The sequence below is a fragment of the Choristoneura fumiferana genome, chromosome 9, assembly GCF_025370935.1.
Source record: "Choristoneura fumiferana chromosome 9, NRCan_CFum_1, whole genome shotgun sequence".
Lineage (NCBI taxonomy): Eukaryota > Metazoa > Arthropoda > Insecta > Lepidoptera > Tortricidae > Choristoneura > Choristoneura fumiferana.
This window is the reverse complement of record NC_133480.1, coordinates 7,839,120-7,911,208: the sequence shown is the minus strand read 5'-3', so window position 1 is coordinate 7,911,208 and position 72,089 is coordinate 7,839,120. Positions and strand designations below refer to the sequence as shown.

Sequence of the window (72,089 nt, the reverse complement as noted above, 5' to 3'; positions counted from 1 at the left end):
CCATTGCCACTTCAACGAGCTAACTCACTTGGCTATGTGGTGACCCTCGTTCTTCTACGTAGCTCCTCAGCTACAGTTCTACTCTGTATTTATGTCCTCTCACCCACCGTTGGACATCAAACGAACAACTCACCGAAGCCCACCCAAATGTACTAGATTTGGATCACAATAAAAAGGATAAAGACGTCAATAAGCCCTTTTAAAGGTTGCAGCGGAAAACCCTATTAGCAAGTGTCTGCTCCCTTCCATTCCGGTCCTAATTTTATTTATTACTTACGCACGGGGATCCTTCGGCGATCACGACTTTTTCTTTTCAAGTAAAAGTGTTGTAAGATGTCACGTATAGATGTCATTGTGACAACCGACGTTATAATGTCACCCGAAGGGGTGATGTCATTTAGAACCGTTTTATGAAAAAAACCGACAAGGAAGGTTATGTTTTCGAGTGTACTTATTCGTATGTCTATCTAAGGTATATCTCTTTAGTCCTCTCTGCATGTAGCCTAAATAGCTGGACGGTTTCCAACATATGAAATATCATTAGAAACGTCAAAAAAGTAGGGGAGAAAACATTACAATTATTAATTTGGAACTCTGGAACTTGGGACAAATTACTGGGATTTTTTGAGCTGGTCATGATTTTTAATGGGTGCCTATTGTCAAAGTTAAGAATTTTGACTACTTTGTTTCTTCCTTTTTGGTTTAAATAAAAAAAGCAGTCTTGCATTCTTTTTTTTCTTAACATTACGAACTGATGACATTTACTACCTACTCATTTTTCATTTATTTTATAGCCATGTAATTTTACCGCAGTGAATTACTACAAAGTTCCTTTTAGTTATACGTTGTACCTGGAGTTACCAAGCACGTCACGCTGAACTAATAAGATAAAGCACACAGGTCCGAAAGCGTGTCACGCTAAAAGACACTCCCAAAAATACCTAGACTAAGTAAAATTCCTAGGCATTCCTAGGGCTTCCCAGTGTCTGTTACGTGCAGGGACTACACAAAAACTGCCGACTTCTTTATTGCGTATAAAATTGTTTTGTCATCATCCAGCCTACATACGTCACACTGCTGGGCACAGGCCTCCTCTCAAAATGAGAAGACTTGGGCTGTAGTTCCCACGCGGGCCCAGTGCGGATCGGGTACTTCAATCATACTTTTGAATTGCTTCGCAGGTTATGAAGGTTTCCTCACGGTGTTTTCCTTCACCTTAAAACTCGTGGTTGTAACGCATGAATTTCGAAAACTCACAGGTGCGAGCCCAGATTTGAACGCATGATCCTCTGCTTGAGAGGCCATTTGCTTGTAAATCAAATTAGGTAAACTATTTTGTGATCTAAGTATTAATATTCTTCCACAAGATAGTGATAAACTATTTTTTGCAGACAAAATCGCAACCAACACCTAGTTTTGTGTTGTTCTATTCTATTGAACCATTTGATTCCTGACAATTTTCAACATGTTTTCAACAATGAATTCCCTTGTCAGGCACAGTGATGTCACTATGATTTTTTGTGTGAGAAGGTTCTATAGTGGATAACGATTTGAAATTATCTTTGTTAACGGCGTAGAAGCGTGTTCAGGTATTTTTGGTCAAATTTTTGCTCACACTTTTATGAACTCGACTGTACGTGGGTAAAGAGTGGTAGATAAAAATTAAATATAGAGTTTAAACAGGGGACAGAAGAGCTCGCAGCTTCCTCGCACAACGTATCAGCATTGGTATAGGTACAGCGAGAAAATGCTGCCAGCATCTTTAGGTCCATGCCGCGATGGGGAATTTAAAAAAAAAACTAGTTATAGTTTAGTTATTAGTTACTTTTATTTTACGTTTAGTAATAATTTTAACTTAGTTTAAGATATTATGTAATGTAAATAATCAACTTTGTATGTATTTATATAACATTTGTATTAATCCCTACTTATTTTTTTTACATTAGGTATAAATGTGAAAGTAACTCTTTCTGTCTATCTGTCTGTCTATTACACTTTCACGTCGAAATCACTGAACCAATTGCGATGAAATTTGGTATATAGGTAGTTTGAACTCCGAGGATCATCATAGGATACCTTTTATTCCGATAGAGAACGCCACCGCGCGATAACCTAGATCCGCGCAGACGAAATCGCGGGCATAAGCTAGTTAAATAATAAATCCTTCCTGGCCATCTATTGGCTATGTGGCCGGTTCAAAAAAAAAATTTAGTAAAGACATTATCTATTAGAAAAGGGAAAAATCTTTTGCCGTGCCATAATAAATTATAGGCCGACGTATTTTATTAAAACGATCCCATGAAATTGATGTCCCAATTAATTTCTCGAAAAGATTTATTGTATGAGACGTTTCGGCAAATTAATTCTCTATTTATGTATTTATAATCATGTAAAATATGGAAAACTTGAATTAAGTATTTGTTTTTTTGATAGTTTTCCAATTCAAATTAATACTTATTTAGATAAGAGGTCCATTATAATTTTTTTTTTAGAATTTTTCCTTACTAATTTTAATAATATTTAGATGAAAAATAAAATTAATAAATGGATCACACGGCTAAGATTTGTTTTTAAATTAAGACGCAGGAAGACCACTTGTTAAAAATCTACCAAAAGAGTTCAAAAGAGCTTTGTTTAAAGAATAGCATTTTATTTAGGATTGTGCACTGAAAAGAATCAATGGATTCCTGTTATAGGGTCTGCCGATCATCCGTCCACCACATAGAGCTGTAGTTTTTGAATAACGCACATAGGTACCTAAGTAGGCATTTTTGATATAGATATATCAAAAAAACCTACGAGTATAGAGTTTTGATATAAACATATCAAAAATTACTAATGAGTAGGTACCCTCTGTGAGTTACGAGTAAGACTTGTATTTGGCCATGATAGCCCATCTGTCCATACCCACTCTAGGGCACAAATCTCCGTACAAAATGTCACACCTTTGATTGTGGTTTCTACGCGGACTCAACCTTATCCTGGTGTGAAAAAGCTTTTTATGTTTTCCTTCGTCGAAAGGCTCGTGGTGTTTGTTTGTTTACAAATTAAAACTCAGCGGTAATAACCCAGGTGATAGGTAAAACCACTATGCTAGGGTCAATTTGTGTTTATAAACCTAGAAATCCAAAATTTTCAGTAAAAAAATTTTTCAATAAACAGAGAGTTCCATAAAGACACCCAAAGCCTGTAAGTAGCCGAGTAAAATTGTTGATAACACACGCAATACTGAAAACGGACCCTAATAATACACAGCGGAATGTGTCAGCATAACCCTTAGATAACAGAACTCCCCTTCACAGGAAACTTAGCCTTCAGTTTTAGGATATAAGACCTTATGTCGGGTGCACAAGAAGAAGAATATTGAGGCAAAGTAAGCTTATTGAGCTCACTGACAATACAAGAATTTCGATCACACACTGAAACAACGACTAGATTTTTTTTCATTTGAAAGAATACGGAGTGTAGTGTAGTGATAAAATGAAATGGGATAGGAGATAGTTTTATTACATTACGTAACGTTTAGATGGACTGTTCAACAACTTGCAAAGTTTTTTTTTACTTGAGTTGAGTTACCTACATTCATTGATTTTTAGGATTTTGTACCTACCTCATAAGGAAAAAATTGAACGTTTATAGGATTACTTTCTTGTCTGTCTGCTCGTCTGTCTATCTGTCTATCCCTCTGTCTGTCTGACTATTTGTCTGTCTGTCTGCCTGTCTTTAAAGAAACTTTTTTTAGGAACACAATAATATGCTTTTTTATGTCACGTTGAAATTAACATCAAATACTCAGCTCGGCCATCCCTAATATTTTGCATAAATATGTGTTTCGCATAAGTCGTATGATATTAATACTTAGGTATGTTTATATTTACATATTGTAGATAGTAGTAGAAGTATGGTAACGTCAGCTCCTGTCAAGTACTTCGTAGTAGGTATCAAAGTCACAAAAACATGGTGAAACTCTAACATTATTTTGTCACAGAAACAAAACACGGAAAACTAAAGAAAGTTCTTAGTTATCTTGTCCGAAACTATAATTAATGGGAACTTTAAGGAGCACGCTAAGAAACTTAAATTGATTCAAAGCCTTTGGGGAAAGCAGTGAACTGCCCAAGTTTTTATGCCCAATTTAACAACATTTTGTTATGTGTTTTTGTCACCAAAATACGATGTAACGGCGTAATTTATGTTGAGTAGGTTTGCTTTATATGTATGGTAAGTAAATGTATAATTATTGCATTAGAATAAGTTACACCGCGTTTCATATCTATCTATTAGAATTCCCACTATTATTATAAATGCGAAAGTTTGTAAGTCTGTTTGTTTGTTGTTACCTTTTCACGTCTAGGTAAATCCCTGAACTGATTTAGATGAAATCGGTATACACATAGTTTGAGTCCCGGGGAAAAGCGTAGCATAGTTCGTATCCCGCAAAAGTGCATAGTTCCCGCGGGGTATAGCGATAAACGAATTCTACGTAGACGGAATGGCGGGCAACAGTTAGTGTTGTTATAATATTATAATGTCTTTATTAACCAAGCGAGCGCGAAGTGTCTCCATTTTAGCTTGTATACATCTGGCTATTCTCCTCGAAAGATCTCATTTCTGAGACAATTATCGCAAATTTTCGGAGCAAGTTCGATAGTTTTTGTAATTTTTAGGGTTCCGTAGTCAACTAGGAACCCTTATAGTTTCGCCATGTCTGTCCGTCTGTCTGTCCGCGGGTAAGCACAGAGACCGTTAGTACTAGAAAGCTGTAATTTGACATGAATATACATATCAGTCACGCCGACAAAGTCGTACAATAAAAAAAATACAAAAAATATTTTTTAGGGTACCTCCCATAGACGTAAAGTGGGAGTGTGTTTTTTTCTTTACTAACCCTATATTGTGGGGTATCGTTGGGCAGGTCTTTTAAAACCATTGGGGGGTTGCTAAGACAATTTTTCTATTCAGTGATCTGTTTGCGAAATATTCAACTTTAAAGTGCAAATTTTTATTGAAATCGAGGGTCCCCCACCTCTAAAATCTAAACTTCAGAATGGTAGTAAATATATCAAATTTACAAGGAAAATTATAGCGGCTAAGATTGCTTTAGAATTATTAGTAGTTTAAGAGTAAATAGCAGCCTAAGGTACAAATAAACCTAAACTTGGAAGATTCAGTACACAATACGAAATCCTTAGAAAAATATTATTTGTTTTTTTCGTAATGGCTACGGAGCCCTATTCTGGGCGTGTACGACACGCTCTTGGCCGGTTTTCTGTAATGGCGGAGGTATGAGGGTTTGAAAACATATTTCAGCTCAAAGAGCCAGTAGGTAAATAGCGGATATTGCGTAGGGAGGTGCTGCATAGCGGATACGGATACTGCATGAATAAATAGCGGTCAAACTTATAACACCCCTCTTTTTGGTCCGGGGGTTAAAAAATTTACTTTTCATTGAACTAGCTATCCAGCTCTCTGTATCCCTTAAAAGAAGTTCAGTTCAGCGGTTTTAACCTTTTGGACGCCAACGGCTCATATATACGCACTGCCGATTACTCAAATCCATTACTTAAATAGCAACCTTCGTTTAATTGTGTTAAGGTTCAATTTTAGGCATTGCAATATAGAAACCTGGCGTATGGGTAATGTCTTTTGCATTTGACGTGGCGGCGAAAAGGTTTAACAATTACTTATTAATTAATGGATACAGGGGCAGACAGTGAAGGTTTATTAATAGAGTTCTGTAGGTATATTTTCGTTAAGGAACCCTATAAAGATTTTCGAACCATTGCATGTGAGATACTCCTTTGGCCTCATCTGCACTTAACATCAGGTGAAAAAATAGGGGGAGGGAAATATGGCCGTGACTCAAGCATACTCCAATAAATATTTTCGAAAGATTCTTAGTTTCTATTTGCACCGCTCTGGCTACTGTCAGTGAATCCGTTAACTATATTTTGAATTTTATTTTAGAGCTGCAAAAATTTTAATTGAATTGAATTGAAATTGTGATTTTAAACTTGTGAAAACATACTGTAATATTAGTTAGCTGAAATTCGAAAATCCTTTTCAAAATAATCAGAGAACGACGAGTTGACGTTTTCACTTGGCTTAATTCCAAAATGCTGCACCCAAAACAAATTTCCCAAGTTTATTCCATCCATTTGTTAGCTTGCTTCTTAGCATAATAAAGGTGAAGACACACCCAAAACGTGATGTCTCTTTTGACCCCAATTTCAACTAAGACCAAGATGACGAAGCACCTCAAATTCTGCTATAGGATGGGTTCACTGTCCAGCTTAAGAAGATCCCCGCTTGCCCGAGAGCTTCCTATAATCTAAAGGTTGGGTCGTATTATTGTTGTGTCTACGGGGTCTTGCTTAATTGGTAGTCTGTCACAAAGTTAGGCTCGTTGCTCGCAAACTCTGGGTGCATTTAACGAGATAACTTCCTCAGTTGCTAAGTTGCTGCAAAAAGTCAACGTTTGTCCGTGTGTAGGAAACTTGCTGCAAATAACGCAAATGTTGGGTGCGGGGTGTTGTATAACTTTGCTTTTTGCGGCACTTCGGAGCGTATTAAATTTCAAGGAACACGACATGTATATGTCGGCGGCAGATCGTAAAATCCGCCAGATTACAAAATTCCTAAGCATATCATGAAATGTCGCCATTTCATGATAATGCCTAGAAGTTGGCCAGGCATTTCACGATGTGCCTGAGAAACGATACGGCAGATAGATTAGAGCAACGTATTCGTCGATATTCATAGCTTCATACCGGGCACATCGTGATATGCCGAAAAAAACAAAGTTTTTCGGCCAGCGGCCGGCGAAGTACCAGAACCGATATGGCGGCGGTTCATGATATGCCTATAGGAATTTCGTGATCGCCTAAATTGGCCAAATCATGTTATGACGAGGTTTCATGATATGATAGATAGATAAAACATTTATTTGTTACTGCAAACACACACAATCAAAAGTACAAAAGTTAGAAAAAAAAGAACAGTCCTAACTTAAAAGTAAACAATTTTCAATTGTTTGTGTGCGCTGCAGTAGTGCAAAATGGGCCATGGCTCAGTGGTCAACATTGCTCATAGGAGCAAAACACTGATATTCTGCCACAACCCTATATGATATGCCTAAGGATTTCATGATCTGCCTAAACGTCACTAGGCAAATCGTTAAACGGTGAGTTTTTAACGATATGGCGGATTCCCTTGAGCCAATTCATGAAATAGTGCTATTTCACAATATGCCTAGGAATTTTGTGATTCGACATATATATTACAGATCTCTAAAGAGATTTCAAACAAACTCTAAAATTACCAAATCACGCAGGATGTTAAAATGGCGAATCCATTTGAATCTGTATAGGACACTAACCGCCAGATATTTCGACAGAAGATAATTTACAGTCAAGGGCATAAAAATATACACATTGTCAAGACGTCAAAAATATATTATATTTAACGCTATAGCTGTGTAGATATTTATGCCTTTGACTGTACCTAGCTCACGCCTCTTTTAGAGTCCAGGCGGTACCTAGCAAAAATCACTTCACTCTGCTGTTACGCTGCCGTGTGTGCTGTGTTGTGCTGCTGTGTTGTGTGTGTGTTGGTAATATATGAATTGACCATCTATAGGTAAGCTTCAATAAGTACATATTTAACAAGTTGCCAAATCATCTTTCCTGAACTTTACTATATTCAACCTCATACGACAATATTTCATAATATACGCCCCGTCTCGTCCCATTACCTACCATTGCAATATATAATAATCAGAGTGCAATGTACACAAATTCTCACGCAAAGAACCATCATTATTATTTTTCCAATAAAGCAAACTTGTCTCCCAGAGCAATAACTTCCAGTGGTCACAAGGGTCTACCATCGGGTATAGCCGATTCGTTTCTGACCAAAAGGGCTATTTTCTGCCTCTTTTGAAGGGTTAATCCCGGGGGTAGAGATAGGAACAATATTTTTCGTAGGGAAAATTGAACATCGGAAGGGTCAATATGAAATTGTGAAAGTAAATTCTAGATTCGAACAAGCTTTAATATTTGGATAATTGGTGTTCCAGTTTCGTAGGGCTCATGTTGTAAGAAAATAGTACAAATAATTGAAGAAAAACAATAATTACTTTTCTGTCTTTTTACCCTACTGCCCGAAGCAGGGTTATGTTTTTTAAAGCGCATGTATGTATGTACCGATTAATGTTTATTCATGTGGTCTTATCTGTATCCTAAACGGCTAGATAAGCTTATGTTATTATTAGATTGTATTATGGTATTATTAGGTGTGTATGTTTATTATTAGATTCATCAAAACTGTCGAAGTTTCTTGCGGCGCATTCTTCTTGGCAATGATGGTCTTTCCGAAAGCGCTGGTTGGTAGTTTAAAAAATGACATCTAAAAGTGCCCATTGCGGCCTATTTACTGTACAAATGATTTGAATTTGAATTATGAATTTGATATTTAAACATGGCGTCCGTGAAAAAATAGGAAGGATTTTTTATATTTTTATTGTAACAGTTTGGGCATTAAAGGAAAGCTAATAACTAACTCATTCCAAATACTTCCACAATTATCATGCCTCATATTCAACGGAATTCTACACTACGCGTGACCCGATACGCACTTGATCTGTTTTGTTTATAGGCATTGCTTTTTTTTTATAAAATTGACAAGTATCTCATCTAATGGTAAGAAAATAAGGTCAGAGATGCAGGTTATACACCCTACAGAGAAACAAAATGTCTTTTAGTCTATATATATCCCATAGGCAACGTACGCACTATGCGGTTAACCACGCGGTTATGGCGCGCCGTTGCTCTTCAAAGTATCGTTTGAGAAAAAGACGCCGCGCTAAAACCACGTGGTTATCCGCACAGTGCGTACGTAGCCTTACGGTTCATCTCGCCGACAGCTTGACAATGACAGGGATATTCTGGGACCCTAGTGAAAAGGGGGTTAAGTCTGCAGTATTTACACAGCATTTTCTATTTTATGTACTTATAAAGGGGTTTCAATCGAAATCATCTGGTCAACATCTGCAGAATTAACCCGTTTTTCACTAGGGCCCCAGTTTTTCAGTTTAAGTATCGAATCGAAAACTAATAAATATTAAAGTTGTGATGGTTCGACATATGAAAGTTATAATTTACATTATTAGAAGTAATCTAAACCTTTGTAGGTTTTTTTTTCAATAGTTTTATAACTTAAAACTCCCCTTCAATTCGCTCATCAAAATCGTATGACAGCATAGAGCCCAAAAGTATAAAATGAATCATAAAATTAATCTAAGCTAGCTAATAAAATCGATGATACATATGCAAGATTGGACGTTAAATTAAGGAAAAAGTATTATAGAAACATACTTTAATCACACATTGAATTTTACCAAACATTTTATATTAAGAATGTAAAACTACACGTTTGACACTGTTCGTTTACAATTTAATACATAGTTGTGTTCGCGTACGGTTGTAAAACAAGTAACGACATTGTGACACCGCTTACAGCGAGATTAAGGGTTACTGATAAAGTTAGTGGTGTTGGATCAACGTGTTAATGTGGTGTGCCCAATAGGATATTTCCATCACTACTTGTAGAACTCATTTCATTTTCGTAAAAATAACACGGCAGAAAAGCTTTGACAAAATGACAGACGCGCGAGGCGCCCCGCATTCGCCTCCACCGCGTCGTCTGCTTCACCCCCTCAAATACCGAAAATTCTTCTATAAGCGCGCCTTAAAGATTTGGGTCCGAATCATATATTTGGTTCCACATAAAATATAGTAATCAAAATAAATTAAAAGAAAACTTATAGGATTAGTAAATATAAATATTATACATTTTTACTTTTAGTTAAAGCGGCCATTCCTACACGCACAACATTAAAAAAACATACCTTTGTTACAAAATATTTAGCAGTCCGAGACGATAATTAAGTCTCACTCAATACAGCTTAATATGATTTGGACACAATCAGTATTGGCATTAGCTAAACGCAGAAAACAATTTTTTTTTAAATCTTGGTTTTTGTACCTGATTGATAGAATTGGACAATTGGCTAGCTCTTTGGTGAATTTTCGGTCTTGGATGAAATTAAAAGTAAAAAACCTGAAAAAAAGTAATGTCACTTTTTTTTAATTTAGGTATTATCGCATCAACGCATACTCGTATAACGATGGACTTCCCGGTCGATTTTCCAAACATTAATGAGAACATTTCCGAGCAAGTTGGAGAAAATATATTTTTATTGTTGCATTACCTACATACACAAGAAATATGTAGATTCATCATCATCATCATCAGCCGGAATACGTCCACTGCTGAACAAAAGGCCTACCCCTTAGACCGCCACAATGAACGACAACTCGCCATTTGCATCCACCGGTTTCCCGCAACTCTCACGATGTCGTCAGTCCACCTGGTAGGAGGCCTGCCAACGCCTCGTCTTCCGGTTCGTGGTCGCCACTCGAGAACTTTTCTCCCCCAGCGGTTATCTGTTCTGCGAGCGATATGGCCCGCCCATGCCACTTCAACTTGCATATTTTTCCAGCTTTGTCAGATATGTAGATTACCTATGCCAAATTTCCAAAGAATACTCAGTTCTGTCATGCATAAGAAGACTAGTATTTTGTATATTTAAAGTCCCGCGTGGCTTGCTTAAAGCAGCACTTTCATAATGAAAGACTCAACAAATTGTCCATATCCGTACCTACTAGTATATAGGTGCAGTCTGTGCCTGCGGCCAACTCAATATGCTGACATAGTTAGTTGTTTAGTTCCTGCAGTCTTATTAATTTCACACTCTATAAGTTAGCGTGTCTCAAGGCACGCTGTTACAGGAAGTTTACGTTGCAATTTAGTGAGTTCAAATATTGATGGGTAATGGATATTGCAGCAAATTTTGCAGAAACATTTGGAATTTGGTGTTTTCCAAATGAGTTTCGTTTAATTAACGGGTCGTTTATTTTTAGAAAAGTGAGGCGTTATCTTTCTAATACCTTAAAACGAGCAATTCTTGTGTGTATATCAATTTACCTACAATCTAAACAAAATTAACACTTTAATAGTAATAAAAACAAACCTTACTGATGAAAGATGCTGCGCTACGAGTTAGGAGTTTGTGGTGTGCCCATTAGGATATTTTTGTCACTAGGTACTTGTAGAACTCATTTTATTTTCGTAAAAATAACACGGCAGAAAATCTTTGACAAAATCAATTTCGATATTAAAGATTTGGGTCCGAATCGTATATTTGGTTCAACATAAAATATAGTAATAATAATAATATTAAAATAAAACTTATAAGATTAGTAAATACATATAAATATTATACATTTTTACCTTTGGTTAAAGCGGCAATTCCAAAACGCACAACAAAAAAAACATACCTTTGTTACAAAATATTTAGCAGTGCGAGAAGTCTAAATACACCTTATTATGATTTGGACACAATCATTATTATAATTTGTAGACTATGAAATGTATGAATTATCTTAATGACTAAACAGTACATTGTGTCTTAAGGACGGTAAATAAGGAATTACGAACAAGAGTCTAGTAGAAGCCCGAAGTCTAAGACTGAGGGCTTTAATGAGTCGATGATCGTAATTCAAGTAGGTACCGCCCGTGCGACATACAATGTAAAATATTTGTAAAAGAAAAACTAATACTTTTCAAAAATTGCCAATACCGCTGACTACGCTCTTGGCAGTGCCAGCTCCCCCCCCCCTGACATGGGGGCTACTACGAAACTCGAAGTCCTTATCGTGCCGTCCCTCTTACTCTCGTATTGAATAATATAAACGTCAGCGGGACGGCAAGATACGAAGCTCGAATTTAGCACTTCGTAGTATAGGGCCAGCACATTACGGGCCTTGAAGAATCCAAGTATGATAATCCCGCAATTTATTGAAAATCGAAAACATTTAACTTGTATTTTGTTTTAAACTTTCGCTAGTTTCGCTCCTGAATCATCAAGATATTTTTTAGCAATAAATTATGACGCTTGATCCCGAGCGCGATAGATAATAATTTTAACTTGTATTCTAAAAACCTGGCTCTTAGACGAGGTAAAGCGGTTCAGCTATAACAGAAGCAGAGAGCAACAAACGAATAATTGTAAGTCAGGTCGCCCCGAATAGTTGTCTGAAACCTGAAGCACGCTCGCCAGAACCCCATTTGTGGATGGAAATCTAACTAAAACTGCATGACTAGATGTAGGTAAAATGTATTTTGAGGATAAAATTCGAAAACTTGTTTAGGTTTATTTATTCATTCAATGAAATCATAAAAATTACGTAAATGTCAAGGTAAACTATGAATTTACTTATTTATTATACGTATTAACGTCGTTAAAGGAATACATAAGATTAATAATAATGTAACCGGCTATTAAGAGCGTGTCGGACACGCCCAAGATAGGGTTCCGTAGCCATTACGGAAAAAAATAAGTAATATTATGTGCGTTATAACACAATTTAAACACTTACTACAGTCTTAAAATCTATTACCAGGAAAAGAGCGTATCTTCACGGCACTTACGTTCTTTTGTTGAGAAGCGTAGTTTTTCGGCAATAACTCAAAAACGGTATATCCGATCATGTTGAAACCAATTTTCGTTGAAAGTATTTACTAAGCGTTACTTTCCATATTTTTTTGCATATTTTTTGGACAAACGGTTTACAAGATAGGGGGGGGGGACACAATTTTTGCTACTTTGGGCGCGATTATTTCCGGAAATCTTCACTTAATCAAAAGAACTGTCGAACTATGTGCCACACGTTGATGCGAGTTAAAAATATTTTTTTTCAATTTCTGTTACGTGTATGGAGTGCCCCTCCCTATAAGTAAATATTTATTTTTGTAATTTAACTACAAAACTAAATAGCGGCTTTGACAAGACATCTGTACTCCAAATTTCATTGTAGTTTTGGACAGACAGACAGACGGACCGGTGCGTGTGTGTTTGGTACAGTCTGCACTAATATCTGCCACATCGAAGTGTGCAAAAATATCTGACACTTTGTTGTGTCAGATATTTCATGGTTGTGATTGTAGTACATTTAAAACGAAGTTATTGGCAATCACGGCCATCTAGCGGGGAGATAAGCGAATAACTTTGCACAAGGTAATATTTGCAAAAATGCTTATTTTATGACTCCCAATCATTATAGTTATAGTACTTGCAACAAGAGTTGCCCTTAGCTTATTGCAAAAAACTACTATTTTCGCACGAATATTTACTTTTGTATCATATGAAATCATTAATCCTATGAAAGCAAAAACGGCTTCCATCAATATAAGATCAGTACAATTCGGTACAAAATAATATTAAAGTATAACTTGATAAAAAAATCTTAAATTTTGGACTATGTATGTATGTATGTCAGTTTGGTATAAACAAGCCCTCCCGCGACCTTACGATAGCCACGTCTATGCAACAAAATTAAATGTGTGTTCTTGCAGTTACTCCTTCTCCACATCCTAAACATACACACCATCACACAAAATCTATGGAGTTCTTAACCCGCTCTGTGCCTGCGTGGGAACTACGACCCAAGCCTTCTCGTACTAAGGAGTTTGTTCTCAACAGTGGGGCTATACAGCATGTATATTTAAAAAAAACGCAAATAATAACCAGACGAGAGATGTTTATGTAGTGTTACGTTGTATGTTATAATTATAAGAAGAAAAAAATATTTTTTTAAATAAAACATAATGATAGTTTGTTTATTAGGGCTTTTACTAACTGTCTTTAAACTTTGTGGTTATGATAAAAATACATCCAGTATAGGCCGAAGATGATGTTATATGGACTGCGCTTGTCGTATTTTATTGACGCGCGCTTTCACCTCCTGTCGTAAGTGTTCTCTCCTAATTATCAAGACAGACTGTCGAACTTAGTCATGTCACGAAAACATCGTTAGGTCACGCCCTGAGCTCGTCAGACTATAATTAATGCGAATGTTTATTAGGAAATATAATTTGTTCCATCCTCCCGGGACATTCTAGGCACGTAATACAATTATGCTACAATAGACTTTAAATTACTTTGAGCTTCGTACGGCGAAGATGTGTTTCGCAGTATGAATATTAAAAAAGTCGATGTCGCGAGCCACTTTGAATCTTGGGGTGAAGTTGTAGGGTGTGTTTTTGAAGTTGAGCGAAAGGTTTTTTCATACGAGCAAGATTTGTTAGGTGTGTTTGGTTGAGAGCAATTGTCAGTAGGCGTTTTAACCGACTTTAAAAAAGTTTTCAATTTAAAAAAGTTGTTTTCGTTCACAGAACCTATTAGTAAAAGTAATAGATATATTCATCATCATCTTCATCATTGCTGGGCACAGGCCTCCTTTCAGAATAAGAGGGCTAGTTCCTACATAGGCCCAGTCAGGATTGGGAACTTCACACACACCATGGAACTGCTTCGTAGGTTTGTGCAGGTTTCCTCACGATTATTGGCCTCCACCGTAAAGCTCATGGTAAATTTAAAATATAGAGTCCGGGCTCGAACCCACGACCTTCTACTTGAAAGGTCATAGGTAGAACCATTGTAACCACGACCAAAGTAACTTGAGTAAAGTGTAGTAAGCATAATTTGGTAACGGAAGAGCAAATTAAAACTTTGTAGTTCTACTTTACTGTAAATAAACTTTTCTCGCCCCTTAAAAATTTGCATATCTTAGGTCCATTAAGTACTATTGTTACACCGGAAAATTACGAAAAAACCCTCAAAACTGCCCTCCATGAATGCGTAATACCTAATGACCGAAACTAAGAAAAAAGGGGGAGATAAACAAAAAACGGTACTTTTGGGCCCGGTCGGGTCGAACAATAAATTCCCTTTTTATCCCTTCATAACGTTCAGAACAGCAATTAGCATAAAAAGCGTTTATTCTTTATTACGCAAACGCCTCGAAAACACCTGACTTCTTTGTATTGGCTGGATAATTTTATGCTTAAAAATGTAAAAGTTTCATTTGGCAAATAATAACAAGAGGGGTGGGCTTATTATCAGTCCGAAAGTTACTGCTTAATATTTTCCTTTTTTTCAGTAAATTTCGGATGCTTTTGTTTTAACTTATTTTAAGGTTGAGCCACAGCGCAGTCTGAGAGAGAACTCGGTAGTCTAGATAGAATAAATAATTTATTTTAAGAACACATACAGTCATACATGAATGAGTATATTAGATTAGATTCGATTTATTTATTACCTTTTGAAAAAATACATTATTAACACATGTCGGTTAATTACAAGAAATTCACAAAAGGATCTTCAAATGTATACAAAAAAAAAACATATTGAAATAAATTGTCAGCCAAAAATAAAAAATAGAATTTACAATATCAAATTAGAGTTCAATTCAATAATAATAATTAAAAACAAAGCAAGAATATAATCTAAGTCAAATTTTTAGGAACAATCAATCAAACGAACAATAAAATAATTAAAATGTCAAAGCAATATAGTTAAACATAAAAATAAATTTTACTTCACAAAACGGTGAAAAATGTCAACAGAACAAAAACAACCAAAGACAATTAAAAGACCTCGAGGTTCATAAATATTCATAGGTAACTAAAAGTTATTTAAAACTAATGCGTTTTTATTATTCGACTGGATGGCAAACGAGCAAGTGGGTCTTCTGATGGTAAGAGATCACCACCGCCCATAGACACCTGCAACACCAGGGGGATTGCAGATGCGTTGCCAACCTAGAGGCCTAAGATGGGATACCTCAATTGCCAGTAATTTCACCGGCTGTCTTGCTCTCCACGCCGGAACACAACAGTGCAAGGACTGCTGCTTCACGGCAGGATTAGCGAGCAAGATGGTGGTAGCAATCCGGGCGGACCTTGCACAAGGTCCTACCACCTGCAAAACTAGTACAAATGAGTATTTAAATAAATTAAAATTCAACAAAATCTAGGTTTGGTGAAAGATAAAATGTTGATAATAACATTATACAAAATGTTGCCTGACCAATTTCTTGACAGTAACAAGCGAACTCGCAAATGGATCAATATCATACAATTGAACATTAATTAACCGAGGAACTTGTCTGAAAAAAGTGTGTTTAGTATAATTGGGGATGTCTATTTTGTACAATGTATAGTAAATCGAAAACCATTTCGAGATAAATGCTTTTTAACTCGTTTGCTGTAGTTATTTAATTTTAATATAATGTAATTCATTTATTATTTTACAAATAAGCAATGACCTTCATTTGACATTGGTGTAAATTGCGTGACCGGTCCAAGTCGTACTTTATTCTGTGTGGTTAGAACTCTTCACAATTTACGCGTGGATTATACTACGGAGTTTGATTTGGATCGGCAATCTGACATCTGGCGCTGACAGTGCCGGCAAAGTGTCATTACAGTAAATTGTCATTCTTGTTTGTTTTGTGACGAATATTGTATTGAGCTGAATCAAGTAAAATACCCTGGCTGTTTTATACCGGATTCCGATGACCTTCTCTGAATGAATTATACCTTTGGTTAAACCGGATACCGATCTTTCTGCACTTACGACGACTTGCACTTTTATCTTTGAGAATAACTTTATTTGGCCCCGGACACCGATATTTCTGCACTTACGACAACCTACGGTTCCCTTTGAAAACAACTTGGCTTGGTCCCGGATGCCGATCGTTCTGCACGTAAATATCACGGGTCAATTCACACCAATTGACCTAGTCCTAAACTAAGAAAAGCTTGTGTTATGGGTACTAGGCAACAGAAAAACATACTTATATACATAGATACATACTTAAATAAATATTAAACACTCAAGACCCGAGAGCAAATATTCGTATTTTTCATACAAATATCTGCCCCGACACGGGAATCGAACCCGGGACCCCAAGCTTCGTAATCAGGTTCTCTAACCACTAGGCCATCTGGTTGTCAAAATGCTATGCCTGAAAAAAGTTAATTAGACAAGGTGATACTGATAAAAATATAATGTGAGTAGTTTTAAGATTGAAAGTAAAATAAAACTATTTTGGCTGTTTATTCCCATTTTATTACGAGCAAAACTGACATGGAACAACCTACGAGGATAGAAGGAGGGACATGGGATACTAAAACTTATACTTTTTAAGAGATCCGGGCACCTAATTTTATTATTTAAGAATGAACCACTTTTTAATAATAATAAAATATAAGGTTAATTTTTATATTAAAATAAAATGATTAATCTTGTTCTCAGAAGCTTAAAAAGTGTTTACCTATGAATTAAGAAGAATGTTGGAAAACGTTTAGCACTTATTAGTTTAAAATTTTGAAGTATATTTTGTATCTGTTTAATAATCACAAGTAAAACCAGTTTTAGACATGCCAAATTTAGAAATCCGAATTATAATGATGACTTTAAAATGTCAACTTATGATAAAAAATAAACATTTATACCCGCGGTTAAATTCCGTCTGCAAAATTAGCACTGTCCGCTTACAATATACATTTAAAAAAAAGAAAATGCTCTAACATTCCAAATCTAGAAATCAGAATAATAATGATGACGTTTAACACATTTATACCTACGGTAAAATTCCGTCTGCTAAATTAGCATTGTCCATTTAAACCTAGAGATAATAAAAAAATAAATTTCCTATTCTTTAATTTACTAACTTAGGTGCATTCAAAAACCGTGTCTGAGACTTACCGACCATGGTTCTTTAATACGTTAGGTATCACAATATAATTTAACAATTAAATTGGTACAAAAAAAACTTACCTAATTAAAACCTGGGTTAGTATTCGAGCGTTTATTTTATTTGATTTACGTGGGATTGCCAAAGTTCGCATACTCTTCGCTAGTCATACCGTAATTTTTGTCCGAATCATCGTTTGTCATAATTTTTTTCCCACTGAGACCTTAAATTTTCAGGAATTTTTAAATGGTCATCCTATAGAAAACTATGTGTTGGGTTAGGTTTGTTTTATAACCATTCTGAACAATTATTCGATTCAGAGAAAAAAGAGTTATGACAAACGATCATTTGACAAACATTACATTCGGACTTTGAATAAGAATGCGAGCCGATATGGACTCGATTTACGTGGGCACATTTTTGTTGACATGATCGAAGATTCTGTTACAGTTTTTAGGTTATCTAGTAAGAGTATGTCTAAAAAATAATAAAAAAGTCATCAAATTCTACAACCCGTTCGTAAAAAAATGTTACCATGACAATACGGCGGTTGAAACGCTAGAACAACTATATCCACCTAAAAACTATAGCTTAACTTAAAATTAATTTAAAAGGACTAAACTAAACTGGTATATTAAAATTCGAATATAAAATTGAATCATTTTCTTGTCAATGCATAAATGAACATAACATTCCTGTGATCGCCAGTAAAGGTCTTCACACGTGCCAATGTATAAAGTACACGTTCAACGGGTGTCCAGCTTTATACGGGACACTGAAAATATATATTTTTGAATAAAAATACACAGTTGTTGGCCAATATGGCAAAATTTAAATAACATTTTTGTCACGTTTCGACTTTTAAATAATACAAACGCCGCTAATAAAGTTGACGCCATAAATCTTGGACAAAAACAAGACTTGTTTGACATTTAACATTTAGTAAGTAATATTTTATTTTACGTTGGCAATATTTAATGGTTTACTTTGTCATAAAGGTTGTAAGTAATTACAAATGTGAGGCTCTATAAGAAGCCGTAAGTCGAAAGAAATAGGTTCGAAGAAATCAATAGTGTGTGAAGTTCCCTATTCGCGCTGATCCTGCGTGGGGACTACGGCACAAGCCCTCTCATTCTGAGAGGAGGTTTGAGCACTACAGCGGAACGTATATAGGCCAAGATGTAGTGATGTAGAGATGTAGTGTGATTGATGTAGTGTGTTTTTCTTGTCTATAAATGTTGTGAGTTTGAGTTTGAGTTTGAAGATAATGATTGATTACTTATATGGACTTTTTTGATGGAGTAATATTTAGGAGTTGGTTCAGGTTAGGATTAATTTTAAAAAAACAATCTAAATTTCTCTAATCATTTTCATATACAATTAGCCTATTATTCTTTTGAAACTGCATGTAATTTTATACGAAAGCCTTGCTTCGGTGTTTAAAATAAGTTTTCTTAATCTACACTTAGGGTCCTAAAGGACCCTGGCATGCCAATGTAGTTTTCGTTAAATTTATCTTTAGTTCTTTTCGATTCGTCTGTCGAAGCACTTTGAGAGAACTTCATATATTCGATGTGTTCTTCTGTACTCAGTTCTTCTAGAAAAGAATCTGAAAATTAAATGTTATACAATTTGAGTTATCGTTGATTAGCGATCGTGACCGTACCTGTTAATACTTGTATGTATGTATGTATGTAAATACTTTATTGTACATAAAACACAAAAAGAAAACAACAAAAAACAAAATGAGTACAAAGGCGTTGCGTTCTTCTAAATTCTCTTTTAATTTGCCCAGTTTAAAAGTTTACCAATGCAATACACGAGTACGCCTACATAGGTATGTACACAAACAAACAATTTTACAAATAACAACAACACACGAACAATTTTATTTTGTAATATTAAATTATGCTAAGTAGGTACCTAGCATAATTTAATATTACAAAATAAAATTGTTTATTTTCATTTATCTTCTTCATCTTTTTATTTATGTAAATTTAAGGTTTTTACCTTAAAAAACTGGCAGTGGAAAACTTTTAACAAAAAAAAATTAAACTGCCGAAAAAATTTGAAAAGCAAAAAATAATAAACCTTTTTTATTTAAACTAAATCTAGGTACCAGTTTGAAGTCTGTGCCTCAGCACGAGCCAGAAGGAGTGATATGCCGCGTATCCACTAGAGGCAGCCTCGGGCCGAGCGGCTGCCTCGCTCCGAGGCCGCGCAAGTGGAGACGCTGCCATAGGCACGGCTCAGACTGAGGCTCCTTTGAGCACGGCCAAAAAACCGACAAAATATGGCTCAGCTCGCGGTGCTCGGCCTGAGGCTGCTCTAATGGATACGCGGCTTTACAGGCCCATCAAGTAGATGACTAGAGGTTCACTCTTGTCTCCTGCTGCTTAGGCACCAACTTCAAACTGGTACCTACCTAGATTTTGAGGTTAAATAAGAACTTTCCAATAAAAAAGAACTATTAAACCAAATCAAAATCTGTTAAAAGTTAGGTGTGGTCATACATAAATTTTCGAGTTTCGTAGTAGCCCAACTGGATCCGAGTTTAGACTTGCAAGAAAAGTCGTGCGAGTTGCATTACATTGCGAGGCCATAAAGCCAACGAGTTTGTAGTGGTCAATCGAGCGCCGTTATGTAATGCAACTTGCACAATTTTTCTCGCAAGTCTAAACTCGGCTTACACCACCGTGTTCAAAACTAGTCTTAAACTTACCACGTAATTCCTCTATAGAAACGGCACTGCCACCATATTCAGAAGGTAAGATTTTCTTGGGCACAAACTCATGAAGAGACTCTATATCCATATGAACATGTATGCGACCGCCGACCTTCTTGCTTAACACTTGCTTGAGCACAGCTACGAAAGCATCTGACATTTTAGACGTAGTCATAATATGGATACCTTTTATACGCATACCGTAACCCTCCTGTAAAAAATAAATCATCATCATCAGCCTAAAGCAGTCCAACAGAGCCGAGGACTGGGCGGAATGACGTTAATTGGGGGATGCCTTTGGGTTGTATCGTTTGGCATGAATATAATTAGTCCTTAAGTTCTTGTTGTTTTGATAATACTTCGATTTATTTTAAAAAAATGAAACCTAACCTGAAAAGTAAAATATTTGTTGGTAGTTTTCAAAGGATATGATTTGTCGAATAATCGCATTTTTGGTCACCTGATAAATAATATTTGTTCCTAAAATAGTAGATCAGTCACCTAAATTGAATCTCCAAATAATATTAAAACGGTTACCTTACCTAAATATGAATTAAAAATTACTTGGAAATAATATCCATCATCAAATAATTATATTGGATTTCAAAATAATAAAAGTGTCATGAAAACTGAATCACCAAACAACACAAAAATGTTTACCAAAAAAAAAATTTTATCGCTAAAAAATTATATTAATTATTAAATTACGTGGCAGTCGTGTGCCTTTCTCTGGCCTTACGTTTCGTATAAGTAAAATGGCGATGATGTTGGATTGTTGAATACAATTATTATTTTGAAACCCAATATAATTATTTGATGATCAATATTATTATTTAATTTTATTGTACCTACCTAAAATATTATTTATTAGGTGAACAATAAAATCATACCCGTTTTGATTAATGTGATAACTAATATATGTATTTCTTAGGGACAAATATTATAATTAGGGTATTGCCGATCACACACACACAAACACACACACATCTAAAATTAGGTGACAGAAAATATAGTTCCCTTTTTCAAATGCTTGATTTAGGCGTAAGACGGATTTTCTCTATGTCCACGTTTGACACATTTTTTACGGTCTTGTTTCATCACCCAGACATCAGATACGCTGTTGTCTACGAAAACAGATGACCACAGATGACGTTTTAAGTGTGCCCCCTCTGAGCATTATACAGAATCAAGTTTCTTATCGTAGGTCAATGACAAAGTTATCTTACGACCAGCACGACACCTGACTCGACCGTATATGGTTATCTGCCAAGCGCATTGTACAGATCGGTGTATTGACCACAAAAAATGTCAACGTCAACTCATGACCAACGTCAAGACATGGTCAAGACAAATTTTCAAATTTCATATCATTTATTCAGTAAGTAGGTTTGCATTGGGGGTTCAAAAAGGTACGGTAGGATAAAGAGTTTTAGAAAAAGATGTCCCGTTTTGCCTTAATTATTCTTAATTTTCAAGACAAAATTTATTCAGTTTTGTGACGGTCCATTACAACACGTATGGTGAACTGCGCCACAAAAATCCCGCCGCTAATCCTGCCGTGAAGCAGCAGTGCTTGCACTGTTGTGTTTCGGCGTGGAGAGTAAGACAGCCGGTGAAATTACTGGCACTTGAGGTATCCCATCTTAGGCCTCTAGGTTGGCAACGCATCTGCAATACCCCTGGTGTTGCAGATGTTTATGGGCGGTGGTGATCTCTTACCATCAGGAGACCCACTTGCTCGTTTGCCATCCAGTCGAATAAAAAAAAAAAAAAAAAACTGACAATTAAAGGGACACTTTTTTTATTGCTTAAATCGATAGTGATCGTGATTCTGAGTAGAAATAACCCAAAATTTGTTAGGTTTAAAAAAAATACAGGGTACGCTTTTGTCTGAAAATTACCGGATACAAAAAAAAATGAAAAATTGTATACAGTCGACTCTCGTTGATTCGAAACTCGAGGGACCTTAAAATATTACGAATTATCGAGTATTTGAAATATCAAATGGTTCGAAATTTGTGAGAGAAAATAAATAAAACTTCGAATAATTAAGTGTTGATCAAATTATTAACTTCTATTCTATAACAATGACAAAAGTTTAGAGGTACATACATTCGTGTACATACATGTATTCATAATGTGAATTAATTAATCTTTCGAAAGAACTCTGTTATAAGTACTGGTTTGCTTCAAAGCACATTGCTGCTGCTCAAACTGCTCAATAACTTTTTTTAAGAGAAATAGTGCCTGAAATGCTTTTACATCACTTTCGTTTTGTAGACAGAAGCTTTTTAAGGTATCGAATGAGGATCTTGCTTCCTTAACTAATACCTCTGCCAAAGGTTCTGATGTATCGTCCTCATCCTCATCGTTACTTTTTCATCCGTATCTGTTGCAGATAAAATTTCGCCATCGGTTAGTGAACCTGAGACAGCAACATCTCTTCGCCTCTTTCTCTCTGCAACTTTGAATTGTCGAGTGTTGGATACCGATCTTTTCGAATAAGCACGTCGTTTTGTTATATAGCAATGATTTTTTCGCTCGAATTACCAAGTGCACAAAAATGTATTGTTTTAGTTTGAAATATAAAGAGTTTTTGTAGGGAACTCATGATAACTTTGAATTATAGAGAGGTTCGAATTATAGCAGGTTTCAATTAACGAGAGTCGACTGTATATACAAAGGTAGTTATAATATCGTACAGGTTATCGGGTAAGAGGAGTGATAATGTGCTAATCACGTTTTTGCGTTTTTGAATGAATTGATTGGTATAATTGATTTATAGGCAAAAGTAAATGACGTCAGTGAATGGTTATATTTTAAATGTTGGCTATATAATTGATAAATTATAAGTATCATGTTGCTAATTATGTGGCATTTTGAAGGCATGTGTATACAAATTAATTATAAATTTAAAGTTAACCATCTTCAAGTGGTTGCAATTAAAGCTAAAGCCGAGTTTAGACTTGTAAGAAAAAATCGTGCAAGTTGCATTACATTGCGGCGCTCGATTGACCGCTACAACCTCGTTGGCTTTACAGCCTCGTAATGTAATGCAACTTGCACGAGTTTTCCTGGAAGTAAAAACTCGACTTAGTGTCTAGTTTAGACTTGCCAGATTAATCTTGCTAGTTCCATCACATTGACCGCATCGAACTCGTTCGTTTTACAGTCTCGGAATATATTAGGACTTTGTACAATTTTTCTTGTAAATCTTAACTAGGCTTGCCAGTTTCTTTGTATTTGGTTATACAGGATGTATCTGACCGTGGGGATTTTGTTTAATCAAAGTTGCCGAACATTTGCTTAGATATTTTGGATTAATTTGAAAACACCTCATACACAAAAACAAAACAAACCATGTCTATGTAAATTAAATACTGAAATACCACTGAACACTTCACACCAATTGACCTAATCTCAACGGATAAACATATATTATATAGATACATACTTAAATAAATTATTAAACGCCCAAGACTCGAGAGCAAACATTCGTATTTTTCATGCAAATCGCAGAGCTCCGACCGGAGATCGAACCTGGGACCTCAAGCTTCATAGTCAGGTTCTCTAACCATTAGGCTATGAAACTAAACTTACCGTATACAGATTCATCATTTGGCTTATCTGAGTGGGACTAGCCATTTTAAGTAAATCCATGAAGTTGACATCCCTGTAGTCCAGTATAATTAAAAATCCACTCGGATAATCTTGTTTTCTAAGGTACTCGCACATCTTAAACAAAATAAAACATAAGTCATCGACGAATTATGAATTGAAAAATTTACGAATTCGTCGCGCTGGCTGTGGAGACTTTGGGCCCATGGCCGTCTTATACGAAGACGCTATGTAAGTTATCCACATGTTTGGTCCATGCCTCTGGTGATCTCAGAGCAGGCTCCTATTTTGCTCTAAGCCTAAGTCTTGCGATCCAGCGTGGTATTAAAAATTTTCTTTCTTAATTTATTTCAATGGTGCTAGCGTCCTGGGATCCTTGCCGCCGGTCAACTGTGACAGCTTTTATTTTTAATTTTGTTGCAAATAAAAAAAAAACAAAAACAATACAAAATCAAATTAAATAAAACTGTACAGTACTCAAATAATTCTAAAACGAAACTACTCAAATACTCGTAAAACAAAAATTAAATTAAAATATAAAATCTCAAAATGAAAAAATACAATTAAACCACAAACAAATATAAACTTGACATTTTAAATTATTTTAATTTTACAACTTTCTTTTATTTTTCCACTTTTTTGATGTAATTTAATAAACAAGTTAAAATTTAAATTGTTACCTATTATATCTTTTAAATGTGTGTGGTTTAGTTATTAGTCGTCGACGGAAGGCAGAGGTAGAGGCAGAGGTTAAATATTGACGTCAAACCAAGGATTATTCAAATTGATGATTAAAGCAAACCATAATGAAATGAATTTGCTGCATATATAATTATTATTTAGGCGACCAGATGGCCTAGTGGTTAGAGAACCTGACTACGAAGCTTGAGGTTCGTATTTTTCATACAAACATCTGCCCCGACACGGGAATCGAACCCGGGACCTCAAGCTTCGTAGTCAGGTTCTCTAACCACTTCGTAGTCATATTCAGTCATATTAGTCATATTTATACGTTGCTTAGTACCCATAACACAAGCTTTGCTAAGCTTACTTTGGGACTAGGTCAATTGGTGTGAATTGTCCCGTGATATTTATTTATTTAACTGTTTAAACAAAACCAAATAAATAAGCAAGTATTGCATTACAAAGGACTGCTATGTGCATAAATAGTAACAAATTAGACGTCATTCTGATTGTAGAGAATTGGGTGGAATTCAACTAATAAGACTAGCCCTTAAATATTTAAGAAAAAAAAACGCATATAAAATAAAAACTTGTTCATAAAACTAATAAGGTAAACGTACGAGTGCTCGTCATTGCCCCAATAATAATAAATAATAATAATAATAATATGCCATTTATTTCGGACAGAATCCATAGAGGTTAGTTACATACAATGAAAATACAAACAAGTGGTGTTAGTAAGTAGGTAATAATATATCAGACTGCCCAGCGCCGTCAACCGTGATTATGAGGTTGCGGCAGCGTGCAGCCCCATCCAGCGCCTCATCATCGGGGAGTCCCACCGGCCGCCCAGCGTACGCAGGACACTGTTGGAACTATCACGCAACCGACTGAGCAACGAGGCGCATCGCTTTCTTATGATTGCATAAAAACTATCTACATTGGCTTTAGCAAACATAGCTGATGCGCTGCAGTAGCGTGGTAGTCCAAACAGTATCCTGAACGCGTCATTGTATTGGACGCGCAGCGCACCGTACGCCTGCCGCGTAAAGCCAACCCACAGATTGCACGTGTAGAACGATTGGCAATAAGCTTTAAAAAGTGTGATTTTAACCAATAGTTGGCATCTTTAATTTTATGTCATTAGCAATAGAGATGACAGCATGGTGTCGGCTATTGGGCATTAGCGTGTCGAGCACTCGGACGTTTACCTTAGCTATGATATTAAAAGAGCGGTTTGCTAAAAATCTAATGAAAGAAATTTGTTTCTAAGATAATAAGTAGGTACTTACAATGATTGAGTATCTGATGTATTCAAGTATAAGATTGGAGTTAAGAGGTACTTTAGGACTTAGTTTAAATAAATTCACCCTGTAGAGGTCATCTGTCAATTCCGGTAAAAACACGCTATTACTGAAACAAGAAAAAAGTTATTATTCTTTTCAAGGTTCCGTAGCCAACAAAGAATCGTAACAGTTTAACGATATCTATCGGTCGTTTTTCAGGATTTCTGGATATTTTATCTAAAAAAATGTAGTGGGTTAGATTGGGTTTGTGTTAAGAACACTTTAAAGTTTATTAAATTAATATGCGTGTGTAAAAAACAAAATAAAGGTAACTAAAACTACATACAAACTAAGAATCGTTCAAAAATTTGTTAATTTTTTATCCTAAATTCTTATTTATTTTTTTCATTATTAAAATATTATATACAATAAAATCATTCATATAAAAGCTACTTAAATGTAGTCAGTCAAATATATAAATGTTTTAATCAATTACAACCAATATAAAACTAATTTTCTTCAATTGCGTTAAATGGAGTGTTTGTGTTGATATTTTTCTGTATAGCAACACTACATGTTTTGTATGAAATTTATTTATCATACTGTTATTATCATGTCTTATATATACTGATATATATTCTTGTTACCTTCTGAATTCTCAAATTCATAACGGCTGTAAGATTCTAACAATTTACTTCCTAATTATACCAGCAAAAATCTAGTCCTCTTTTATTCAAGACCGCATCCCGAAGAAACTAGAAGACACAAGTTTAGGGATTTTACAGTTTGTTTAAAAAAAAAAACAGAAATGAAACATTTCAGATGAACTAGTGAATCGTCCCGTTTAGATACGAGTGTAATTTTGAAAAAAAAGAAAAGGAAAACATTTTGTAATTTTATAATCCAAGGCAGTTAGCAACTTCAAATTTGTCTCCTATTTTTTTTTCTTCAAGCTACATCCGTGTCCATACATATTATCGTATGTACATTATAACCTTTCATAAAAAATGCAACTGGAATGGCGAGAACCTTATCAAAATCCATTGCGCTGCTTTATAGAGACAGACGCGAAAGCGACTCTGTTTTTTATAGTAGGTAATATTGTGACAAACCAACCAACAGTATCTGAATATACAAGGTGTTAATTAAATAACTGAAAACCAGAAAGTGCTCAAAATCGAGAGTAGAATTGATTACACTTTGTTTTAAATTAGGTTGTGTTTGTGTTTTTTAATCCCTTTTTTATTGTGCTCAGTCTAAAAGTTAAGTCTGCAACAGGCGCCCATTAAATACTTTAGCGAGGTTGCATACTATTTCGATAATTTAATACTGACCGGTTTGCTGCCACTGTGTGATTTTTTTCTAAAAACGTCAAACCGCAACTGACACATACAAAATCATAAGTGTAGAGTTAAAAATGAAGTAGAATTACTGACTTAGCAAAACACACGAATAAGTATCTCTTAAAATAATGAAGATTTTCAGAAATAAATGCAATCAACTAACTTAAAAAGAATAAATATTTTTGGGGTGTCTGAGGTTTTCAGTTATTTAATTAACACCTTGTAGTTTAGTTTTGATTACTTGTGTTGTACTCCTACTGGCCAAGTGGCCATGACCATGACCAGAGCGGTCATGGTCATGGTCATTCAATAGTGTAGCGACTGATGGGCTACTACTAAACTCGCAAAACGAAGTTCGTATCGCACCGTCCCTTTCACTCGCGTATTAAATGACATAAGCGTCAGCGGGACGGCAACATACGAAGTTCTAGTTTTGCACTTCGTGGTATAGGGCATGAAGAGAGTGTTATACTTACAAAATACACCAATAATTTGCGAAAGTGTGGATGTCGCTCACGGTGAAAAATTCGGGCCAAAGTGTTCTAAACGTGCAAATTTTGTCGAAGCGGGCCTTTGCCCGCTCTACAGAACCCTTGGAAGCTATAATTAGTCTTTCCAGATATTCCCTTGCTGTAATAAAAATATACGTTATAAGTACCTATAGTCAACCAAGAAAGTACTTTAACAATTTTAATGGCAGTTCCTACTTCAGGAACAAAACAATAAGGCTGATGGTCTTTAACTTGTGAGTGAACATTTTGACGTTTTAAGCGCACAAATGACATTAAACCCTAGGGGGTAAAGCAATTTCTTGGTCGACTATACAGTCGAGTCGAGGTAACTGAATCACGCAACAGGATAGAACCTTTTCATAGTCAATTTCGCTATGATTTCTTTGGCAGATAATGGGATGCCAATATGACATTAGTGGTGCAAAGCTAAATTCTTTCCATCCTGGTTCATGATTCAGTTTCCTCGACTATAGATAGTCATTAAAAGGCATTAATATCTGCCACAGCGGAGCGAGAAAAAATATCTGACACATCGCGGCCCTGGAATAAATATCGTTTCAGATATTTATGCACGGTTTGTTGTATCAGATATGGTACTGGTGACAGTACGTACAGTCACCAGCATTAATATCTGCCACAGCGGAGCATGCTAAAATATCTGACACGTCCTTACAGCCCTAGAAATAGAGTCGTATCAGATATTTATGCACGCTTGTTGTGTCAGATATTGGTGCTGGTGACTGTACCTACTACTGTGAATTACCGATATTTGTTTTCGTTACGATCAATTTTGAAGTGTGAAATCAATTTTTGCCTGACAGCGTTCACCTTCTTAGCAATAGCAATGTTCCACATTTGATTTTTTTAATGTTTGTATTTCTTTCATGTACGACTTTTTATATTTTATTTTTTACTCAATCGGTTTTTTTTACTCGCGGTAAATTTCTATTGTACTTAATTTTGCACATACATTCTGCAAAAATTCAGAGGTGCAAGCCTGGATTCCAGCCGCCGACCCTCTGCTTAAAAAACCATAGGTCTAACCTTGAATTTCATTTTACGTAAATTGCTTCCATCATTTCTAATTAAAAAGAAAGGGAAACTGCCAGTTAATGCCAGACGTTATTTAACAATTAAAGCTTAGCTATGCAAAAAGTACTTACGAAACTCCTTTATCCTGAAATGATCCTGTTTTTTTATCCAGTCAACCAGTAGGTCTACAGCTTCATCGATTCTTCCTGGTTTATCTAAATCATACAACTTTCTTATCTCTTGAAGTTGGTTCGGCTTGAATTTCAAAAAGGTTCCTTTGGGTAGTTGTTCCATATTTAAAAAAGAAATAAATTTGTAGACTATTCGCTTCGAATAACTTAAGGTGACTAACAGAATAACGCTAACGTTCGTTTTTTTTAAACTGGAAATCAAAAAAATACACTGTGTTAGGCGTCGCGCCGGGCCGGGTTCCGTCTAGTCAAACAAAAGGAACAGATTTTGTTTTTGGTCTTAACTAGCGAACACGATTTAAATTGTTTTTAGGGGCTCACCAATGAAATGTAGATACTTCATCCTTTTTTAAGTATATTGGGTATTATTTAAACGCACATTAAAAAAAGTCCTTTTTTTATTACAAAACAATCCGAATAATTCACATCAAAATTACTGATTGCACAGCGAAATACTCCACACAAAATAATACGTTATAAACCGCAACTTATATTCGTGGCGTACCGCTATTTATCTTAAAGTAAAGCATGTTTATTATTATTATTTTACTCGACTGGATGGCAAACGAGCAAGCATTAATTATTGCACACCTTATAATGCCTAACGCACATCATACCTTGTAACTCCTTTTTTTTAATATAAGTAGCTTCTATTTGCATATAACGTACAGCAGTTTACCTATATGAAACAGCATTCTATTTGACATCATCTTATTATTTATTAAGTACAACATAATGAGATCTGCAATAAAATGCGTCAGATATTTTGAAGCGGCCACGGCCAAGGTGATCAAAAATATCGAAACATGAACTGTAATACCTTAATAATAGAGGGGATATTATTAATTGCACATCAAATACAATAAATTACCTATCAATTTATTTTCAGCATTTATATACTTTTTACATCAAATAAATTACATAACCAGCACTAAGTAGGGGCCTAATTATTTCCTAAATAAATTAGTTTCTGGCGCCTCGCCGGCCGCTACCGCGGCGCACTCGCTTTGCTCGCTCGGCTCGCGCGTTGTGGTCGCAATTGTACCTAACGCTCCTTCTCGCTACGCTCGTCGTCGTACCTAATTTTCCGTTGACAAATTGCCAATGAAAGTTATTTTGCTATGAGAATGAGTATCATCTACGCACGCTCTAGTTAATTTGCTGTGCAGTCAGTATTTTTGATGTAATTGTAGTCTTTTTGTACCTAAAATAATTTATTTTTCTCTAAAAAAAGTAATGTCGTGCTGATGTAGGTATATTTTAAAATTATCTGCAGTACTGGTTTTGCTAAACATTTAGTTTATTTGTATTGAAATAATTTAATCGATGTACAAAGTATATAAATGATGAGAATAAATTGATAGGCAATTATTTATTTGATGTACAATTAATAATATTCCTTTTATATTACAATTGGTATCTGAAATAAGCAAAATAAGATAAAATATAGTTAGTTTCGTTAAAAAAACAAGTATGGCTCTGTCCATTGGAGGACAATTAACTATGCCAGATATAAAAAAAAACTCCTCCTTTTTTGAACTTGGTTAAGTATAAACGCTGTGTTGCGTTACGGCGCAGGGTGTTGACAGCTGCCACAGTTTTTGTTCAATCACGATCGTTTTCGCCATTTCTTTCTGTCACACAGTTTAGGCTAAGGGTCGAAAGAGATGGTGATTGTGATCACGAGCGCCCGCGTGTTAAGGCGAGTTTAGACTTGCAAAAAAAAACATGAAAATTGCATTACGTTGCGGCGCTCGATTGATCACTACAAACTCGTTGGCTCTACGGCCTCGCAGTGTAATGCAACTTGCACAATTTTTCTTGCAAGTCTAAACTCGGCTTTACACATTGCGACCTCTGCATGGTTGTCGTGGCTGCAATTTATTTGTAAAATCAGGTCCAGTTTTTCTAAATACAAATATTTTCTTGAGCTTATAAAATGGTTTTTGTGTCATTTTGTTGATCTTCAAAATGTTGTTTTTATTAAAGTGCTACGATTTATACTCTGCGTTAGCTATCGAGACGCGAAGACGTCAACGCCACTGACCCATAATATATTTGCGTAAACACAACCCTAAAAATAAAACAAGTTCTCAAGTGCAAAACTGAAGCGCGTCATGGTTTTTTTGTAAAACGTTATAATGTTAAAATTATTGTTAGTGGCTTTAAGTGGAAATGAAAAGTTAATAAGCACTTTTACAAAATTATAGACGTCTCGATATATTTTCTTAGGAGTGTTAAGTTAGTTAGCTTATTGTATATTATGAAACCTGAGGTTTTTATATTAAAAAATAAATTTGAAAAATCAGGAAACCTAAATCCCATCAAAACATAAATGTGAAATGAGAGCCAAGTTCAATATTATGATTATATGCCTTGCTTGTTGACTTCATCGACAAAAGAAGTAAGTCTAAATGGGTGCCAAGTGCCAAGGCAGGATAATATATTGAAACCTAAGGTCGGACTTGGCTAGTTCTCATATACGAATTATTATGAAGTACCTACTAAAACAGTCATGGAAGAGCCCTATGTTCGATGGCCAGTTTCTACCAGCAAGCCAAATTTTCGAAAGCATAAAGTAAAAACTTACAGCTTTAAAACTTGCGATAGCTATAATATAAGCACATCATCGTACAAAAAAAAACTTGGCTTTTAAGCCTTGTTTTTTATTACACTTGCTATTATCTGCAATGCATAACATAGTCCTACTAACATTAGAAACCGCGGAAAGGCTAAAATAAAAAACATGAACATTGTTTTATTTTTTATTTATTATTTTTATCAGACACTTATCACCATTTGTTATCTCATGAATAATAATAAACAAAATAATACCATGGCTAGCTTAACATTCCGATTACCGCCTTTACTAGACTCTACCTACCTACAATAAATCAGACTGGTACCACAGGCACAGGGCGGCCACGCCGTACAAAATACGCGTTCTTGAATCTACATAGGCACGACGACGTCTGTACACGCGTCGATGTGTGCGTAAGCTGCACAGGGCTGACTATTGTAAAACTGTATAGTACTATAAGTGCTACCAATGACATTTAAAGGTACCTACTCATAATTATGTAGGTATGGCTTAGATATGTGCAAATAAATGTAATCGTTAATCGTACCTATTTCGAGGGTATTCTGGCGAAACAGAATAAGTGTTTTTTTTAAAGTTACATACATAGGCATACTCAATGTTTTCTGCTTTATTTATCTAGCAAAACCGTATAAAAAATATATATTGTGCACTTATCCGGTTCTGCTAGAATATCCTCGATTTATTTAAACCTACTAAAATGTGTCTGTTTGCGTATTTTAAGCATTATTATTTTAAATTACACTAGATATACGACTACAAACTTAAAAGAATTATTCGGTAGATAGTTATTTCATGTATTAATCGCGATAATTTCAGAAATCATTATTTATTTAGAAAAAGGAAGTAGGTAGGGTACCGTTACGATTTCGCAAAATGATTGCTCCCGAACTTAGTGCCGTGAGGCCGACATACATCGCGTCGTGCACCGGACTGCTTTCCTGCGGTTTTCCTGCAATCTGCGCTTGAGGGGTGGGGTAACTCGAACCGGTGCGGGGCGGAGCGTGGCCATTCTGTACGTTAGTACTATTATATATTCTGTGCTGGTGCCGTCTTAAACGGAAAACTTGACAATCGTTCATGCTTTTATTTAACACATTCATTCACTGCCGTCAACTATATATCTTATCCATTTTGTGACTTTTGCTCAGTGCTTCTATCGAAGTTTCCCAATCATTTAGATGCATTCGCACCTGAAAAAGTCTCTGACTTGCCAGCTGATTGTAACGTTTGTCAGAGTCATATTAGGCATAAGTATTTAATTTTTTTGTTGCAAGACCGCCTTAGAGATCAATCATTAACATCTTTACACTATTTCGAGAGTCGACAAGAGGGGTAAAAACCATTCTTCCGTGAAATTTTATAACTCAAAATGTGCAATTTCTAAGACAGAGAAATGGATACTCGGGAGCAAAACATTCGGGCACAATTAAGAGATCTCTTTGATTTATTAAAGAAATTCTAAATTATAAATTTAAGTGCAATTGATTCTAGTCTAAAACCGACGAAACGAAACGAAACGAAAACGAAATTGACTTCTACTTTTCATATCTATTTAGATAGACTTAAAATCTAAAAAAAATCTGTAACTTACAGCATACTAACGATAATCCAGAATAGCTTCATTTACGTGTTCAGACTCTAACATTATTTTAAATACTTTAAGAGTTAACATTATAAAAGTGCGATTTAATTTTCAGTCATCATACAACGTGACATCTTATCTAGAGTTTGAATGTTTTTGATCTATTCACCGCTTGTTCCAAAAAGTAATTGTATGGATAAATTGAGACAAAAATAAAATATATTTCAATATTGAGATACCATTTGATGTCAGCTTATAAGCAAAGGAACATAAAGTCAAAGTCAAAGTCAAAGTCAAAATATCTTTATTCAATTTAGGCTATAACAAGCACCTATGAATGTCAAAAAAAAACTACCGGTTCGGAAAAACCTCTGCTGAGAAGAATCCGGTAAGAAACTCAACGAGGTATATGATTATGAATGGACGATGTTCTATATTTAATTTTATCCATATGCCTAGTTAGGTAACGTACCTACCCAGGTAAAATAAAAGGTAAACAATTTAGTCTAAACATGGTAATATCATAAATTGTATTACGCTATCGATAGATCGGGTGGACCCCTTAACGTATTCACTGCCACCGACGCATTTAAGCGTCACCGTGACTTTCACCCTGTGCCGCTGTCATAATTATTCATACATTTTGAACGCACATGTGCGTCGGTGGCACCTGTGGTCAGTCAAATCAAGTCAGGTGGCAGTGAATACGTTAAAAGGAGCAAATATTAAAACATAGAGATCGTACTCGTCAAACTGAACGGCAATAGTTCCGTGACCTTTAAAAATAATTGAGTCTTTAGAATGTCGAATGTTCGGCATCATAAAGACTAATTGACGTCATCTGTCTCGCTACAAACATCAAAAATGTTGCTTTACATTGCTTCTTCGAATAAACTTTACAGTGAAATATAAGTAAAAAAAGTATTTTATAAGTCGCTGTTTTTTTTTTTTTTTTTATTCGATTGGATGGCAAACGAGCAAGTGGGTCTCCTGATGGTAAGAGATCACCACCGCCCATAGACACCTGCAACACCAGTGGGATTGCAGATGCGTTGCCAACCTAGAGGCCTAAGATGGGATACCTCAAGTGCCAGTAATTTCACCGGCTGTCTTACTCTCCACGCCGAAACACAACAGTGCAAGCACTGCTGCTTCACGGCAGGATTAACGAGCAAGAGCTGCGAGCGAGCTGTGGTCGCTACACTAATGTCGTTCAGTATGATAGTAGTTATTTGCTTCTGTTAAAGGGCCCACCGTATAATTCGATATGGATGAACGACAGTGTGTGCTTCTTCAACTTTTCAATCAAAATCTAGTTTTCTGAAAGAGCCAGGTATGCCGAGATATTCTTCGTTGAACTTAGAACTTGTCCTCCGAGATTCATCAGACACTATTTTGTCTAAATCTTTGATCATCCTCTGCGCTTCTTCAGAGCTAAGAAGGTCGGTCCAAGCAGCTGTAAAATAACAAGAATTGAAATATGAAATAAAAGTGTTAGCCCCACCATTTTCATTAAAAAAAAACATCCAAGAGCGTATCGGACACGCCCAAGATAAGGTTCCGTAACCATTACGAGATAGCCATATCAAACGATACCCCACACAGGTTAGTCGAGAAAAAAAACACCCCAACTTTACGTCTATGGAAGGTAGGTACCCTAAAACATTTTTTTTTTATTTTACCACTGTCAGCGTGACTAATATGTACGAGTATATTCATGCCAAATTACATCAGCTTTCTAGTACTAACGGTCTCTTAGCTTAGCCGCGGACGGACAGAGACAGACAGACGGACAGACATGGCGAAACTATAAGGGTTCTTAGTTGACTCCAAAACTGAAAGCCGATGAAAATTAGGATGTTGATGTGTGATGTCACTCGTGTGTGTGTGTGTGTGTGTGTGTGTGTGTGTGTGTGTGTGTGTGTGTGTGTCTAGTTTCTGGTTCTGTTGCCGTTGTCCGCGTTGCAGGATTTAATTTAAAAATATTTATTAGTTTGACATTTGGAGACCTTATACATCTCCATTTCTTTATTTTAATAATTATTATTAATTTTTGACCTTGGAGGCTTTTGACACCTCTGAAGATTGTATAATTTAATTAGTTTACTTTGACATTTAGAGACTATATACATTTCTGAATTATTTAGATTAGGAATTTTATTATTAACTCAGAGACTTTATACATCCCCCTTGCTGTATAGTATTTTTTTTATTAACTCAGGGATTTTACACATCCCCTTGCTATATTTAAGGCTGTATATTGTTAAGCTTATGGATTTTAAACTTTTATATTTTTAGTTTAATTTCTAGTCACAGGCTCGCGACGTCGAAGTTCCCAAGACGATCCCATAGAGCTTATGGGAACGGAAGCAATACCATACCATGCCCTCGGTATCGCTCTGCTTTCAGAGCATGACATGAGTGCGTGTGTGCTAACTTTGGGGGCGGCAGACGTGAGCTTGCTTTCGGAATCCAAAAGCTTAATGGTTACTTGACCTGAAATGTATATTTCAGAACTAAATTATTATTATTATTTTAAAATGTATGACGGTGGAAGCATTCTACACTTCCACTGAACGTAGCTATAGTTAGTGTTTAGTTTTGTAACTAAGGGACCCCCATACATACAGCCCTGTATTATTATTATTTATTTATTTTGTAATTTTTCTTTAATTTGAAATTTGACTACAGAACCCTAAAAAAGTCTACCCTGACCCAGATAACTTTTAGATAGATACTAGCCGTTATCCGCGACTCCGTTTGTGTAGAATTCATTTATCTCTATTCCGCGGGAACTATGCAATTTTCCGGGATAAAAACTATCCTGTGTCCTTCTCCGGGCCTAAAACTATTTGTAGTATACCGAATTTTATCTAAATCGATTCAGTGGTTTAGACGGGATGAATTAACAAACAAACAGACTTACAAACTCTCGCATTATAAAATATTAATGGGAAGTAGGATGAACTATAATATAGTTTGTGTTATGTTTAACATTTGGTAGCATGGTGAACGGTTGTGTTGCTCTGAGGATTAATTCTGGTTGGGTTCGAAACGCGTCAGTGTAGTGTGGTGATGGCGATAGTAGATTTATGTGTGTTTGTACGAGAGGTTGCGGGTGAGCAAAGTAATTGTTTACAGTCCATTACAATTTTTTTATGCTGATTGAAAAGCACCCCGGTCAATACATATTATAGCGGCTGTCCAAAGCTATAGGTCGACGAGTTCATAATGTGTGTCGGTAGAACCCTGTCGCAGTAAGAATTTCAGCACTTTAAAAAAAATCTTGATCATGGCAGCAGAGGCTCCCTGTGACAGGGTTCTACAGAGTGTCACATACGAACTTTTAATGTTACAATGTTGATTCTGTTTCGTATTTAGTGTTCATTGTGTAATTTGTAGTATGTCCCATTCCCGCACCAGTCAAAGAAAGAAATAATAAAAATCTCACCATCCAATTTCTCAACAGACGGTGCATCACCACCGTAGTCTTTGGGCAATATCTCTTTAGGGACCTGTTCGTGTAAGTCTTCATATGTGCTGTGAACGTGGATCCTCTCAGCTACCTTCTGTTTCATCCCTTGTTTTAATAAGAACACGAATTTATCCACGAAGGAGGGTGCGTTTAGCAAGTGTATGCCCTTTACTTTGATGCCATAGCCTTCCTAAAAAAAATGATTAATTCAGATAAGGACTCATATCTATCTTTGTCTTGTTACTCGCTTGCTTTCCCTATTGCATTTGATCATCATCATCATCATCATCATCAGCCGGAAGACATCCACTGCTGAACTAAGGCCTCTGCCTTAAAACGATACAATGAATGACACTTGCTTACACCGTTTGCCCGTAAATCTCACAATTTCGTCAGTCCACCGAGTGGGAGGTCTGCCAACGCATTGTTTTCCGGTTCGTGGTGGCCACTCGAGAACTTTTCGCCCCCAACGGTTATCTGTTCCGTTTTCACAGAAGTATCAAAAAATTATGAAATAAAACGATAAATTAAAAAAATAAAAACTCGACTACGTTAAAAAATACTAAAAAGAAGAAAATAAGGTGTGGACGTAGTGGTCTAGAACTCTGTTAAGTAGCTAACTAAAACTTCAACAGTCAGGACCCATTCAAATCGCGACCAGCTCTAAAAATTCTTAGTACCTAATGGGTCCCGACTGTGTAAGTTTAAGTTAGCTACTTAACAGAGTTCAAGACCACTACGTCCACGTCTTTTTTTCTTCTTTTAAGTATTTTTTTAACGCAGTCGGGTTTTTTTTTTAAATTATTGTTTTTACCCCCCTTGCCTTTGTTTAATTCGTCGTATTTCTAGTGCATACCATTTAGAAACTGCCGTGGTAGATTATGCTCGGGTTCACATTATTCCAGTAAGTAAAACCGTTTTAGTAGAATGACACTGCGGTGCTCGATCGATCTTGTGTAACTCGTATGGATTTTAACCCCGCGATGTATCGCCACTGACACGATATTACTGGGATAATGTGAACCGGGCAGACTGATTTTAATATTATGTGAGAAAAAGAACTCACTGTCGTCAAAATCTCCGCTTTCTTCAGCAAAACGGGGCTTATCTTCGCTAGTATTCCAAGGTTTAAGTTTTTCATGTCAACGACGTATCGCTCTGCTATGATGTAGTCATCGTACAGCCTATATTCTCCTAACTAAAAAAAAACATATTAAATAGATCAGTTGAAAGGAATATTATAAAATTATAACAAATCGGAAATGTCACATAAATGTCCAGCCCAAGCCCTTCCCAAATAAGATACCTAAACCTACCTCGCTAAATTTTTCTTTGAAAAAAAAAAAAAAAAACGCCGCAAAAATACTTCCTGTGGTTTATTTATATGGAATAGGCGGCAAACGAGCAAAATGAATGCCTGATGGTAAGCGATAAGAAGAACCAAAGAAGAATTACTGTTAGGGTGTTACCAAACGGAATGTTATTTCAGCTGAATGACAATTTCACTACAATATCGAACAATAAAAATTAAATTAAGAATTAAGGGTGTACCTATACGAGAAACATATTATTTTTAATATTATTTATTTACTTATATTGGGAAACATTTTACAAAGTTTAAACGTTTTCCGTAATGCTGTTTTGGGTAATAATATATATATATTATTGTGTCTTATTTTGGAACTAGTAAAGTGCATGGTTGTCGACAGGCATCGACCATTTTAATTAAAAAGCCATCTAGTTCAGCAAATGACTTATAGATGGCGCTGTATCGAACATTTCGTAACAAAACACAGCAGAATTAATGTATTAGAATTTCATTGGAGACCCTGAGCATCTGTGTAATATAGATGGAGCTTAAAATATGAATAACATTTTTGAACAAGTAAAGAAACTTGAATAAAACAATGTCTAAATGTGTAAACTATATTATATATTAATATTTTTGTTATAATTAATTATAACAAAAAGCAATAAAACACAATACATTAAACATTTAAAAATATGACTATGTACAAAAAATATATAACCTAGCGTAACCTATAAATAAAAAATCCCTCCTAGGTCACCGTCGCTGTTCATTGTGCCCAGAAGGCTGGCAGCATTCCCGCGTTGTATCGCAAGGCTAATCCATTGCCCAAATAGCTGCCAGCCCTCTGGTCACCTGAAACATCGATGAGGCGCACGGATATCTCTTTCGCGATATCGCGTGCGCCTGGCCACCACGGCCCTAGGGTCTCAACACCAAACGGCGCAAAAATATAGCCCTCCCCAATATAATATAATATTATCTTCTTATTCTGGACCAGGATCGTACATCAATATAAATAAGGTGTGTTTTAGACTAGTTTAGAGGATATTTAATTTTGTCTGTTCAATGGCAAACGGCCTCGAAATAGAAAGTACCAAAAATAAGCAAAATTTCTCTCATTTTAGCACCCAACTTTACAACAAGGTGTTTCTTTTGAACACAAGAAATGTTCACAGTGTGTTTTATATCGATATTATAATAAAGTTTGATTACGTGTACTTACGTAAAATGTGTATCGGAAGTATCGTAAAAGAGTGAAGTTTTCTAAATCCTCTTTAAATTTACAAACGAGGACTCTTGAATTATCTACAGGATGTACTTTGGGGAGAGCAACATAATTTCTGAAAAAAAAAGAAGAAAAATTAAGACTGATAGATAGAAAAACGGGCTAGTTGGCGTTTGTATCGTGAGAGTAGTTTGACAATATTCTATTTTTTTTTAAATTTTATAACACTGGCTAGCATTTCTCGAGTTTTACTGTCTCACTCAAACGCGACCCTATTAATGGTGGATCCACATTTGTGTCATTTTACTGGGATCCATTTTGACTGCCATAATTTTATAAGTCATAATGTAATGTTTGTCATAATTATTGTTAGTCATAAAAAAATCCCGCGTAAACCATAAATTTTTCATAATTTTTCGAATGGTTATCCTGTAGAAGTCTATATTATGTTGAGTTTGTTTTATAACAATTCTGAAAAAAAAAGCTTCCGATAAAAAAACCGGCCAAGAGAGTGTTGGACACGCCCGAAATAGTGTTCCGTAGCCATTACGAAAAAATTAAGTAATACTTTTCTAAGGATTTCGTATTTCGTACGGAATATTCCAAGTGTCTTATACCTGCGTCTAGAGAAACAAGATTCTTTGCCGCTCTATTATTATTATACTTACTAAATTTAAAAATATTATTTATAAATTCGCCGAAGTGGTGATGGCGACTGTGTACATACTAGTTACTCATGTTTCCTACACATAATACTATAACTATAATAATATTGTTTATAGGTAGGTAGGTATCTATTATTTTTTATGTGTATTTGCACGAAACTATCACACTACACTTATTATATACTAGGTACTAATTTTCAACTATACCTAATACAAAAATACGTAAGTACGAGTACGCGAACGTAAAAGGTCATCATCTCGCAAAGCGAGCGCAAGACGAGCGAGTTAAAATCGAAACGTACGGCACCGACGGTAGCGCAGCGCAGCCTTGACTAAAGAAAACTTAATCCTCCTTAAATTATCAGTGTGCGGCGAGTGCGTACGTACCGGCGCCAATAGGCCCGCACACATTTAAGCCGCACGATGTATGTTTGTTCGTAGTGAACCTACTTGTTCTATTTTAGTATGATACCGTATCATGTTTATGTGTAAGAGTGGACCCACCCTAAGCTTTATAAAGCTTTTTAAACATGTATGTACTGACACGCAGCTAAGGATTTCCTTAAATTCTTCAGGTTTCCGATTCAAAGTTAGTTCTGGTATCAGGCCTCTTGCTGTGAGGACGTGGTCGATACGTTTCTTGCATATCTCTACGGAGCCTTTTGACAGTAGCAGCATTCTCTCCACCATGTTGGTCTTAGCTGAAATAGGTATTGGAAACAATTTTAACACTTTTATGAATGGTCCGTCCAGAGACGGTAATTAAAACCCTCGTAATGGTCGTTGCTTTTTACTGTGACATAAGTCTTACTATCTTGTTTTCTGTTAATTTCATGAGTTTTTATGTACAATAAAGAGTTTTATCATACAATACAACACATAAGTGCAGTTCCGTGTACAGTCGTGAACTATTCAAAAAATTCTAAATTCAAATTAACAAATCCTAATTTGGAAGCAGGTAGCAAATCACAAAGATCCATAGTACCACAGCAAAAGCTACAAGGTAAGGTAACACAGACCTAATAAAATAACTATAATATTTCTGCCATGGTAGTGGAGAACCACTACCCAAGTTATGGTTTATGGTCGTGGAAAAGAATCCTAAAACTAGTGGTTCTTTTGGACAAAGAAACGCCTGGTTCAATCAAATAGCAAACTGATAATACTCGTAAGATAATTTAATACGTATTTTTCACGTGAGCTAAAAACGCAAGGCGCTCATGGGTAATAAGCCAAAGTTTATTTCTTCAGTTTAGAAGTCTTTTCTTATAATTTACCTGCATCCTGCAGAATTTGTTGCTTTCTGGGATAAAATAAACTTCTGCGATGAAAAATGTTTTTTTCATGACAGGTGACGAAAAGTAACAGAAGGAGGAGGAGATGATGGATAATCTGGTTAAAACCGCAGGTTCACGTTGGAAGCAGGTCGCTTCCAACTGAAGCAACCGGAGGTACATGGGGGAAGGCCTATTTCCAACAGTGGACGTCCTACGGCTGATAACAATATGATGATGATAATGATGAAAGGTGATGATATTTTTTATTATTATACCTAAATATGGCACAGCAGCTTGAAGATGTTCCTCCTTAGAGCACCAATCCAAAACAGTTTGCACGTCCTCCTTTAGTCGATCTAAGTCCAAACCGCCATAATCTCGGACTGCCTGGACTTGTTTTTCAGTTAATTGTAGTAAAGGATGATCATATTTTATGTCGCACATCTTTAAATCCTGTAAAGATAAAAGTGTCTAGTTAATAAAGAGACATGAGAACATTATGTAGGTATTTTTGGGAATTCCTTCGGGGCTTTTTGAAATTCTCGTGTTTCAATTTGATTGACAAAATTGACAGCAAATGAAGTAAATAGTGGTAATAATAATAATACAATAACAATAATAAAATAGTAGTAAAGGTACTAATAGTAGTAGTAGTAGTAGTAGTAGTGTGTTTTAATTTTTGTATTTCTTTTTTTTTTCGTTTCCTGTTTAGTGTTTTTTATTTACTTAAATTTTATTGTATGTGTGTGTCTTCATGAATGCAAATAAATGTCTTCTTTCTTTCTTTCTTATATTTAGGAAAACATTAAGTCAACTGACTGGACTAGCCAACAAGCACAAATTAATAATGAGATCTTTTTAATCTTGAAGTACGTACATAAATCAATCTACTTTTGTGTTTACGTCAGTGCAAATAAAACTGTAGTAAGTCATTTCCAATGAAAATAAAATGCCCTGTGTAGTGTTTGTGGTAGTATTATCTATGCTGTCTCGGGCCTCCACAACTGTTGTGGAGTGCCGCTCGCGTCAGTTACACGAAAGCCACGGGCGAGAGTGGTCGTGAGTCATGGCTGTGTGTGCATGGGCGAAGAAGCCAGTGTATCTACCTCTTGAGGGTCATTTAGATTAGGGATCCTACACCCTATTTAGTTATAGATAACTAGCTGTTGCCCGCGACTCCGTTCGCATAGACTTCATTTATTGCTATCCCGCGGGAGCTGTGCAATTTTCCTGAATAAAAACTCTGTTCTTCTCAAAAATCAGTCCTGAATTCCGGTTGTCGAATTTTAAAAAGTGAAATATTGCTGCGAGTGAATATGTGCAACTGAGAGTTCCCAACCAACCATCCCATGCGATAGAAGAGGATACAGCATAGCAGCTGTTTGTGGTCCGTCCATGTTATTCGACAACCGGCATTCAGGACTGATTTTTCGCAGAAAACCCTATACCACCGTGTTCGTAATGAAATAATCGTTATTTTCATTTAACTTTCACTCATTAACCAGACCGGTGCAAGTTACTAGTATCGATTTACCTGTTTATACCTGCCTACCCGAGAGTTGTGACGGGAAAAAAATAGGCAACCTAACGATGTTAACCATACCGTTAAAAAAAACAAATAGGTACTTTAGTAGGTACAAACTTTGAACATGAAACTACCGTGAGACTCACTCATGTTTAATGAAATAAATCCAAATAATTCACGTCTTAAATCGAGTTTAGCAGCAAACGTGTTGCAGCAGCCTCAGTGTTGCATTACTCCGAGAAGAAGGGCGTCGAATTATATAGCCCGAAACAGAAGCTAAACTTAAATACCTACGTTAGTAGAAAAGTAAAGAAAACTAAACTAAAAACTAATATTTGTGTGATTTGTTTGTGTTTTTATAGTGTGGAGGTGGATGAACTGCATGAACACACACTTCATGCATAGACGTAGCTAGACATAAGATCGCGAGTGAGCAAAGTATGAGCAAAGTATTAATTGTTTTAGTTAACTAGAAATTGTACCTAAATTGGACCTAAATACATAATCATCTCATGTTTGTACAATGAAAATGAAACATTAGACGAGAAGGAAAATTTTCAATGCCTTTTCAACGGTTGATATGAAAGATAATGCAAAAAATACCTTAAGTTCAGGGACGGTTATCCAAAATTAACAATGTATATTTAAACTTTAAATAAATTATTTTTAGTTTTGTTTTTCTGTGCTTTTGCGATAACGTTACCTATATTTGTTAATTTTTGTATCATATTGTGTGTAATTAAATTTTAAATATACATAATATGTTTTTTTTCTTTTCGGTCTCGTAAAAAATCGTACAGCCATATCCATTAATATCTGCCTCAGCGGAGCGTGTAGAAATATCTGACACGTCCTACCCGCCCTAGAAATAGAGTCTTATCAGATATTGTGCACGCTTTATTATGGCAGATATTGACACTGCTAGTCTGGTAGTCATCAGGACCAATCTATGACAGTTTAAGACACGATACAATAAACTTCATTCGATCAAGAAAAAAAAACGAAAACAGTTAAATTATAGCGTCTACTGGCCTTTAAGGTTCCAAGCCTGAAGTGTCCAAAAATAATGTTATTGCTGTCACTCTGTGACAATGTGTCTGTCTGTCTATCTGCCCGTCTACTTCCACACAAAGTTTTAAAAAAATTAGCTTCAGTTTTCAAATTTTCTCATTTAAAGCATTATTATTGACCCAAAGGCATACAAATTGTCAGAAAACGTTTTTAATTTTTTTTTTTTTAAATCATTTTATGTCTGTAGTTTCAAGTTGCCATAGTACACGCTTTGCTTATTTTGGGACTAGTTCAATTGGTATCAAACGACCCGTGATATTAATTTACTTATTATTTATTCAATAAATGGTTGTTATGTAAAACATATAATATATCCTAATCAACAAAAAGTTGGACAACCCTCGACTTTGCCACTTCGAAGTTCAATATCCCAAACATGTCTAAGAACCATTGCTAGAAAACTTGCTTTCAAATAAAAAAAAACCGCATTCAAATCGGTCCACCCGTTTAAGAGCTACAGTGCCACAGACAGACAGACAGACATACAGACACACAGACATATAGACACACAGACATACAGACACACATAGCGGTCAAACTTATAACACCCCTTTTTTGCGTCGGGGGTTAAAAATATATAATAAACCCTTCAGTCTACTGGTTCTTCTATGGATCAAATACACTTTCAAAATCCAATGAAACTGGTATCATTACGACATACAACGACCGCGAGAAAAAAACTAGCTTAGGTATCTATGCCAAGTTCAAACTGAACTGGATCCTTATGTAAGCAGCCTTGCCTATTACAAAGTTTTTCACCGAACCAGACGAAAATCGCGCGCCCGCGCGAACGATATAGTTTTCTATATATGAGAAGGATGAAATTCACAATGTGTTATTTATGTTCAAAATTACACAAACGGGACTTATCACGCTAAAACACACAAGTAATATTTACCTCGACGTTTCGACCACATTAAAGTTGCCGTGGCCAAGAGTAGACTGAGAAGTGTGGGATGTCAAGCCTGCTTAGCAGCGCGAGTCCTTCGAAACTACCCGCACTTGATCACAAAAAGTACCGGCACTCGTATCTCGAAACCTCACACACTTCACACACACACACACACCTTCACACTTCAGCATACCCGTGACCACGGCCACTGTAATTTGGTCGAAACGTCGAGGTAAATATTACTCGTGTTTTAGCGTAATAAGTCCCGTTTGTGGTATTTTGACTGTGATTGAAAATCACGAAAGTTTAAAACGTTATTAATTATGTAATTATGTTAGTGTATTGTGTTAGTAATTATGTTGTACTCAAGGGTTTTTTTGTGAAATCCCAGAATTTCAGTTCACTTGCTAGGCCTTATAGTTTACGCGTATCAAGCCGTGAGTAAAGGTAGTAAGTAAAGTATTCAGACAGAATAAACGAGATTATGTCCACGATGATTTTAAATCGGCGATCATTAAGTAAGACAGTGCAGACAGACTGCAACATTACATAGGCAACCCGGTAGAAAACGATATGCCGTGTCATGACAAAACTGTGTAACTTTAAAAATGCAATAGTATTTCCTTTTATATTATTTGGCCTTGAAACTGTGAATATTAAACCGATTTAGATGAAATTTGGACAAACTATTGATCATTTTGCTCTTCATAATAAGTTCACTGTGGCGTTTTAAGAGAGAGGCCTTTTTTCAGCAGTGGACGTCTTCTGGCTGATGATAATAATGATGATGATGATGATGATGAGGATAATATACATAATCATAAAATCGAGTTCCGCTCGCGCATCGATAAGCGACGGGCGTGTGAAATCGTGCGCAGTGCAGTGTCGTTAAAATGACTCATTCGAACGTACTAAAATGTAAGACGTGCAATATCGTTATTGACGAAATGCTGTCATATATACAGAATAAACTTTCAGTAGCTGATGACAATTTGCTGGTGAACGTGTGCACGTCGGCTTTTTCTAGTGAAGAAATAAAGAAATCGAAGTCGTTGTTGTTCGAGGCGCTCTCGACGGATCAACGTAACGTTTTACGAAAAGGAACTGGTAAAGTGAAGCGGGATATAGATGATATATTAAGAGTGCTGCGATGGGCTGACATGGATACCTTACCGGTGTTTGTCGCACGACAACTTGAAAAATTACCGCCCATTGATTTTGATCACCTTGACTGCACTAAACTGCTAAAGGATATGGCAAAGTTGCGCAGTGAAATAGAAGTAATTAAAACATCTTACGCAAAAGGTAGTCAAGTAGAAGACCTTCGTATTGAAATAAACAATTTGAAGTTTTCGTCTATACCACATACCCCCTTACGAAACATAAACTCTAAGCGGGGGCCTGGATGCACGATAGTGGACCCATCGGACTTTCGCCCCAGTTATCGATGTCACCCTTTCGAAACTCACCAGAAAATAAGTTGGATGAATCTTACTCAGCAGATAGGAAAGATTCACCTAAAGTTAACGCACCTAAGCAGCAGCAGCAGTGTGGCAAAAAAGTTGTTGGGGCGAAATGTAAGAACGATAATGTAAAATATACTAACTCCCCATTCGTGATGACTCATACTGAACGGTCAATGCCCGATCTAAATGAACAGCTGAATGGTGACCCAATGCGCGATCTACACGACCCGGTGTTGACGGATGACTACCCTCAAACGAAGAATAATAATGATGACGGTTGGCAAGTTCAATCTAAACGGAAGAAAAACAACTATAGATACATGGGTAAAAAAGGAACGGCTTTTGATACCACGGGAAAATTTAAAGCGGCTGAAGGAAAAACCCCCATTCTTATTACAAAGGTTCATAAAAATACACTAGAGTCAGATATTGTTACTTATATTCAAAGTAAAACGAAGGAAATTATCTCACTCGAGAAAATTGATAGCATGAGACGAAAGGATTACAATGCTTTCAAGTTTTTCGTAAGTGATCATAAAGTGTCGTTGTTTTTGGATGAGAAACTATGGCCGAAGGACATAATTTTTAGAAGATTTATTAATTTTAAGTATGCTGTTTCGAACAGAAAAACATCTGTCAACGGTCAATATAAACAATCAAATGGATAAAACATATAGGCTTGTAACTTTCAATTGTAAGAATGTGAAACGATCTCTTGAGGATATTAGGGAGCTGTGCAGATCTTTTGACTTGATTGCGCTGCAGGAAACGTGGTTGCTGCCAGGAGAAGTAACTTATTTAAACAGCATTGATGAAGACTTTAATGCCGCGGGCACCTCGGCAGTCGACACCGCAGTAGGTATGTTGCGTGGAAGACCTTATGGAGGAGTGGCAATTCTATGGAAAAAAAGCGTTTTTTGCTGTGTAACAGTAATTGATTGTGACAACCCGCGTCTATGTGCCGTCAAAATTGTACTCGATAAACGACACATTTTGGTGATAAGTGTGTATATGCCAACTGACAAACTCGATAATCTTGTGGACTTTACGGATTGTCTCGGTGAGGTGAGTGCTATTGTCGAAGGCGCTGATTGTGAGTCAGTGTTTATACTCGGTGACTTGAATGCGCACCCTAATAGTCTATTCTACACAGAGTTAGCAGACTTTTGTACCGATTGTGATTGGACTATTGCGGATACTGAGTTTTTGGGTGTCTCCTCCGAAACATACACTTTCATTAGTGATGCCCACGGATCTCGAAGGTGGTTGGATCACTGTGTAGTAACCGAAGGCGCTCTTAAGTCAATTGTAAAAGTAGATGTAAAATATGGCACATATTGGTCCGATCATTTTCCCTTGTGTTTGGAAATTGACCTTGGTATAATTAGACCAAAAGTATTTTCCAATAATATGTTTGTTAAAGGCTATATTGATGACCACCGGGTAATATGGGGCCATAGAGATGGATGTCAAACTGACATGTACGAAAAATGCTGCCATAATATCTTGAGGTTAATGGACTACCCGGAAGAATTGCGTGATTGTTGTTTTTCTGGTTTTTGCAGTGATATTGAACACAGAAATATTATTAATCGAATGTACACTGATATTGTCGATGCTCTGGGACAGGCTGCTGTGTCGACTTACCGAGGGGCTGGGATGAAAAGAGGCAAAGATAGGCGCATTGTGGGCTGGAATAAGCACGTTGGTGATGCACACAGGCAGGCAAAATTAGACTTTAATGCTTGGAATGCTTACGGAAAACCTTCTAGTGGTCATTTATATGAGGCAATGTGTTTGAGCCGTAAAATCTTTAAGTCAAAGTTGAAATGGTGCCAAAATCATCAGGATCAAATAAAAATGGACTTGCTGGCATCATATCACTCGAAATGTGACTTTAAGAGTTTTTGGAAGAGCACAAATAAGTTGAATTCTGCCCCTGGCTTGCCTGTGAGCATTAATGGTGTAACTGACCCCGGTGCAATAGCCGAATTATTTAAGGATCATTTTGAGGTGAAGTCGCCGCTGGGGCCATCTTCGTCGATGCTGGATGCTCAGACGAGTTGTGATGACAGTTTTCTTGTGATTACAGCGAAAGATGTAGCACGGGTAATTAAACATATGTCGAAGGGTAAGTCACCCGGTCACGACGGTCTGAGTATCGAGCATCTCCGGCATGCTGGGCCGCACCTTCCTAGAGTATTGGCAATGTTTTATTCCCTTTGCTTACGCCACTCATATTTGCCGGTGGAGCTAATGAAGACCGTTGTGGTGCCTATCGTCAAGAGTAAGGTGGGAGATATATCAGATAAAAATAATTATAGACCTATCTCTCTGGCCACGATAATCGCTAAAGTGCTTGACGGTTTGCTTGATACTCAATTGGATAAATACCTGACGTTACACGACAACCAGTTTGGGTTTAAACCTGGGCTGTCGACTGAGTCTGCCATATTGAGTCTTAAGCATGTCGTTAGCTACTACACTACTCGTAGAACGCCTGTTTTTGCATGTTTTCTCGACTTGTCAAAGGCGTTCGACTTGGTAGATTACGACCTCTTGTGGAAGAAGTTGAGGGAGTGTGATGTGCCTGTCGAAATTATTAATATGTTTAAGTACTGGTATAGTAATCAAGTAAACAATGTTCGATGGGCGGGTCGGTTCTCCTCGCCGTATAGGCTACAGAGTGGAGTTAGGCAGGGTGGCCTCACCTCACCGAAACTTTTTAATATTTATATAAACGCGCTCATCGTCGCGCTCAGTAGTCAGCATGTCGGCTGCCATATCGACGATATATGTGTCAATAACCTAAGTTACGCAGATGACATGGTGCTACTGAGCGCGTCGGTGGGCGGTCTAAAGACACTCCTGAACACTTGTGTGAGGTTTGCTGAGCGACATGGTCTAATTTATAATGCGAAAAAGAGCGAGATCATGGTTTTCAGGCCTAGAGCTCGGCTTCCAACAGATGTACCGCCAATAATGTTGAATGGTGTACAATTGAAACGTGTGACGCAATTTAAATATCTCGGCCACCTGCTCACGGAAGACCTAAAGGATGACGCTGATATAGAGAGGGAGCGCAGAGCGCTGGCGATAAGGGCGAACATGCTGGCACGCAGGTTTGCGCGTTGTACGAGAGAAGTCAAAATAACTCTATTTCGTGCATACTGCACTTCGTTGTACACGTGCAGTCTGTGGGCCCGCTGTACCCGTAAGTCGCTCAGCGCTCTGCGCGTACAGTACAACGACGCGTTCAGGGTTATGTTGCGGCTGGCGCGACGCTGCAGCGCGTCGGGCATGTTCGCGGAGGCGCGCACCGCCTGCTTCTACACCACTGTGCGCAGGCGCTGCGCGTCCTTGGCCAGCAGAGTGCGCGCGAGCCGCAACACTATTTTGTCCATGATTGCTGATAGATTTGACTGTCCTTACATGAACCATTGCATGTTGGTTCACGTAAAAAGAAATGGTGTTTAAAGTGCACCGATATCATATTTTCTTTTTATTAATAGCCTAAATTTAATTAATTACCTAATTTGTGACATTAATATAATTTTGCATTTTGCTTATTAACTTAGAATTTTAGAATTGTATGTATTTAAATTTGGACCTATGTTGTTCTTGAAAATAAATGAATTATTATTATTATTATTATTATAAACAAATTTTTAACATTTTTTTAATGATTTAAAAATCAAAACGTAACTCATAAGTATAAAAACTTTACTTTTAATTTTAGCTATTGGTAAATATTAACATCACTAGTTGTTCTTAGACTTATTTTTGACGACACAATAATAAAGTTTATTCCTCTACCGGATGTTGCCTGTAACACGAGCAAAAATTTTAATATAATAATAAGTTCAGCGACATTCAAACATATTTAGTTTATTTTAATTATTATTGTACTTTAAAGTTCAATATAACTAATATAACGGGACAATGAGGGCTATCGCGAATGAATTCGCCACTAGAGGCGCTAGTGTAGCGTGAGGTCTCCGAAATGTCAAATCTCATAGTTTTTGAGTGAGCTACGCGGGTTTATTAGAAAATTTTTGAGAATATTTTGTAATATCTGAATTTAATTATGGCAAATATGCGTTCCGGGGCAATGAATGTCTGTGTTTTGAGCCAATTTTGTCTTTCGGAAACCTTTGTCCTCCCCTTTTTCCGAACAAAACGGGGACTATGCAACACTGTGGCATGCTCGATATTTTTATGGTACGGTTTTAAGGTGTATTAAATATGATTTTAATCTAAACTTTGTTTTCACGCCCGTATTAACAGACTTTGAAAGCCATACTTAAAAACCTCACGCAACAGTGCGCCATCTAGTGAGACAAAAAACGATAGCCCTCATTAACACCAATTAACCTAGTCCCAAAGTAAGCTTAGCAAAGCTTGTGTTATGGGTACTAAGCAACGGATAAATATAATTATTTAGATAGATACATACTTAAATACATATTAAACACCCAAGACCCGAGAACAAACATTCGTATTTTTCATACAAATATCTGCCCCGACACGGGAATCGAACCCGGGACCTCAAGCTTCGTAGTCAGGTTCTCTAACCACTAGGCCATCTGGTCGTCAGTTTAATCGAAGAAGCAATGTAAAGCAAAATGTTTGATGTTTGTTGCGTGACGGCGACGTCAATTGGGTTGTAGGATGGCGTACATTGATAACACTTTTTAATTTGTATGAAAAAGGGAAAATCTAAAGACTCCATTATTTCTAAAAGTCGCTGAATTAATATCATCCAGTTTGAAGAGTATGATCTAGTCTAGGTTTTAATTTTTTGCTCGTGTTACAGGCCACACCCGGTATATCATTGAGCCAAATAGCTCAATTGATTGATGTTAATGTAAAACACTGTAACTTGAGTTACATTACTTTGTCATGACAATGACATGGCAGCGTATGCTACGGGGCTTCATCCCGCATTGGGCATTACTTTGCATTTATCCTACATGTACCATTATATATGTATGTAACAAGGAAATCCGCATTTTTAGTTTCCGGTATTCCAATAATCGTTACGGAAGATCCATGTTAAGACAAATAAACGTTCTAGTTGGAAGTCACTTGGGTTTCAAGCGTCAGTAATTGCTAAGTGTCTGCGTGTTGAATACAAATAGTGAATTATAGCAATTTGTTTACACACTTCAAGGATGGCAGGTTTTTATGGTACCGTATTGTAAAAGTTACTCGTATCCCATGGGATCTTATTACTAGCTTATTACTAAAGTTGTGTACGTCAGTGAAAGAATAACAATCACACACACGTTGCATACGTGTAGCGTGGCATCGTAACAACTCGATTCCCACCGGATTGCCTAAATTTTACAAGCTTTTATTTAGTCCACCTGTCCCGTTGTCTGTCTGTCTGTTTGAAGTCAAATCTTGCAAGTTAAATTTGATCAACTTCCAGTAGTCAGATTGACTTGACATTTGGAATACTTACATAAGTATAACTACTTGATTATTGTATTGTTATGCAATTTATGTAAATTAACTTTAATTTATGTAAAGTAGTGACATCCTGGTAGCCCGGCTGGGATCGTCTCCGCAGGACGGAACTCTTCAACGGTTAATGGCATCGACTTGAAATTTGGTATGCCAATGTAGTTTAGGTGATAATGCAATTAAAGTCGACAAAAAGTACAGGTCAACAAAAAAAATTTTTTTTTTTTTTTTACCTTAAACTTGCATTTTTTTACTTGACATACGGGTAGTGTAAATCGAAAGCAAGTGCAACTGTTGCATCGGGCATCACTCAGTCCAAATTACTGCCTCTCATTCCACTTTTCCCATTCACGTTCATTCGAAACACGGCCACGTCAAAGGCTTAAGAAACTGGAAGCAATGTAGCATAATTTGAATTATTGGCACACACACAAACATCACGCCTGTATTCTCAAATGGGGTCGGCAGAGCAATTTTAGGTTTTAAGTTTTACAAAAACTGTACAATAGTGACAGGTTGCTAGCCCGTCGCCTACGGTATACCTAACCGGTTAACCTATATCCTCAGTCGCCTCTTACGACATCCACGGAAGTAATGGAGAGGTGTAATTCTAACCCGACACCACACGGATAATAATAGATGCAATAATAATGCCGTGAAACCTGTTGTGCGTTTATTTTCCGGTTTTTGATGTATTTATGTACTTCTAGAATGTTTCATAAGTCTAGACTTTGCTTGAGTATCCAATTTATTTATGAAAACAAATATACGCATTATTACCGATATCATTATTTAAGTATTTAATAACCATATAGTAGAATCCTAACATCATTTTTGAGCTCAATTCAAAGTAATCATTGTTTTTTTTTTTAATTTTCTAAGTAGCATGATTATGAATAGTCTTAAGAATTTAACGGCACATAACATATGTACTTACTAAGAGTTTCATACTAATCTTAATGTTCATGAGATTACAGCCACTCGAATCTGTAGCGAGGATTGTGTTTCGCAAACGAAGTAAAAATAGAACAATACAATACAATACAAATATTCTTTATTGCACACCATAAAGCAGTAAAAAAACTTATAATATAAACACTTAGAACTATATGGGTAAGAATTACCTACTTTATGAGGACATATATAGAGCAAAAGAAAAATTATAAAATAAACAGAGATATCGTGTACATAGAATTCTTTGATAATTAATTATTTAAAAAAAAAATGAAATGCCAAAAATACTAATTGCATTTTTTTTCCATAACAACCATCGCAGTCAATAATAAGTTAATAAGGTCAGACAATTTGCATAGAAACAACCTTTTTTAAAAAAAAGAGTTGTTATGTTAGCATTGAAATAGGGTTACATTATGTCAATGTTTTTTTTTCAGCAGTGATGCTAATAGGTACTTAAGTACAACCGTTTTTATTTGTCAATTGATTATTTAAAAAGGATTATTCACCCCCCTGTTTAATAGAGAGTTAGTGATTTAAATAAATTAAAAATACTTGCCTCTGATAATCACTTTGTTCTCAACACAAATAGTACGTAATGTATTTTTTAATTTACTTACACTGAAATTTCGTCGCTAAAATACCTTCGCACCAGCCAAAGTCTGTTAGGCGACTGGTGAGAGAAACTACGATCTTGTACTTAAGGCTTTAGGCTATCGAGTGTGCGGGAGCTCAGAACAAAATATTACATACTAGCTTTTGCCCGCGGCTTCGCTCGCGTTAAATTTGGGGTAACAATTAACATAAATTTACTTTCTGCGATCCTTTTTTTCGTGTTTCGATTGATTTTTTGGAGGATTACATGGAAATATAAATACAGTAAGACGTTGTTTTAGACAGATGGTGGTGCACACACCATCTTTGAGTTACGACAGTTTTTGACTTTGAAAGCCCGTCCTGTAAAGTAACGATTTTACACATAAGAACTTATACGTAGGACTCATCGATAAAATACCTTAGGTAGTCAACAATGAGACATTTACGCATGGGACTCACCTAATGAGACTTTTAAAGTTAAATTAAGTAAAACTGTTAGGTTTAAAGACATTTATTCCCATATAAGACAATTACATCACTTTCTTGAGCACAATAGTTTGAAAGCAAAAAAAAAGCAAAAAGGCAAAAAGTGGTGAACTTTCAAATGTTGGCATAACACCTGTTAACAATGTAACCTGCTTTTTGAACAAATAAATCTTTGACTTTGACTTTGACTTTGAAAGAAAAGAAAGAAAGAAAATACATTTATTTAACGCCATAAAACAAACATATAACAAATAAAGACATACATGACGCTAAATAGGTCCCCACTCAGCATAATGCCACGGCAAGCCTTTTGCATTGATTACATATGTACAATATAATATAAATAACAAAAATCTGTTTGTCGGTGAGAGTTTACAAAACAATTATGTAGGTAGGTATGAAATAGGTAGTAGTAGTAGATAAGTTATGATTATATTCGTGCTTTTTTTATTAACCTATTACCTACCCTATTACATAAATACGTCCCAAAATTATGAAACAGATTATATTAGTTTTGACGTTTCATTGGTTAATATGTACCTAGTGTTTCATTCTGTACACCACTGTGTGGACACAGTAAAAATTTCCCATATTTTTATTTTTATGATGACTTACTACACATTCTTAAAGAATACTGTATATTTCACCCGAAATCCAATAATTTATCTAAGTCTATCTGTCAAAACAAAAGATTTTGAAGGGTTTATTTTTATTGAGTTTTATGTTCATTTTTTTTGGTTATCTGCTGGACGTTATTTTTTAGAAAACATTGCTTGTCATGGAGCTGTGCCATTAATTGTTAAGGAGTTTTTCTATTGCTTCACCATCAGTTCCACTGCTTAATGGAGATTCCCAGGATCAACTGCGTGAGATACACCTAACTTTACCTGAATCACTATAGTTTGTGCCTACAATTTTTTAAATGTAGATGGTAGATTTTTTTTGACATTCATAAGTGCTTGTTGTAGCCTAAACTGAATAAAGATATTTTGACTTTGACTTTGACTAATGATGGCAATTTGAGGTAAAAAATAATTAAATTTAAAACGCCGTTTTTTTTTTCAAGTAAAAATACTTCATTACCTACTATTACTTATAAATATAAATTAGTAACCCTGGCTGTTTTTTGTTCGTTACCTCTTCACGCTTAAACCGCTAAACCGATATAAATAAACTTTGTTGTGACGATAATTATGTACGTAATAACTAAAAAGGACATAATTACAGTTTTTTGTCCCGGGTAATTGCATAGTTAGCGCGGGATAGCGATAAAACAATTCTTGACAGACGAACCCGTGGGTAAAAGCTAGTTACTAACTTTATAAACACACTATCATATTTCAATTGTCAAGGTGAATTGGTATATTGCATAAATTCGTGACTTCTATGAGAACTCTAAAATTTATTGCACAAGTAGTATTTAAAAAATATTAGGAATTCAATAAAATCTAATTTACACCTCTGACGTCAAAACACAAACCAATATAAAATGAACTATTGATTACAAGAAGTTGAGAATCATCCACAGCTTCCTATTGATTGGAAATCAGCACTACATTTTCATGTTGACAAATATGCTTACAAAGTTGCGAATACATATGTATGAGAACACCAGCTGATGCTCGCAACTTTGTATAGGATTTTGTGTATCATAATCCTTACAGAAACAAAACTGGAATTAAAAGTATATTATAATTATCTAGATGGTGAACATCATCAAACTACACCGTGTTATTTTTGATTTCCATTAACTTTAAAGGAATATTTGACAGGTCAAATGTAGTTAATTTCTCGAAGACACTAGTGGAAATCTTAGGGGCTTTTTCACTACCCATTGATTAGTGTTAACTGACGGTTAAATGTGATGCCGTCTCCATCTATTCGAACAAAAGAAATAGAGACGGCATCACATTTAACCGTCAGTTAACACTTATCATTGGGTGGCGAAACAGCCCCTTACTGCTTAAAAGATAATCAAGAATTTAGATAAGTAATGAATTAATTATGAATTATTGAATCAGGCGTTACTTTGCGTATATCATTCCATATCAAATTCAATGAACTAAATTAAAAGAATTTCTTTGCCCACCCGCGCCCTTAATATAGCTATATTATAGCCTAATTGACGTCACCTGTCACGCTACAAACATCAAAACTGTTGCTTGACATTGATTCTTTAAATAAACTTTACAGTGAAATATAAGTAAAAAAAATATTTTAAAAGTCGCTAAACTAATGTCGTTCAGTATGATTGTACGATCATTTTTTTAGTTATTTGCTCCTGTTAAAGGGCCCACCGTATAATTTGATATGGATGAACGACAGTGTGCTATACTTCTTCAACTTTTCAATCAACATCCAGTTTTCTGAAAGAGCCAGGCATGCCGAGATATTCTTCGTTGAATTTGGAACTTGTCCTCCGAGATTCATCAGACACTATTTTGTCTAAATCTTTGATCATCCTCTGCGCTTCTTCAGACCTAAGAAGGTCGGTCCAAGCAGCTGTAAAATAACAAGAATTGAAATATTAGATAATAGTGTTAGCCCCACCATTTCCATTAAAAAAAACCAGCCAAGAGGTGTCGGACACGTCCAAGATAGGGTTCCGTAGCGATTACGATAAAAAAGTAATATTTTTCTAAGGCTTTCGTATTGTGTACGGAATCTTCCAAGTTTAGGTATATACTTATTTTATACCATAGGCTGCTATTTACTCATAAAGTACTAATAATTCTCAAGCAATCTTAGCCGTTACATATAATTTTCCTTGTAAACTTGATATACAATATATTTTTTTCAACGAAAATTTGCACTTTCAAGTTGAATATTTCGGTAACATATCACTAAATCGAAAAATCGTCTTTCATTTCATTTCATATTAGTAGGAAGTGGGATGAACTACATGTTTTACATCTGGTAGCATGGCGAGCGGTTGTGTTGCTCTGAGGATTAATTCTGGTTGGGTTCGAAACGCGTCAGTGTAGTGTGGTGATGGCGATAGTTGATTTATGTGTGTTTGTACGAGAGGTCGCGGGTGAGCAAAGTAATTGTTTACAGTCCATTACAATTTTTTTATACTGATTGAAAAGCGCCCCGGTCAATATAATATAACAAAGCTATACCTCGACAAGTTCATAATGTGTCGGTAGAACCCTGTCGCAGTCAGAATGTCCGCACTTTAAAAAAAATCTTGATCATGGCAGCAGAGGCTCCCTGTGACAGGGTTCTACAGAGTGTCACATACGAACTTTTAATGTTACAATGTTGATTCTGTTTCGTATTTAGTGTTCATTGTGTAATTTGTAGTATGTCCCATTCCCGCACCAGTCAAAGAAAGAAATCATAAAAATCTCACCATCCAATTTCTCAACAGACGGTGCATCACCACCGTAGTCTTTGGGCAATATCTCTTTAGGGACGTGTTCGTGGAAGTCTTCATATGTGCTGTGAACGTGGATCCTCTCAGCTACCTTCTGTTTCATCCCTTGTTTTAATAAGAACACGAATTTATCCACGAAGGAGGGTGCGTTTAGTAAGTGTATGCCCTTTATTTTAGTGCCATAGCCTTCCTAAAAAAAAAAAAATTAATTCAGATAAGGACTCATATCTATCTGTCTTGTTACTCGCTTGCTTTGAAATATGGGGCGCTGGAAGAGGAAAGACTTTCTTGTTAACAAATACTAATACTAACTTCCTGGCGGAAGCTGCCCCACGCTTTTACAATCAAATATTATAATTAAAAGCACATAGTTTACACTTCAGCCCAGAAATAGAGACAACTTGAACGATCCATAATTTATAACGAAATATTTACACTATTCAATATTCAATAATAGGTTTGTTATAACCTTGAAACCTGATCGTGTTCAAAGTCCATAACGTGGCCTTTCTCACAAGTGCAAACACGACTATGATACGATATTCCATCATGAAGCTCCAGTTCATCTTCCGTCTCCATCATCAGATCAGTTCGACAGTACCATATTATTGTATTGTCATCAGAACTACATACAGTTGCCAATTTTTATTACGCTACGACCCTTGGAAGATGGTTAAATTAGTGACCTTAGATTCCATTACATAGTTAGTTACATACAGGTCGACCTCACAAAAGCGTGTTAAAAAAAAGAACTCACTGTCGACAAAATCTCCGCTTTCTTCAGCACAACGGGGTTTATCTTCGCAAGTATTCCAAGGTTTAAGTTTTTCATGTCAACGACGTATCGCTCTGCTATGCCGTAGTCATCATAAAGCCTATATTCTCCTAACTAAAAAAAAACATATAATTAAATAGATCAGTTGAAAGGAAATATTATAAAATTATAAAAAAGTCGGAAATGTCACATAAATGTCCAGCCCAAGCCCTTCCCAAATAAGATACCTAAACCTATCTAGCTAAAATTTCTTTGAAAAAAAAAACGCCGCAAAAATACTTCCTGTGGTTTATAGACGGATAAGAAGAACCAAATGTAAATTAAGAATTAAGGGGAATACGAGAAACATTGTTATTTTTAATTTTATTTATTTATATTGGGAAACATTGTACAAAGTTTAAACGTTTTCCGTAAGGCTCAGGGTCTCCAATGAAATTCTAATACATAACTTTTGCTGTGTTTTGTTACGAAGTGTTCGATACAGCGCCATCTATAAGACTTGAACTAGATGGCTTGTTAATTAAAATGTTCGAGGCCTGTCGACAACAATGTACTTCACTAGTTCCAAAATAAGACACAATTATGTTCTTATTTTGGTCCAGGATCGTACATCAATATACCTAAATAAGGTGTAGTTTAGACTACTACTTTAGAGGATATTTAATTTTGTCTGTTCAATGGCAATCGGCCTCGGAATAAAAAGTACAAAAAAAGCGTGTGTATTATCGATATTATAATAAAGTTTGATTACGTGTACTTACGTAAAATGCGTATCGGAAGTATCGTAAAAGAGTGAAGTTTTCTAAATCCTCTTTAAATTTACAAATGAGGACTCTTGAATTATCTACAGGATGTACTTTGGGGAGAGCAACGTAATTTCTGAAAAGAAAAAACAGAAAAACGATATACGTGATAGAAAAACGGGCTAGTTGGCTTTTGTATCGTGAGAGTTGTTTGACAACATTGTATTTTTTTTTTAATTTTATAACACTGGCTAGCATTTCTCGAGTTTTACTGTCTCACTCAAACGCGACCCTTTTAATGGTGGATCCACATTTGTGTCATTTTACTGGGATCCCTTTCGACTGCCATAATTTTATAAGTCATAATGTTATGTTTGTCATTATTATTGTTAGTCATAAAAAAACCCGCTTAACCATACATTTTTCATAAATTTTTAAATGGTTATCCTGTAGAAGTCTATAGATTAGGTTGAGTTTGTTTTATAACAATTCTGAAAAAAAAATGGTTTCAGATAAAAAAATCCGGCCAAGAGCGTGTCGGACACGCCTGAAATAGGGTTCCGTAGCCATTATGAAAAAATAAAGTAATATTTCTCTAAGAATTTCGTATTTCGTACGGAATATTCCAAGTTTAGGTATACCTATTTTATACCTTAGGCTGCTATTTACTCTTAAACTACTAATAATTCTCAAGAAAACTTAACCGTTGTAGTTTCCCTTGTAAGTTTGATATACTTACTACCATCCTGAATTTTTCCACCCTCCGGTTTAGATTTTAGGAGGGGAGGCGGGGGACGCTCGATTTTAATGAAAATTTGCACTTTAAAGCATTTTGTAAACAAATCACTGAATCGAAAAATCGTTTTAGCAACCCCCTAATGGTTTTAAAATACATATCCAACGATACCCCACACTACAAGGTCGGATGAGAAAAAAAAGTCACCCCCACTTTCAAATTCTTATTGTACTATTTTGTCGGCATAGTTTACATATTATATATTCGTGCAAAATTACAGCTTTCTAGCATTGATAATCCCTGAGCAAAGCCGCGGACGGACAGACAGACAGACATCTACATGTACATTTATTTAGCGGTATTTATTATACTGTTTTTATTGTAGATGTTAACACAGTTTTGAATAGTTTCGTTGTTTCGTTTAAAAGCGTGTGCAAATTTTACCGTTAAGTTCCGAAAGTTAAAATAAATTGAGTACCTATAGCAATGTTAGAATTATTAAATTATGATCACATTGTACAAACAAATTTTGGAGACTCCCTAACTCTAAAAATCTTTTCAATTTAAGATTAGAAGCTAAGGTTAATCTAGTTAATTTGTATCGAAATAAACAGTTTTTTTTTTTTAATCCCGTCGTGGGGTACCTATGGTGCAACCCTTCGTAGATTCCACGACAAGACGTCGCAACCTGAAACAATGGCGAGTCGTACCACGACACCCGTATCGCGTTTATGGGTAAGAGTTGACCCACCATAAGCTTTCTAAAGCTTTTTAAACATGTACCTATGTACTTACACGCAGTTAAGGATTTCCTTAAATTCTTCAGGTTTCCGATTTAAAGCGAGTTCCGGTATCAGGCCTCTTGCTGTGAGGACGTGGTCGATACGTTTCTTGCATATTTCTACGGAGCCTTTTGACAGTAGCAGCATTCTCTCCACCATGATGGTCTTAGCTGAAATAGATATTGGAAACAATTTTAACACTTTTATCCTTATTATTTTATCACTTATATCCAGAGACGTAAATAAAAGCCCTCGTGATGTTCGTTGCTTTTTACTGTGACATAAGTCTTATTATCCTGTTTTCTGTTAATTTCATGTTTTTTTATGTACAATAAAGAGTTTTATAATACAATACAATACATAAGTGCTGTTCCGTGTACATCCGTGAACTTTTCAAAAAGTTCTAAATTCAAATTAACAAATCCTAATTTGGAAGCAGGTAGCAAATCACAAAGATCTATAGTACCACAGCAAAAGCTTCAAGGTAAGGTAACACAGACCTAATAAAAGAACTATAATATTTCTACCATGCTTCTCCACTACCCAAGTTATGGTTTATGGTCGTGGAAAAGAATCCTAAAACTAGTGGTTCTTTTGGACAAAGAAACGCCTGGTTGAATCAAAAAGCAAACTGACTATACTCGTAAATAATTAGTACGTATATTTCACGTGAGTTAAAAACCAAGGCGCTCATGGGTAATAAGCCAAAGTTTATTTCTTCAGTTTCAGTTTAGAAGTCTTTTCTAATTATTTACCTGCATCCTGCAGAATTCGTTGTTTTCTAGTATAAAAATAAATGTATTTTTCCTTTGCGATGAAAAATGTTTGTTTCATGACAGGTGACGAAAAGTAACAGAAGGAGGAGATGATGGATAACCTGGTTAAAGCCACAGGTTCACGTTGGAAGCAGGTAGCTTCCAACTGAAGCAACCGGAGGTATATGGGGGAAGACCTATCCAACAGTGGACGTCCTACGGTTGATAATAATAATATGATGATAACGGTGAAAGGTGATGATATTTTTTTATTATTGTACCTAAATATGGCACAGCAGCTTGAAGATGTTCCTCCTTAGAGCACCAATCCAAAACAGTTTGCACGCCCTCCTTTAGTCGATCTAAGTCCAAACCGCCATAATCTCGGACTGCCCGGACTTGTTTTTCAGTTAATTGTAGTAAAGGATGATCATATTTTACGTCGCACATCTTTAAATCCTGTAAAGATAAAAGTGTCTAGTTATTAAAGAGACATGAGAACATTCATGATATTCATGACATGAGAAGTTTCTTGCGGCGTATTCTTCTCAGCAATGATGGTCTTTACGAAAGCGCTGGTATTTTTAAAAAATGACGTGTAAAAGTGCTTATTTACTGAATAAATGATTTGAAATTTGAAATTTGAATTTGAAATTTATTTATTTTTTGGGAATTCCCGCGGGGCTTTTTTGAAATTCTCGTGTTTCAATTTGATTGACAAATTGCTAGCAAATGAAGTAAATAGTGGTAATAATAATAATAATATAATAACAATAATAAAATAGTAGTAAAGGTACTAATAGTAGTAGTAGTAGTGTATTTTCATTTTTGTATTTCGTTTTTGTTTGTTTGCTATTTAGTGTTTATTTAAATTTTGTTGTATTTGTGTGTGTTTGTGAATGTAAATAAATGTCTTCTTTCTTTCTTATATTAGCCAAACATTAAGTCAACTGACTGGACTAGCCAACAAGCGCAAAGGCATTGATAGCTCGTGTCTTGTTGCGATTTAACTAGAACACAGCTTGAATATTTAATAAGTGTATAGGTAGTGTAGTCAACGATTTTTAGACGGTAACCGAATAATATTTTTTTTCCGAGAGTTCGTTTTGTTGGCTGTTCTTGCATTCTCATTGAAGCATTTACTAAATTTCAAGTGAATCCGATCATTGGATGTGCTTCGAAATTCACTTAAACAAGGCTTGACCCACACTTACGATCGAGGAAATTGTATAGCGCAGGTACCATCAGCCAAATAAGTGGCCTATCAATTTTTAAACAAGTTCCTATCAAATGAATATGTCACTAAAGTCGAACTTGCAAGCTGACAGACGTCTATTGGCATTATTGTTTTGTGACATGCAAACTGACATCGTTTTCGCTTTAGGGTGGTAGACCACATATTTGATGATTTCAAGATGATTTCTTTAGCAGATGTATGGAATTACAACATGACATTTGTAACGAAAAGGTTCCACTTGGTACGCGATTTAGTTTCTTTGACTGTACATACTTACTAACACGGTAAGTGAAATAGAAGCTTGTAACATTAAAAAAACACACAATGCGTGTTTCGCGTCGAAGTAAACAAGAATGACCTTCACGGAATATTGACATTAGGTACGTTTGCAATAACAAGTAACTTTAACATCCATTATGTTTGCTTGTTAAAGATGACAATGTAGTGAGTTCTTGTTGAATAGTTACCTAAATATTTACTGTATATTTATGTAGGGGAGACCGAGGAGAGTTGTGACAGAGGAGAGTACTGACAACGTCGATTTTTTGGAACTTTAACGCGCGTTTGATAGCTTTAGACTTGAACTGAAAAACTAGCAGATAACAAGTTCCCAAAAATCGACGTTGTCACTACTCTCCTCTGTCACAACTCTCCTCGGTCTCCCCTATTCAACAGGGGTCATGAGGAGTTACTTTGCAAAAATTACCATTTAAGTGTTAGCATAATAATTGTTAATGCGCGTCACTTCACGACTTGTTTTACAAGTATCAGTGAACGGACATCTGGATTAAAACATAGGATACTTTTTATCCCAATATTCCCACGGGATAGGGATAAAATCTCTAAATAAGAGCCGCTGGGCTTAGAGTCATGAAATTTGGTATGTAGATAGCTGGATATCTGGAATAACACATAGGCTACTTTTTATCCCGATATTCCCACGGGATAGTGATAAAATCTCGAAATAACAACCGCTGGGCTTAGAGTTATGAAAACCACGATGTACCTAATTTTAGGGGATTCCCACGCGTGCGAGGCCGCGGGTGAACGAATAAAGGATTCACGTGCATAAATAGCAGAGATCCGTCCTATCATTTAAGCAAGGTGTAATAAAGACACATACACACACACACATCATCATCATCATCATCATCAGCCGGAAGACGTCCACTGCTGGACAAAGGCCTCCCCCTAAGAACGCTACAATGAACGACAACTCGCCACTTGCATCCACCGGTTTCCCACCACTCTCACGATGTCCTCAGTCCACCTGGTGGGAGGCCTGCCAACGCTTCGTCTTCCGGTTCGTGGTCGCCACTCGAGGACTTTTCTCCCCCAACGGTTATCTGTTCTTCGAGCGATGTAGCCTGCCCATTGCCACTTCAATTTGCATATTTTTCCAGCTATGTCAGTGACTTCGACGAATTTCCGTATTCCGGATTCTATCGCGCAAAGAAACTTCAAGCATAGCTCTCTCCATAGCTCGTTGCGTGACTCTGAGCCTCTCTAAGAGGCCAACAGTCAAGGACCACGTCTCAGTGCCATAAGTCATCACTGGCAACACACACTGGTCGAAGACTCTAGTCTTCAGGCACTTTCCTCACAGGCACTTGCCTCTTGAGGGTCATGTGGATTCCCTAATTTCTAGATCCCTATCCTACACCCTGTTTAGTTATAAATAACTAGCTGTTGCCCGCGACTCCGTTCGCGTAGACTTCATTTATTGGTATCCCGCGGGAACTGTGCAATTTTCCTCAATAAAAACTATCCTATGTTTTTTTTTATGTTTTGTAGATCCAGAGATTACTCCCTACAACCTCAAAAACTTTACCTCTTTATAATAGTAGTAAGTATAGACAACGTATTATTCTTTGTAACTGACAGTGACATGAATAATGTAATCACCTCAAATTATAGTTTTCTTAGTACGTACATGCATTTTATTTGAGATCAAGGTGGACCGCTCGTACTTTTAATCGACGCTGACCTTTAACTTGAATCATGATGAATGAGAAATATAAACATTGTTAATTCTAAATACAAACACACCCAAATGAAAGCTTTTTCACGCTATGTGTTTTCGAAAAGAAAGCTTTGAATTACGTATTTACACAGAATATACCTACAAAAAAATAACAAATACTTTAGTACAAACTATCAACATGAAACTACCGTGAGACTCTCTCATATTTTATTATAAAACGTTATGTTATTCTCAAGGGATTTTTAGCGAAATCCCAGAATTTCAGTTTAATTGCTAGGCCTTCACGACGTGGGTAAAGGTAGTAAGTAAAGTAATCAGACAGAATAAATGAGATTATGTCTACGATGATTTTAAATCGGCGATTATTAAAGCCGGTCATACACGTTAGCAGGCAGCCTGCACAGATCAGGTAGCGGTATATGGGGACGTTCCGGTGTATCGGAGCGGTCTTCGGTTCTATTTGCGATGGCATCGAGTAAGGATGAGGACGCACTAACACTGAGGCCTTGCGTTAACTTTGAGGAAACCCGATACAAAAACAGTGAAAATGAGGCGAAAAAAGAGGAGTAAGCATTGGTTATTAAAAAGAAAAACGCAGGCACGCACACACGCACAGGTTGACCGTACGGTACTTCCGGAGCAAAATCGATTTTCGAATTTGCTCCGGTCGCCTGCGCAGGTCAAACAAACTGCACAGGTCGATCGGCATACCTACACGCTCCGGTCAACCTGCGCAGGTACACTTGCAGAGGTAGACCTCTCCGGTAAACCGTAAAGTGTATGGCCACCATAAGTAAGACAGTGCAGACAGACAGTGCCTTTGCCACGGAAACAGCTACCTATCGAATATAGCAAATGTAACAGGCAACACGGTAGAAAACGATATGCCGTGTCATGACAAAACTGTGTAACTTTAAAAATGCATCCTTTTATGTTATTTGGCCTTGAAGCTGTGAATACTGATCCAATTTAGATGAAATTTGGACAAACTGTGGCTTTCTAAGAGGGGGCCTTTTTTCAGCAATGGACGTCTTCTATGGCTGATGATGATAATGACGACGATGATGAGGACAATATACATAATCATAATTTTAATGATTTAAAAATCAAAACGTAACTCGTAAGTACAAAAACTATACTTTTCATTTTAGCTATTGTCCTATTGTTAAATAATAATATTAAAATCACTAGTTGTCCTTAGACTGAATCTGACCACACAATAATAAGGTTTATTCCTCTACCGGGTGTGTCCTGTAACACGAGCAAATAATTTAATATATAATAAGTTCAGCGACATTCAAACATATTTAGTTTTTTATTTCTATTGTACTTTAAAGTTTATTCGAAGAAGCAATGTAAAGCAAAATGTTTGATGTTTGTTGCGTGACGGCGACGTCAATTGGGTTGTAGGATGGCGTACATTGATAACACTATTTAATTTGTATGAAAAAGGGAAAATCTAAAGACTCCATTATTTTTAAAAGTCGCTGTATTAATATCGTTCAGTCTGACGAGTATGATCTAGGTTTTAATTTTTTGCTCGTGTAATAGATGTTACCTCTGAGTTTTTCGAAATTCATGTGCGGAGTTACATTTGAAATTTACCACGAGCTTTGCGGTGAAGGAAAACATCGTGAGGAAACCTGCACAAACCTGCGAAGCAATTCAATGGTGCGTGCGAAGTTCCCAATCCGCACTGGGCCCGCGTGGGAACTATGGCTCAAGCCCTCTTGATCTGAGAGGAGGCCTGTGCCCAGCAGTGGGACGTATATAGGCTGGGATGATGGTGATGAATAGATGTTAACGTAAAACACTGTAACTTGAGTTACATTACTTTGTCATGATCATGACCATGACACGGCAGCGGATGCTACGGGGCTTCATCCCGCATTGGGCATTACTTTGCATTTATCCTACATGTACCATTATATATGTATGTAACAAGGAAATCCGCATTTTTAGCTTCCGGTATTCCAATAATCGTTACGGAAAATCCATGTCCAGACAATTAAACGTTCTAGTTGGAAGTCACTTGGGTTTCAAGCGATGTAATTGATAGTGCTGCGTTTGTATGCAAGAGCAATAGTTGCATTACACTACAATTTTATTAAACACACTAGGGAGCGCAGGTTTGGAATATTGTAAAAGTACGTTCGTATCCCATGGGATCTTATTACTAAGGTTGTGTACGTCAGTGAAAGAATAACAATCACACACACGTATGCACATACTAGTAGCGTGGCAACGTAACAACTCGATTCCCACCGGATTGCCTAAGTTTTACAAGCTTTTGTTTAGTTCCACCTGTCCCGTTGTCTGTCTGTCTGTCTGTAGCCAAATATAAAATAAAATCTGGTAGTGACATCCTGGTAGCCCGGCCAGGATCGTCTCTGCAGGACGGAACTCTTCAACAGTTAATGGCATCGACTTAAAATGTATGCAAAATGTATGTGTGTGTGATTATGTTTTTTTATTTATTTATTTTGGTATGCAAATGTAGTTTAGGTGACAATGCAATTAAAGTAGACAAAAAGTTCAGGTCAGCAAAAAAAGCTTGTATTAAAAATGTTTTTTTACCAGAAACTTGCATTTTTTACTTCACTACAGGTACATACGTTCCTATCATTTTCCGGGTTTCCTAACGAAAATGATGACGCCGCTGGTACACTCCCACAAACTTTTGTATTTAATAGTACTATGCTTTTAGATTCTTAATGCCTTTGGCAATTTGCCGTGTTCTGAATAAACATGAAGGAAAAATAATGTTCTCAGATCGCGAGCAAGTGCAACTGTTGCATCGGGCATCACTCGGTCCAAATTACCCCCTCTCATTCCTCACTTTTTCAATCACGTTCATTAAAAACACGGCCACTGTCAAAGGCTTAAGAAACTGGAAGCAATGTAGCATAATTTGAATTATTGGCACACACACAAACATCACGCCTGTATTCTCAAATGGGGTAGGCAGAGCAATTTTAGGTTTTAAGTTTGACAAAAACTGTACAATAGTGACAGGTTGCTAGCCTGTCGCCTACGGTATACCTAACCGGTTAACCTATATCCTCAGTCGCCTCTCACGACATCCACGGAAGTAATGGAGAGGTGTAATTCTAACCCGACACCACACGGATAATAATACATAGATGCAATAATAATCCTCATAAGTCATAACAAAGACTAGGGAACAGTAGGGACTATTTATCTTTAAAGAAAATAGTTAACTTAATGACTGACTGACACATCAACGCACAATCAGCTACTGGGACTAGGTATTTAATTTTGCAGTAGTTTTGCAGACAAAAGGAGGAGAGTGGTTAATAATTTTTTTTTTCGTTAATCAAAAAATCACAGGGAAAAAAGTGTTTTGTTTTTTACATTTCATTGAATAAAGTGCTGGTATAATCCATCGAATCAATTAGTCTTTATAAAATTAATTTCAGAATAAATAAGTCTAACAAAAACGTGAATAGAAATCATTACGAGTACAGCATCTTTTCATTCGTGAAACCTGTTGTGCGTTTATTTTCCGGATTTTGACGTACCTACTTATGGACTTCTAGAAACTTTCATGAGTCTAGACCTTTTGCTTAAGCATCTAATTATGAAAACAAATATGCGCATTATTCCCGATGTCATTATTTAAGTATTTAATAACCATATAAGTAGTAGAATCCTAATATCATTTTAGAACTCATTTCAAAGTAATCATTGATCAGTTTATTTTAAAAATTTACTAGCATGATCATGAATAGTCTTAAAAACTTAACGGATTGTATGCCATAATTATATCTTAAATATCGTTACCAGTTTCATACTAATATTAATGTTCATGAGTTTACAGCCACTCGAATCTGTAGCGAAGATTGTGATTCGCAAACGAAGTAAAAATAGAACTATATGGGTAAGAATTACCTACTTACCTACTTTATGAGGACTTATATACCTAGAGCAAAAGAAAAATTATAAAATAAGCAGGGCTTTTGTGAACATCGTTTTCTTTGATAATTAATTATTAAAAAAAAATGCCAAAAATAGCGAATTGCAATTTGTTTTCGAAACAATCATCGCAGTCATTAATAAGTTAATAAGGTCAGACAATTTGCATAAAAACAGCCTTTTATTTTTTTTAAAAGGAGTTGTTATGTTAGCATTGAAATTAGGGTTATATTATGTCAATGTTTTTTTTTCAGCAGTGATGGTGATAGGTACTTTAAGTACAACGGTTTCCATTTGTCAATTGATTATTTAAAAAGGATTATTCACCCCCCCTGTTTAACGGAGTTGGTTAGTGATTTAAATAAAATTAAAAATACTTGCCTCTGATAATTACTTTGTTCTTAACACTTAAAAAGTACGTAATATTTTTTAAATTTACACTGAAATTTCGTCGGTGAAATACCTTCGCACGAGTCAAAGTCTGTTAGTTGACTGTTGAGAGAAACTATGGTCTTGTACTTAAGGCTTAAGGTTATCGTGTGTGCTAGCGCACAGAACAAAATACATACTTACCTATGTTGAAACGTAATACTGAGTAATATTACGGAGTACAATGCATAGACGTAATAGCGACAAAGTATATAAATTTTTGTCCAAAATAATATTAACTAGAGACTGAGTTATTATGCAATTAACGTTTGCCCGCGGCTTTGCTCACTTAAAAACCCTCGCATTTATAATGCTGGTAGAATTATACCTACACCATAAAATCACAAAAACAAACTGACTAATACTTATGTTCATAAGGTACAGCCACTGACAAACGAACTGCAAAGAACAAAGAACGGCTCACGCTTGACCTGTTTTTTTAACCCTTGGAGCAAAAAGGGTGGTGTTATTAGTTTGACGCCTTGGTCTGTCTGTCTGTGGAATCGTAGCTCTCAAGCTGATGAACCACTTTCCAAGCGATTTTTTACGTGAAGAAAGTTTCTTTGCGGTGGTTCTTGGCTGTTTTATTACAATTTCGGTTTTTTTTTTAACTTTAGTAAGTCGATTAGGTTATAGGACTTGCGGTATATTTATCTGTATTAATATCATTCAACTTTATAGTTTGCATATTTAAATACAGATAAAAAAACAACAAAAACAAAAATAATACGTTATAATACGTTGCGACCCGTGGTGGCAGAGTGGTTTGACCTATGGCCTCTCAAGCAGAGGATCGTGGGTTCAAACCCCGGCTCGCACCTCTGAGTTTTTCGAAATTCATGTGCGGAATTACATTTGAAATTTACCACGAGCTTTACGGTGAAGGAAAACATCGTGAGGAAACCTGCACAAACCTGCGAAGCAATTCAATGGTGTGTGTGAAGTTCCCAATCCGCACTGGGCCCGCGTGGAAACTACTGCCCAAGCCCTCTCATTCTGAGGGGAGGCCTGTGCCCTGCAGTGGGACGTATATAGACTGGGATGAAATGAAACGTTGCGACCATAGGAACCCCCTTTAATATTTTTCTTTTTATTATTTTATCTTGTAGCCGCAATAGAAATGCATATTATGCATACCTTCATCTCAGCTGTTTATCCACTGCGTTCTTTAGATACCAGAACCCTAACAATATTGTTAACATGAGTAATGAAAAATTGTTATTTTTGTTCCAGTAACTAATAATATTACTTGAAGGTTGTGGTTTAAATTTTTGCAACCACTGGTCGTATTTACAAATAATTATTTGTTTTAAATGTGGTTTATTTAACCAAAACAATAAGTACTTCTCTTTAAAAAAGATATTGTTATCTTTAATATCTATCCAGATAAATACCGAAGAAGATTTTGAAATATGCGTGTTTTTTATACCTATGTAAAGAAATAATTATTTAAATAAATAACCCTGAATATTTAGAAAACTTTTTTAAGAAATGACATATTTTTCTGTAATGTAATGTCACGTTGATCTTTAGCTGCAAAACAAATAAAAAACATTTTTTTAGTAAAAAATATAATGACCAAAGTTTAAATAACATTACATATTTCGAATCGGACATTATTGCAATTTTCTAGGTAAATTATAGGTCAACAATATTATGAGAAAATATGCATTAAGTACATAAATAACTAGGTACCGCCAAAAACATACATAAAAGAAAACGAAACAAAATCAAATTTTGAATACATTTATTAAGACAAGTATTTTGTGTGTTACCACAGAAAAAAATCTAAGTTATTTTCTATGTGCGCCAAGTCCAATAGATAGTATTACTTAGATGACCTAGGTATGACAGATTAGTAATCAAATACACACAGAAATAATATGTACCTATGCAATTTTAATTTGTTTCTGTGGTAACCTAGCGCATTAAATAGGCAGATAAAAAAAAAGATTTCTTGTTATTTCTCGCTTTGTATTTATGTGTTTTTTGGAGTCCGTTTAGTTTTGTGTTCATTAAATTTTTTATTTTTGGTTTTGTAATGTTTATATTATCTAACTTACAATCGCTTAATATCAGCTGCTTGACGTTATATTTTAGAAAACATTTTCTATTGCTTCACCATCAGTTCCACTGCTTAATGGAGATTCCCAGGATCAACTGCGCGAGGTACACCAAACTATACCTAAGTCACTATGGTTTGTTCCTACAATTTTCGAAGAGTTCCCTCAATTTTATCGGGATTAACTTATTAGATCCTGACTTGGTATCAATGAGATCTAATTGGAAATTCAAAACGTTTTATAAATGATGGCGATTTGAGGTAAAAAAAAAATACATTTAAAAAGTCGTTTTTTTTTTAAGTAAAAATACTTCATTACTATTATAAATATAAATTAAGTATCGAAAATACAAACTGAGACATGGATGCACAGAAAAACCAGAAAAAGAGACCAGCACTGGGAATCGAACCCAGGTCCTCAGCTTTCCGTGCTGCGTGCTTTAACCCCTACACCACTGCTGGACAGCACACACTGCTCGCACACTGCTGCACACTGCTGGACTGCTGGTCTCTTTTTCTGGTTTTTCTGTGCATCCATGTCTCAGTTTGTATTTTCGATATGGTTTCACGGGATACCCGTAAAAGTAACAAATTTGAAGTTGAAATAAAAAATACAAAAAGACTCCAAAAAACCAATCATAAATTAGTAACCCTGGCTGTTTTCTTGTTCGTTACCTCTTCACGCTTAAACCGCTAAACCGATATAAATAAACTTTGTTGTGACGATAATTATATACATAACTAGTGTTTAACCGCGGCTTCGCACGCGTAAATCATTAGATACAGTAGTTGAATTGAAAATCCGGGATTTTATAATACCCGTGGGAATCCCCTAAAATTACATCGTGGTTCTCATTGGCGTTAAATTACAACACCCAAGCCAAATTTCAAATTTTGCGGTTGTTATTTCGAGATTTTATCCCTATCCCGTGGGAATATCGGGATAAGAAGTAGCCTATGTGCTATTCCATATGTCCAGCTATCTACATACCAAATTTCATGACTCTAAGCCCAGTGGTTATTACTTTGATATTTTATCCTTATCCCGTGGGAACATCGGGATAAAAAGTAACCTATGTGTTATTCCAGACGTCCAGCTACCTACATACCAAATTTCATGACTTCAAGCCCACCGGTTGTTACTTCGAGATTTTATCCCGTGGGAATATCGGGATAAAAGCATTCGATGATTTAATTCAGGTTACAAACTAAGTTTTTGCCAAATTTCATCCAAATCCGTCTAGCCGCTTCAGCGTGAAGAAGTAACAAACTCACTCACTCACTCACAAACTCTCACATTTATAATATTAGTAAGATAACGAAAAAGGACATAATGACAGTTTTTTGTCCCGGGTGACAGACGAACTCGTGGGCTAGTTACTTTCCACTTGACAGTCCGGAAGCGCGCGACCATTACGCTCAAACTGTCCGGTTTTTTTATCGACTGTCGAAACGCGCTGTGTGTCCACAATTTTTTAACTACAAGGTTTTGAATAAAGAAGAAATACTGAGACGTACAGACGTGTTTACTCATTCAAATACTATTTATAAAACAATAGCATTTTATGATTTATTCACAAAATCAAGGTTGAACTTTACGACACTAAAGTATCCACGGA

At 36.1% G+C, this 72,089-nt stretch overlaps 5 protein-coding genes across 9 annotated transcripts; 2 read left to right on the top strand and 3 right to left on the bottom strand.

Annotated features, from left to right (window-relative positions):
• Nucleotides 1–19,009: 19,009 nt before the first annotated feature.
• LOC141431119 (alpha-tocopherol transfer protein-like) lies at nucleotides 19,010–29,217 on the bottom strand. Of its 2 annotated transcripts, XM_074092128.1 has the most exons (6): nucleotides 28,995–29,217; nucleotides 27,796–27,949; nucleotides 25,983–26,103; nucleotides 23,989–24,123; nucleotides 20,386–20,599; nucleotides 19,010–19,272 (listed from the first exon to the last, which is right to left on the bottom strand). In XM_074092128.1, exons 1-6 carry the CDS (start codon nucleotides 29,155–29,157, stop codon nucleotides 19,118–19,120), a joined length of 942 nt encoding a protein of 313 aa, XP_073948229.1. In that variant the 5' UTR covers nucleotides 29,158–29,217; the 3' UTR covers nucleotides 19,010–19,117. The 2 variants fall into 2 exon arrangements, with proteins under 2 accessions (XP_073948229.1, XP_073948230.1); XM_074092129.1 differs by lacking the exon at nucleotides 23,989–24,123 and having other exon boundaries at nucleotides 19,030–19,272.
• A 2,628-nt stretch (nucleotides 29,218–31,845) lies between these two features.
• Nucleotides 31,846–53,564, bottom strand: LOC141431118 (alpha-tocopherol transfer protein-like). 2 transcript variants are annotated; one of them, XM_074092127.1, is made up of 7 exons: nucleotides 53,129–53,564; nucleotides 41,468–41,645; nucleotides 40,460–40,616; nucleotides 39,248–39,365; nucleotides 37,780–37,911; nucleotides 36,690–36,903; nucleotides 31,846–34,694 (listed from the first exon to the last, which is right to left on the bottom strand). In XM_074092127.1, the coding sequence occupies exons 2-7, from the start codon at nucleotides 41,634–41,636 to the stop codon at nucleotides 34,540–34,542; spliced, it is 945 nt and encodes a 314-aa protein (XP_073948228.1). In that variant the 5' UTR covers nucleotides 41,637–41,645; nucleotides 53,129–53,564; the 3' UTR covers nucleotides 31,846–34,539. The 2 variants fall into 2 exon arrangements, with proteins under 2 accessions (XP_073948228.1, XP_073948227.1); XM_074092126.1 differs by having other exon boundaries at nucleotides 31,847–34,694; nucleotides 53,190–53,564.
• LOC141431381 (uncharacterized) lies at nucleotides 44,693–46,275 on the top strand. The gene has a single exon (XM_074092552.1). It carries the CDS (start codon nucleotides 45,574–45,576, stop codon nucleotides 46,273–46,275), a length of 702 nt encoding a protein of 233 aa, XP_073948653.1. The 5' UTR covers nucleotides 44,693–45,573.
• On the top strand, nucleotides 46,087–49,795 carry LOC141431114 (uncharacterized). The gene has a single exon (XM_074092121.1). The coding sequence runs from the start codon at nucleotides 46,756–46,758 to the stop codon at nucleotides 49,621–49,623; it is 2,868 nt and encodes a 955-aa protein (XP_073948222.1). The 5' UTR covers nucleotides 46,087–46,755; the 3' UTR covers nucleotides 49,624–49,795.
• A 97-nt stretch (nucleotides 53,565–53,661) lies between the features above and the next one.
• On the bottom strand, nucleotides 53,662–68,637 carry LOC141431117 (alpha-tocopherol transfer protein-like). 3 transcript variants are annotated; one of them, XM_074092123.1, is made up of 8 exons: nucleotides 68,361–68,515; nucleotides 67,964–67,986; nucleotides 61,104–61,281; nucleotides 60,081–60,237; nucleotides 58,568–58,685; nucleotides 57,789–57,920; nucleotides 57,008–57,221; nucleotides 53,662–56,154 (listed from the first exon to the last, which is right to left on the bottom strand). In XM_074092123.1, exons 3-8 carry the CDS (start codon nucleotides 61,270–61,272, stop codon nucleotides 56,000–56,002), a joined length of 945 nt encoding a protein of 314 aa, XP_073948224.1. In that variant the 5' UTR covers nucleotides 61,273–61,281; nucleotides 67,964–67,986; nucleotides 68,361–68,515; the 3' UTR covers nucleotides 53,662–55,999. The 3 variants fall into 3 exon arrangements, with proteins under 3 accessions (XP_073948224.1, XP_073948225.1, XP_073948223.1); XM_074092124.1 differs by lacking the exons at nucleotides 67,964–67,986; nucleotides 68,361–68,515 and adding an exon at nucleotides 68,553–68,637; XM_074092122.1 differs by lacking the exon at nucleotides 67,964–67,986 and having other exon boundaries at nucleotides 68,361–68,514.
• Between the last annotated feature and the right edge of the window lie 3,452 nt (nucleotides 68,638–72,089).

Bases quoted from the DNA above. Each gene is read 5' to 3' on its own strand.
- LOC141431114 (XM_074092121.1), top strand. From the start codon at position 46,756: ATGCTGTTTCGAACAGAAAAACATCTGTCAACGGTCAATATAAACAAT.
- LOC141431117 (XM_074092124.1), bottom strand. From the start codon at position 61,272: ATGTGCGACGTAAAATATGATCATCCTTTACTACAATTAACTGAAAAA. The intron at 57,222-57,788 runs GTGAGTTCTTTT...TTTTTTTTTTAG, and splicing joins AAGCGGAGATTTTGTCGACA to GAAGGCTATGGCACTAAAAT. The intron at 56,155-57,007 runs GTGAGATTTTTA...GTTATTTTACAG, and splicing joins GTCTGTTGAGAAATTGGATG to CTGCTTGGACCGACCTTCTT.
- LOC141431119 (XM_074092128.1), bottom strand. From the start codon at position 29,157: ATGGAACAACTACCCAAAGGAACCTTTTTGAAATTCAAGCCGAACCAA. The intron at 27,950-28,994 runs GTAAGTACTTTT...TTTTTATTACAG, and splicing joins TTTCAGGATAAAGGAGTTTC to CAAGGGAATATCTGGAAAGA. The intron at 24,124-25,982 runs GTAAGTACCTAC...ATTTTGTTTAAG, and splicing joins ACATCAGATACTCAATCATT to ATGTGCGAGTACCTTAGAAA.
- LOC141431381 (XM_074092552.1), top strand. From the start codon at position 45,574: ATGACTCATTCGAACGTACTAAAATGTAAGACGTGCAATATCGTTATT.
- LOC141431118 (XM_074092127.1), bottom strand. From the start codon at position 41,636: ATGTGCGACATAAAATATGATCATCCTTTACTACAATTAACTGAAAAA. The intron at 40,617-41,467 runs GTATAATAATAA...TACCTATTTCAG, and splicing joins AGCTGCTGTGCCATATTTAG to CTAAGACCAACATGGTGGAG. The intron at 34,695-36,689 runs GTGAGATTTTTA...GTTATTTTACAG, and splicing joins GTCTGTTGAGAAATTGGATG to CTGCTTGGACCGACCTTCTT.